The following is a 59766-nucleotide window of genomic DNA, read 5'->3' on the forward strand; positions in this document are numbered from 1 at the left end:
GAAATGAAAAGCTTCATGATGTAGCATCTGGACTTTCACTGTCCCCTTTGTTTAGATCTTCTGCTTTCTTCATGATAGCTCAGTGGGGCTTCCAGAAGTAAAGTAGGCTTAAAACCTTATGGCAGGTCAGGCATGGAGACCCACGCCTGTCATCACTCCCACTTCAAGAGGCCAAGGCTTCTGGATTACTTCAGGTCAGGAGTTCGAGAGAAGCCTGGTCAACATGGTGAAATCCCATCTGTATTAAAAATACAAACATTAGCCGGGTGTGGTAGCACACATTTGTAATACTAGCTACTAGAATGGCTAAGGAAGGTGAATCGCTTGAACCTAGAAGCAGATGGTTGCAGTGAGCCAAGACTGTGCCTCTGCACTCCAGCCCAGGGAACAGAGCAAGACTGTCTCAAAAAAAAAAAAAAAGAAAAACAAAACCTTATGGCAGACTTTAAAGATATCCAGTTCTGGTTGGGTATGGTGGCTCACACCTGTAATCTCAGCATTTAGGGAGGCCAAGACAAGGGAATCACCTGAGGTCGGGAGTTCGAGACCAGCCTGACTAACATGGAGAAACCTCCTCTCTACTAAAAATACAAAATTAGCCAGGGGTGGCGCATGCCTGTAATCCCAGTCACTCAGGAGGCTGAGGCAGGAGAATCTCTTGAACTGGGGAGGTGGAGGTTAGATCACGCCATCGCACTCTGGCCTGGGCAACAAAGTGAAACTCTGTCTCAAAGCAAACAAACAAACAAACAAAAAAACCCAGTTTCCTGTTTGCTTCTCCTGTGCTTTCGATTCAGTAGTTCTTGGAAGAGACCTTGATGTCCACATATTACATATTACAATGCTCTGTAAGCCTTAAGAAGTAGGCAGTGAGTGGAGGAATTTGTGAAATATTTTTCTAGATTTTTCTGTAATGTCTTCTTTCCTACTGAAACGTAGGGCTGGGACTCTAGAAAAGCTCCAGCATATTATGTTCCTTTCTTTTTATAAGTAGGAGTCTCTTTCTGCCCTGTTGTCACCATGTAGGGGCAAGGGAAAGAGCCCTGGACTGTGGAAAGTGAAGTGAAAATAGCAACAAAATCCAGCTGGGTGGGAATGTATTACAGGTGTAAAGGCAGGTAAGAGCTCAGATGGGCAGAGTGGAAGCTCCATCTTCCACTAGTGTGTGGGGAAACTCTGCAAGTGGGAGAATTCTGTGGGAAAAGGAAAGTTTAAATCCTGAGTTCTCAGAATGGACATCTTTCTTTGCTCCCACTTATTTTTCTGCTATTTATTTATTTATTTGACAGAGTCTCGCCATTTTGCCCAAGCTGGAGTACAGTGGCACAATAGTTCACTGCAACCTCTGCCACCTGAGTTCAAGTGGTTCTTCTGCCTCAGCCTCCCAAGTAGCTGGGACTACAGGCATGCATCACCACCACAGCTGGCTAATTTTTGTTTTTTTAGGGGTTTTGCCATTTTGGCAAGTTTGGTCTCAAACTCCTAACCTCAGGTAATTTGCCTGTCTGGGCCTCCCAAATGCTGAGATTACAGGTGTGAGCCACCACGCCCGGCCCCTCTGCTCTTTAGATGTGTAGTAGTTTGATCTTTCTGCCCTCTAGTGGTGTCACAACTCAGAGAAAAAGGCAGAGCCTTTACCTTATGTCACCTGGCTTCTGTGACCTCTTTGGTTTCTTGACTCTGTGGCACAGGGAGGGCTGTGTCAAAGGAGTCTCTTTCCCCTGTGGTCTCTCCTTCTGTACCTGATTCCATCTGATGCTCCACTTTCTGTCCCTATAGATCAGAACTGAGGCCTCCATACACCTACCCCTTGACCTATTCAGGTTCCATCCCATTTCCTGTACTTGGAACACCTAATCAGGAGATGAGAAAACATGGGCTGCTCCTCGTTTGCCTCTGGGGCCTGGGATACTGCACAGATCCCTCTGTGCTTCTTCAGATAGTCTGCTTGTCTGTTTGAAATATGAAAAAGGCCATGCGCTGTGGCTCATGCCTATAATTCAAACACTTTGAGAGGCTGAGGAGGGTGGATCACTTGAGGTCGGGAGTTTGAGACCAGCCTGGCTAACATGGTGAAGCCCCGTCTCTACTAAAAATACCAAAAGTAGCCGGGTGTGGTGGCAGGCGTGTGTATTCCCAGCTACTTGAAAGACTGAGGCAGGAGAATATCTTGAATGTAGGAGGCGGAGGTTGCAGTGAGCTGAGATTGCGCCCCTGCGCTCCAGCTTGGGTGACAGAGCGAGACTCCGTCCTCCCACCAAAAAAAAAAATATGAAAAAACAAATGTGCTTTTCCTACTCTCACATGCTGCTGAGCACAGATTGCCTCACTTCTGATCACCAGAATGTGTGAATTTCCCCTCAACGACATATAGATTTGGATGGACACAAACTGAATGTCCCGTAGTTGAATTCAGTTCTGACACTGTCTGCCTGGAGTTAGACTGAGAACTCACAGGTCAAGGGTTGAACTCCAGGCCGTCAAGGCTGCCCCCAACCTCAGACACCAGTTCCAAGTAGTAGATGGTCACATGTTCTGACCAACCAGCTGTAAGTTGAGTTTCATCAACCCCTTTTTTGGGTTTGATTACTTTGCTAGGGTGGCTCACAAAACTCAGTGAAACACTTTCTTGAGTTCATGATGAAGGATGTTTCACAGGACACAGATGGACAGCCAGATGAGATTCATGGGGTGGGGCAGTAAAATGTAAATCCATAGTCACTCTCTGATATAACAGTTCCACAGATGATTGATATAAAACAGAATACAAAGACTATCACACAAAATAGGAAAATGATTATTAAATAAATAAAATCCAACATCATGTATAATATGTAGAAATGAATAACAGTGTAAACACTAGAGGCATCTTTCCAGGGAGCTGTGCTCCGCACAAGGAGCGAGGGAAGATTCACTGGGTGTGCCGTGCCCCAGGCCCTGTGTGTGTTCAGCATTTGGAAGCTCTGATCTCCCATAGTTTAGGGATTTGCGTGGAGGCTTCATCACAAAGTCATGATTGATGGTAACTCAGTCTCCAGCCCCTCTCCCCTTCCTGGAGGATGGTGGATGGCAGTGACTGTCCATGCCCCTAGGCCTAGCCTGTTCTTGCTGGTGATCAGCTCCATCCAGGAGACCATAGAGGTTGCCTCATTAGGACAAATCATGCTCCACACCCAGGACATCCCAAGGTCTTTGGAGCTCTGTGTCAGGAACTGGGCAAAAGACCAATATATGCATTTCTTCTTATTCCACAAGGCCCCTCAGCCATTCTTCAGTTGTGCTTCATCCACACTTTACTGGTGTGTGTCACAGGGGAGTAGGTGACTGTTCTGAGATGGTTACTCAGCTGAGTGGGAAAGACAGTCGACAGAAAGACCCTGTATTGGGGCCCAAGGTCCTTGTGGGGAGCATAGGTCACTGGAATGATGCCTCTGGTACGAAGTTCACTGTTATTTGGTTAAGCCACTACTTTCATCTTGGACATTTCTATATATTACACATGATCTTGGATTTTATTCATTTAATCATCAGTTTCGTGTGTGTGTGTGTGTGTGTGTGTGTGCGCGCGCGCGTGCGTGTGTATGATGAAGTCTTGTTCTGTCTGTCACCCAGGCTGGAGTAGAGTGGCACAATCTTGGCTCACTGCAGCCTCTACTTGCTGGGTTCAAGTGATTCTCCTGCCTCAGCCTCCCATATAACTGGGACTACAGGCACCCACCACCACGCCCAACTAATTTTTGTATTTTTAGTAGCTATGAGGTTTCACTATGTTCGCCAGGCTGGTCTCAAACTCCTGACCCCAGGTGATCCTCATGCCTCAGCCTCCCAAAGTGATAGAATTCCAGGCATGAGTCATGCACCCGGCCTCCCTCTACTTTATTATTGTTCAGCGCTCTTGTAGTTTTACCCATTATTGAAAGTGGGATGTTGAAATCTCCTAGCATTACAATGGAGCCATTTTTTTTTTAGTTCTGTAAACATTGGCTTTATATATGGAGCTCTCATATTCATGCATATATATATCTAGTTATTGTATATTCTTGGTGAATTGACCCTATTATCATGATGTAATATCTTTCCTTGTCTCCAGTAAAATATTTTCAAGTTAAAATATGTTTTAGGTCTGGGTGCGGTGGCTCACGCCTGTAATCCCAGCACTTTGGGAGTCCAAGGTGGGAAAGTCATGAGGTCAGGAGTTCTAGACCAGCCTGACCAACATGGTAGAACCCTGTCTCTACTAAAAATACCAAAAATAGCCAAGCATGCTTGTGTGCACTAATTCCAGCTACTTGGGAGGCGGAGGGAGAAGAATTGCTTGAACCCAGCAGGCAGAGGTTGCAGTGAGCCGAGATCACACCACTACACTCCACCCTGGGTGACAGAGCAAGACCCCATCTCTAAAAAAAAAAAAAATTACTATAACCACCTCCGCTCTCTTGGGATGACATTTGCTTGGAATATTATTTTTATTTTTTGTGTTATTTTCTATTTAAAAATTTTTTTACATAGAGTGTCTCACTCTATCCCCCAGGGTGGAGTGCAATGGTGGGATTAGGGCTCACTGCAGCCTTGGATTCCTGGGCTTAGGCGATTGGCCCATCTCAGCCTCCCTCGGCAGCTGGTACAGGTGCATGCCACCATGCTGGGCTAATTTATCACTTTTATTTTTCTTAGACACAGTGTCTTACTGTGTTGTTGAAGTTGGTCTTGATCTCCTGGGCTCAAGAGACCCTCCTCAGCCTCCTGAGTAGCTGGGATTACAGGCACCAACCTCCATAACTAATTATTGGTTTTTATTTTTTAAATTTTAGTGTATGTGTGTCCTTAGGGCTAATATGAGTCTTCTATGAACAACATGTAGTTGGTTCCTGTTGATGGAGCCAATCTTTGCCTTCTGAGTGCAGAGTTAAATATTGCATTTGAAGTATTCCTGATGGAGAAGACCTTACCGTTGCCTTTCTGTTACATCTTATCTGCGTGTCTTGTAGGTTGCTTTGTTCTTCATTTCTCATTTACTACTTTTTGTATATAATTGCTTTTTTGTGTAGATGTGCTTTGACTCCCTTCTTATTTACCTTTTTCTTTTTTGTTTATGACGAAGTCTCACTCTGTTGTCCAAGCTACAGTGCAGCAGTGTGATCTTAGTTAACCACAGCCTTTGCCTGCTGGGCTCAATGGATTCTTATGCCCCAGCTTCCTGAGTAGCTGCAACTACAGGCACCCAGCACCATGTCCAGCTAATCTTTGTGTTTTTAGAAGAGATGGGGTTTCACCATGTTGGGCAGGCTGGTCTCGAACTCCTGATCTCAAGTAATCCATGTGTCTTGGCTTCCCAAAGCACTAAAATTACAGGCACGAGCTGCTGTGCCCAGCCATTGTTATTATTTTAAATAGTTTTGTCTTTTAGTTTTTAGTAAACATATAAGTGGTTGAAGCATGATTCCAGTGTGACTATAACAACCACGTTAGTGTCCATTCCTTTCAATATGAAGAACCGAAGTGTGTTGTATAGATGTTTGGGCGAAGTTATTGTTGAAGGTATGTTAAACATCTTAAAGTGGTAGCATAATAATGAAACTTGAAATTTCCATTACCTGGCTGGGTGAAATTCTGTCTCTACTGAAAATGCAAATGTTAGCCAGGTGTGGTAGTGGGCACCTGTAATCCCAGCTACTCAAGAGGCTGAGGCAGGAGAAACACTTGAATTTGAGAGGTGGAAGTTGCAGGAGCTGAGATGGTGCCATTACACTCCACCCTGGGCAACAGAGTGAGACTCCATCTCAAGAAAACAGAACGAAACAAAACAAAACAAAAATTCCATAACCTGCAAAAACTACTCTATCTCCACTAGAACTCTTTGTTATTTATGTCAGAATTACTTCTGTGTATGTTGTATTTTCATTAACATATACGTAGTGTTTTCTTCATGCTTTTTTCTTCTAAATGGAAAAGTTGAGTTATAAAGAAAAGGCACACTTATACCGGTTTCTGTATCTGTTTGTTTGTTCATTTATTTATTTATTTACAAGATGAAGTCTTGCTCCTGTTGCCCAGGCTGGAGTGCAATGGCATGATCTCAGCTCACTGCAACCTCTGCTTCCTGGGTTTAGGTAATTCTTCTGCCTCAGCCTCCCGAGTAGCTGGGATTACAGGCATATGCCACCACGCCTGGCTAATTTTGTATTTTTAGTAGAGACAAGATTTCTCCTTGTTGATCACACTGGTCTTAAACTCCCAAACTTAAGTGATCTGCCCACCTTGGCCTCTCCTCCTGAAGTGCTGGGATTACAGGCATGAATCACCTTTGGTGGGTGCACAGCAACATATTCAAGCTTATGTACAAGGCATTTGAGGTTGAGGCATAGAAAAATACTGAGGCACTGTGTGTATGTTGTTTGTGTAGGAGACTGTAACTCCTTGACCCTGAAATCAGGACAAGGAGTAGACTGTGTGATAAGGAACGCTGAAAACAGTCTCCTGTGAATGTGGTCTAAGTGCTTTTACAAGGCCATATGTGCCTCATGGCCTGACCGCACAGAGCCCCGAGGTGGATGTCTTTTGTTTGTCTGAAGTGTAGTTTATTTTATTTTTATTATTATTATTATTATTTTGAGATGGAGTTTCGCTCTTGTTGCCCAGGCTGGAATGCAATGGCATGATCTCGGCTCACCGCAACCTCTGCCTCCTGGATTTAAGCAATTCTCCTGCCTCAGCCTCCTGAGTAGCTGGGATTACGGACTTGCATCACCACCTGGGCTGATTTTGTATTTTTAGTAGAGACGAGGTTTCTCCATGTTGGTCAGGCTGGTCTTGAACTCCTAACCTCAAGTGATCCATCTGCCTCAGCCTCCCAAATTGCTGGGATTACAAGCGTGAGTCACCACGCCAGGCTGAAGTGTAGTTTAAACAAGCCCTTTAAAAAAAATACTTGGAGGATGGATTCTGGGGCGGCACTCTCTCAGAAGGGTTGCTCCCTGCCCCCACTCAGCTGGAATTGTCTGAGTACTTCATTCTTGGAGTTCACTGCAAGCTACAAGCTGCACCATGGCGCCTGGCCTGTCTGCTTTTTATTTGCCTTTACTGGAGAACTTTATATATATGTGTGTGGGTTGGAGTTACTCTTTAGCCTTCTTTAATTCCTTTTTTAAAATTTTTTTTTTAATTTTTAAATTTTGAAACGGAGACTCGGTCAGTCACCCAGGCTAAGTGCAGTGACGTGATCTCAGCTCACTGCAACCTCCACCTCCCAGATTCAAGTGCTTCTCCTAACTCTACCTTCCAAGTAGCTAGGACTATAGGTGCATGCCACAATGCCCAGCTAATTTTTTTTTTTTTTTTTTTTTTTTTTTAGCAGAGACATAGTTTCACCGTGTCAGGCAGGATGGTCTCGATCTCCTGCCTCAGCCTCCCAGAGTGATGGGATGACAGATGTGAGCCACCATGCGTTGCTTGCCTCAAGATTTTTAAAACATGTTAGTGCTATTAGATGGTTTGAAGTATTGCAAGGTTTGTAGTACAGACTGTAAACTTCCTTTGTTTAAACAGATTTGTCAGCCTTCAGTGCTGATGATGAGATGCTCCTTCTCCTGTCTCCGTCATCTCACTGTCCTGTCAGAAAGAGTTTACATTGGCTGGCCTAGGTGGGTCATGCCTCTAACCCCAGCATTTTGGGAGGCTGAGGTGGGCAGATCGCTTGAGGTCAGGAGTTTGAGACCATTCTGGCCAATGTGATGAAACCTTGAATCTACTAAACAACAACAAAAAAAATGGGCCAGGCACGGTGGCTCACACCTGTCATCCCAGCACTTTGGGAGGCCAAGACAGGCAAATCACCTGAGGTCAGGAGTTTGAGACCAGCCTGGCCAAAGTGGTAAAACCCCGTTTCTACTAAAAATACAACAATTAGCTGGGTGTGGTGGCTTGCACCTTTATCCCAGCTACTCGGGAGGCTAAGGTAGCAGAATCACTTGAACCAGGGAGGCAGAGGTGGCAGTGAACTGAGATCATGCCATGGCACTCCAGCCTGGGTAACAGAGTGAGACTCCGGGCTGAGGGGGGAGAATCTCTTGAGGCAGGAAAATCGTGCCACTACACTGCAGTCTGGGTGATAGAGCATCACTTGGTCTCAAAAACAAACAATAAAGGAAATAGCCTAAACTGGGAGGCTGAAGACACAGGCATTTATTTCACATGAATTTGGAAAGGAGGAAATCCAAGAGCAAGGTGCCAGCCAAATTGGTTACCTGTGAGAGCCTTCTTCATGGTTTAGTTCAGCCACCCTCCTGCCATATTCTCACATGCTGGAAAGAGGAACAGGCAACGAGCTCTTTAATGTCTCTTTTTATAAAAGCACAAGTCCTATTCATTAGTAGTCAACACCAATGACCAAATTCTCTCAAAGGCCCCATCTGCAGGAACATCCTATTGGAGAATAAGAACTCTGAACATGGCTTTTGGTCAATAAGAACATTCAGACCTGGGAGCCTGAATCATGTTTATGTTTTTATTGTGTGATTTGTTTTCTAAAATATTTCCTATAATCTCAGTTTATAAATTTACCCAGTACACATTCTATGTTTTGTATGTTATGCATAGTAAACTAGATAACTAAGGGCAATGCATATATATAGAATTGCTCTGAGGCTGGGCATGGTGGCTCATGCCTGTAATCCCAGCACTTTGGGAGTTCAAGGCGGGTGGATCACCTGAGGTCAGGAGTTGGAGACCAGACTGGCCAACATTGTGAAACCCCGTCTCTACTAAAAATACAAAAAATTAGCCAGGCATTGTGGGGCACACCTGTAATTCCAGCTACTCAGGCATCTGAGAAAGGAAAATCGCTTGAACCCGGAGGCTGCAGTGAGCTGAGATCACGCCATTGCACTCCAGCCTCCAGCCTGGGCAACAGGAGCAAAACTCTGTCTTAAAAAATAAAATGAAATTAAAATATAAATAACAAAAAAATTGTTATATTGCCTAGCTGTTACATAACTGCAGTTGTCACATCCTAATTGCAATCTTTGACACTGTTAGTCACAACTTTTTAAAAATTTTTTTTGAGATAGAGTCTCAGCCTGTTGTCTAGGCTGGATTGCAATGGTGTGATCTCGGCTCACTGCAACCTTATAATGCTGTGTATTTTCTTGACCTCATACATCAGAAGGTAGTGATCTCAACATGTATTTCAGTTCTTATATTACATGCTGGTGGTAAGTAGAAGTTGTGGCTTTTTTCTTAATGGAATTGTTTAGAATTCAGCAGGCTGTATAAATATACTTATTATTTGCTTGCTGGTTTTATGAATTACAATATTTTACTAATTAATTTTTATGATTTTACATCAGGCTTTTCGGTATGTGGTATGGAATATAACTGACACACTCCACTCATTAATGTCAAAAGTGCCACCAGGAGCCTTGGCTCATGCCTGTAATCCCAGGAGTTTAAGAGGCTGAGGCGGGTGGATCACTTGAGGTCAAAAGTTTGAGGCCAGCCTGGCCAACATGGTGAAACACCATCTCTACTAAAAATACAAAAATTAGCCAAGCATAGTGGTGTGTGCCTGTAATCCCAGCTACTTGGTAGGCTGAGGCAGGAGAATTACTTGAATCCAAAAGCAGAGGTTGCAGTGAGCCGACATCAGGCCATTGCACTCGAACCTGTTATGATAAAGCGAGACTTCATCTCAAAAATATAAAAATACAAAAAACTTTTTAAAAATGTCACAACATGCCTTTTCTGCATGGATATAAGTAATTTTACGACAATTATTCAGAAACATGCCCTGTTAATTTTTTTTTTTTTTTTTTTTGAGATGGAGTCTCACTTTGTCAACCAGGCTGAAGTGCAGTGATGTGATCTCGGCTCACTGCAACCTCTGCCTGTTGGGTTCAAACCATTCTTGTGCCACAGCCTCCCGAGTGACCAGGACTAGAGGCATGGGCCACCATGTCTGGCTAATTTTTGTAATCTTTTCTTATTTTCTCAGTGCTATGATTGTTTGACAATACAGAATTTCCATTGATTTTGGTTGTCCTTACATTAGCTTGTTGTGGATTATTTATCGATATAGTATATTCTGTGGTTCTTTAGCCTTTATTTGTACACAGTAAATATGCTGTAAATATGAAGAACATGTATTTTTTCTCTTCTTTGATGTGACGTTTTTTGCAAACAGTTATATGCCTTAAGTTCACATTGGAAAAATACTCCTTCCTTTAGGCTTACACATTTGCCCCCATCAGTGTTTTGTCATGATGTTGGAAATAGGCTTCCGTACAAATGATTTGAAGTACATGTAATCGTCCTTATTTATTAAAGAACCTTATTCCTTTTGGGTTCCTAAACTTGGAAGATCGTGTTTGGGAAGTTTAAAAATAAATATTTTGTGTGTGTGTCATATACACATTTTAGTATTATTTACCATCTGTACTTAATTGGAAACATATTGGTGTTTATATTTTGTAGATATCTCTTCCAAATGCAGGATGAAGAAGTTCTCTTCAACAGGGCAAGGCAATACAGAAGTGATCCACACAGGAACATTGCAAAGACATGCAAGTCATCACATTGGAGATGTTTTCTTCCAGGAAATTGAGAAAGATATTCATGACTTTGAGTTTCAGTGTCAAGAAGATAGAAGAAATGGCCATGAAGCACCCATGAAAAAATAAAAAAGATGACTGGGAGTACAGACTGATATGAGCAAAGGCATGCTGGAAACAAGCCTATTAAAGACCAGCTTGGATTAAGGTTTCATTCACATCTGCCTGAACTGCATATATTCCAGACTGAAGAGAAAATTGATAACCAAATTGAGAAGTCTATCAATGATGCCTCCTCAGTTTCAACATCCCAAATAATTTCTTGTAGGCCCAAAACACGTATTTCTAATAAGTATGGGAAGAATTTCCTTCATTCTTCATTACTCACACAAAAACAGGAAGTACACATGAGAGAAAAATCTTTCCAATGTAATGAGTGTGGCAAAACCTCCAATTGTAGCTCATTCTTAAGGAAACATCAAATAATGCCCTTAGAAGAGAAACAATATAAATGCGATGTATGTGGCAAGGTCTTTCATCAGAAGCGATATTTTGCATGCCATCATAAATGTCACACTGGTGAGAAACCTTACACGTGTAATGAGTGTGGCAAGACCTTCAGTCAAAATTCAGCCCCTGTAATTCATAAGGCAATTCATACTGGAGAGAAACCTTACAAGTGTAGTGAATGTGGCAAGGTTTTTAATCAACAGTCAAACCTTGTGCGTCATCATAGAGTTCATACTGGAGAGAAACCTTACAAATGTGAAGAGTGTGACAAGGTTTTCAGTCACAAATCACACCTTGAAAGACATAGGAGAATTCATTCTGGAGAGAAACCATACAAATGTAAGGCTTGTGACAAAGCTTTCAGGCATGATTCACAACTGGCATGACATACTAGAATTCACACTGTAGAAAAACCTTACAAGTGTAATGAGTGTGGCAGAGCCTTTAGTGGGAAGTCAACAGTTATTCAGCATCAAGCAATCCATGGGATAGGGACATGTTACAAATGTAATGATTGTCGCACAGTCTTCAGTAATGCTACAACCATTGCAAATCATTGGAAAATCCATAATGAAGAGAGATCTTACACGTGTAATAAATGTGGCAAACTTTTTAGACGTCATTCATACCTTGCAGTTCATTGGCGATCTCACACTGGAGAGAAAGCTTACAAGTGTAATGAGTGCGAAAAGACCTTCAGTCAGATGTCTTCCCTTGTATTCCATTGTAGATTTCATACTGGAGAGAAACCTTACAAGTGTAATGAGTGTGGCAAGACCTTTGGTCAAAATTCAGCTCTTGTAATTCATCAGGCAATTCGTACTGGAGAGAAACCTTTCAAGTATAATGAATGTGGAAAGGTTTTTAATAAAAAGGCAAACCTTGCACATCATCATAGACTTCATACTGGAGAGAAACCTTACAAGTGTAATGAATGTGGCAAAGTTTTTAATCAACAATCAAACCTTGCACGTCATCATAGACTTCATACTGGAGAGAAACCTTAGAAATGTGAAAAATGTGACAAATCATTGAGGTCCAAATAACACCTTGAAAGACATAGGACAATTCACACTGGAGAGAAACCATACAAATGTAAGGTTTGTGACAAGGCTTTTGGGAGTGTTTTACACCTGACACAACATACTAGAATTCACACTGGAGAGAAACCTTACAAGTGTAATGAGTGTGGCAAAACTTTTGGTGGGTAGTCAACACTTATTCACCATCAAGCAATCCATGGTATAGGGAAACTTTACTAATGTAATGATTGTTACAAAGTCTTCAGTAACGCTACAACCATTGCAAATCATTGGAGAATCCATAATGAAGAGATTTATTACAAGTGTAACAAATGTGGCAAATTTTTCAGACATCTTTCATACCTTGCAGTTCATTGGCAAACTCATACAGTAGAGAAACCTTACAAATGTCATGATTGTGGCAGGGTCTTCAGTCAAGCTTCATCTTATGCAAAACATAGGAGAATTCATACAGGAGAGAAACCTCACAAGTGTGATGATTGTGGCAAAGCCTTACTTCATGTTCACACCTCATTAGACATCAGAGAATGCATACTGGACAGAAATCTTACAAATGCCATCAGTGTGGCAAGGTCTTCAGTTTGAGATCTGAGGTTACTCCTTGCAGAACATCAGAAAATTCATTTTTGAGGTAATTGTTCCAAATGCAATGAGTATAACAAACCATCAACCATTAATTGGCAATAGAGTCATTTCAGCACTGACTTGAGTTTGAGTTGACTTAACATTGAGTTCAAGCATTAACTGACGTTAAAGTGTTTATATTAAGAGGATTGGGCCATGCAGGGTGGCTCACACCTGCAATGCCAACACTTTGGGGGGCCAAGATGGGTAAATCACTTGAGGTGAGGAGTTTGAGACCAGCCTGGCCAACAGATGTGAGTCACTTTTCCCGGTTTGCTTTTTGTTTCTTTAACAAAAACTGATAGGGATTTTCATGGGTATTGTGTTGAATCTAAGTCACATTGGGTTATATAATCATTTAACATATTAATTTTTTCCAGTCCGTCAATATGGGTTGTATCTCTATTTAATCATTTTGATGAATGTTTGTAGATTTCTCATCTTTTTACTTTTATTCCTAAGTATTTCTTACTTTAAGTAAACCACCTCCCGGGTTCAAGCAATTCTCCTACCTCAGCCTTTCAAATAGCTGGAACTACAGGAGCATGCTGCCATGTTCGGGTAAGTTTTTCATATTTTAGTAGAGACGGGGTTTCACCATGTTACCCAGACTGGTCTTGAACTCCGGAGCTTGGGCAATCCACCTGTCTCAGCCTCCCAAAGTGCTATGGTTAGGTTACAGGCATGAGCCACTGTGCCTGCCCCAGGGATGTATTTCTGAAGGACTTGGGATCTCTCTTTGAAAGGCAAACAATGAGGAAGATAATACTTGTATCTCAGAAACTAAATAATGCAAACCTTAAATACTTCCAATTTAAAGCTATGGACTTTTAAATAATTCTGAGCCTTGAGAGGAATGTGGTCATGCAACCTGAGTCCAGTGGTATGCAGGTGCAACTTCTAAGAGTTTTCCTGTAGGTAGTTAGGAAAACTAAGCAGTCCCAGAGAAAGACCTCCTCTGATCATTGTCCCTTCTTCTGGAGTGATAAAGTACCTTCCTTGAAGTGTATCAATCTGTAACCAATCAAGTTGCTGCAACCTATGCACTGGTCTTGAATGGAAAATGTGGTGATTCTGCTAAAGCTTTTCTGGCTTTCCCTATGTCTGTGAAACCTTAACGTCTCTACTTGGGAACGCTGATCCCATTCATTTGGAGTTGACGTTTCTAGGTGGCTCTCTTCAAACTATGTGTTCAAATGATCTATACTTAATCGTGTATTTTAAATTTTATTGTGCACTGCTGACATCAGTTTCTGTCGTATTGTAGGAGCCTCACAAGAGAGGTCACCTTTCACCATGTTGTAAAACTCACACTTGCCAAAAAGACATGGGTTAGGGTTTTTCTCCCTTCTTCTGGATGAAGTTAAGTAGCTGACACAGATGGTCAACTATGTTAACAAGTAGAGCCAGGATGAACTATGTGTGACCAAGAGTGTTATCAGTTCCTCTTCCCTGAGGACTGATTAGTGTTTATCTTGAAAACATGTACTTAATGGGTTGTAGAGAACAGGGAAGTTTCTTTCTCTCTTTTCAACCTCTTAGCTGTTTGCCTCTATCTCCCATTGTCAGGCCTCTGAGCCCATGCTAAGCCGTCATATCCCCTGTGACCTGCATGTATACATCCAGATGGCCTGAAGCAACTAAAGAACCACAAAAGGTGACCTTCCACCAGTATGATCTGTTCCTGCCCCACCCTGACTGATCAATTGACCTTATGACAATACACCCTCCCTGTCCTTGCGATAATGAACTTTGTGATATTCTCCCGCCCTTAAGAAGGGTACTTTGTAATATTCTCCCCGCCATTGAGAATGTACTTTGTGAGAGCCACCCCTTGCCCACAAAAAATTGCTCCTAACTCAATCACCTATCCCAAACCTTTAAGAACTAATGATAACCCGACCATCCTTTGCTGACTCCTTTCTCAGACTCAGCCCGCCTGCACCACCCAGGTGAAATAAACAGCCTTGTTTCTCACACAAAGCCTGTTTGGTAGACTCTCTTCACATGGATGTGCATGACATTTGGTGACAAAACCTGGGACAGGGGGACTCCTTTGGGAGACCAGCTCCCTATCCTCACCCTCACCCCATGAGGAGATCCACCTACAACCTCAGGTCCTCAGACCAACCAGCCCAAGTAACATCTCACCAATGTTAAATTGGGTAAGCGGCCTCTTTTTACTCTCTTCTCCAACCTCTCTCACTATCCTTCAACCTCTTTCTCCTTTCAATTTCTGTGCCACCCTTCAATCTCTCCCCTTAATTTCAATTCCTTTCCTTTTCTGGTAGAGACAGAGGAGATGCGTTTCATCTGTGAACCCAAAACTGCAGCGCCGGTCATGGACATGGGAAGACAGTCTTCCCTTGGTGTTTAATCACCTGCCTGATTGTTCACCCACGTTTCAGAGGTGTGTGATCACCGTGGGGAAGCCTACCTTGATCCTTCACCTTGGTGGCAAGTAACACCTCCCCTGGGGGGCAACTACCTTCCACCCCCATCTCTCCGTGTCTCTACCCTTTCTTTTTTCTGGGCTTGCCTCCTTCAGTATGGGCAACCTTCCACCCTCCATTCCTCCTTCCTCTCCCCTAGCCTGTGTTCTCCAGAGCTTAAAACCTTTTCAACTCACACCTGACCTAAAACCTAAAAGCCTTAACTTTCTTCTGCAACACCGCTTGACCCCAATACAAACTGGACAATTGTTCTAAATAGCCAGAAAATGGCACTTTTGCTTTCTCCATCCTATAAGATCTAGATAATTCTTGTCGTAAAATGGGCAGATGGTCTGGGGTGCCTGACGTCCAGGTATTCTTTTACACATCAGTCCCTTCCTAATCTCTGCTCCCAATGTGACTCATCCCAAATCTTTCTTCTTTCTCTCCTGTCTGTTCCTTCAGTCTCCACCCCAAACTCTGAGTCCTTTGAATCCTCCTTTTCTATGGACCCATCTGACCTCCCCCCTCCCCAGGCTGCTCCTCACCAGGCCGAGCCAGGTCCCAATTCTTCCTCAGCCTCCACTCCTCCACCCTATAATCCTTCTATCACCTCCCCTCCTCACATCTGGTCTGGCTTACAGTTTCATTCTGCAGCTAGCTCTCCTGAACCTGCCCAACAATTTCCTCAGAAAGGTGGTTGGAACTGAAGGCATAGTTAGGGTACCTATGCCTTTTTCTCTCTCAGACCTCTCTCGGATCAGTCAGCATTTAGGCTCTTTCTCATCAGACCCCACTAAATATATACAGGAATTCCAATATCTAACTCTGTCCTACAATTTAACCTGGAGTGACTTAAATGTCATCCTAACTTCTACCCTCTCCCCAGATGAACGGGAAAGAGTTTTTTCTCTAACTGTCTTAGAGATGTGGCTGGAGCTGAAGGCATAGTCAAGGTTAATGTTCCTTTTTCTTTAGCCGACCTCTCCCAAACCAGTTAGCATTTAGGCTCTTTTTCATTAAATATAAAAACTCAGCCCAGTTCATGGCCCGTTTGGCAACAACCCTTAGATGCTTTCCCACCCCAGACCCAGAGAGACCAGAAGGCTATCTTATTCTCAATATACATTTTATTACCCAATCCACTCCTGATATTAGAAAAAGCTCTGAAAATTAGATTCTGGCCTTCAAACCCCACAGCAGAACTTAATTAACCTCGCCTTCAAGGTGTACGATAATAGAGAAGAGTTGCAATTAGTTGCCTCCGCTGTGGGAAAAACCCCAGCCACATCTCCAGCATGCAACAACTTCAAAACACCTGAACTGCAGCAGCCACGTGTTCCTCCAGGACCTCCTCCCCCAGGATCTTGCTTCAAATGCCAAAAATCTGGCCACAGGGCCAAGGAACGCCCACATCCCAGGATTCCTCCTAAGCCATATCCCATCTGTGTGGGACCCCACTGGAAATTGAACTGTCCAACTTGCCTGGCAGCCACTCCCAGAGCCCCTAGAGCTCTGGCCTAAGGCTCTCTGACTCCTTCCCAGATCTGCTCAGCTTAGTGGCTGAAGACTAATGCTGCCTGATATCGCCTTGGAGGCCTCCTGGACCATCACGGATGCTGAACTTTGGGTAACTCTCCCAGTAGAGGGTAAGTCCATCCCATTCTTAATCAATATGGAGGCTACCCACTCCATGTTACCTTCTTTTCAAGTGCCTGTTTCCCTTGCCTCCATAACTGTTGTGGGTATTGATGGCCAGGCTTCTAAACCCGTTAAAACTCCCCAACTCTGGTGCTAACTTGGACAACATTCTTTTATGCACTCCTTTTTAGTTATGCCCACCTGCCCAGTTTCCTTATTAGGTCGAGACATTTTAACCAAAGTATCTGCTTCCCTGACTATTTCTCAGCTACAGCCTTACCTCATTGCCACCTTTCCCCACAGTTCAAAGCCTCCTTTGCGTCTTTCTCTCATATCCCCCCCCCCCCCCCCCCACCTTAACTCACAGGTATGGGACACCTCTACTCCCTCCCTGGGAGGGATAAACATTACAAATGTCATGATTGTGGCAAGGTTTTAAGTCAAACTTCATCTTATGCAAAACAGGAGAATTCATACAGGAGAGAAACCTCACAAGTGTGATGATCATGGCAAAGATTTTACTTCACGTTCACACCTCATTAGACATCAGAGAATTCATACTGGACAGAAATCTTATAAATGTCGTCAGTGTGGCAAGATCTTCAGTCTGAGGTTCCTCCTTGCAGAACATCAAAAAATTCATTTGGGAGATAATTGTTCCAATGCAATGAGTATAACAAACCATCACGCATTAATTGACATTAGAGTCAATTCAGCATTGACTTGAGTTTGAGTTGACTTAACATTGAATTCAAACATTAATTGACATTTAAGTGTTTATATTAAGAGGACTGGGCCAGGTGCGGTGGCTCATGCCTGTAATCCCAACACTTCGGGAGGCCAAGACAGGTAGATTACTTGAGGTCAGAAGTTTGAGATCAGCCTGGCTGGCAGACATGAGCCACTTTTCCCAACCTGTTTTTTGTTTCTTTGACAAAAATGGATAAAGACTATTATGGGTACTATGTTGAATCTAAATCACATTGAGTTAAATAATTATTTAACAATATTGACTTTTCCAATCCATCAATATGTGTTGTATCTCTATTTATATAAGGTTTTTAATTATTTTGATGAATGTTTATAGGTTTAAAGGTACAAAGTTCTCACCTTTTTACGTTTATTCCTAAGTATTTCTTACTTTAAGATCTCTAGCAAATGGAAGTGTTTTTAAATTTTATTTTATAATTATTTATTAATGTATCAAAATTCAACTAATTTTTGATGCTGATAATTTATTCTGTAAATACACTGAATGTGTTTATTAGTTCCAGTAGTATTTTGGTTGACTCTTTATGATTTTTTTGCACAGAAGATTACATCATCTACAAACAAATATCATTTTACTTCTTTCTGATTTGGATGAGTTTCATTTGTTTTGCTATTTAATTGCTCTGGCAAGGACAGCCAATATTTATTGAGTAGAAGGGGTGAGAGCATTTTTGCATCATGTGAAATTCTACAGGAAAAGCATTCCATTTTCCCTGCTTGGTTATTTCTGCATTGGTCATTTCACGGATGCTCTTTCTATTGTTGAGGTAAATTTCTTTCTCTATTTTGTTTTGGATTTCCATGATGACTGGATGTTGAATTTTGTGAAATGCTTTTTCTCCATCTATTGAGATGATGTGGTTTTCACCTTTCATTCTGTTCAAGTGGCATATCACATTGATTTGCTTGAGTATGTTGAACCATCCTTGCATCCCAGAAGTAAGTGACACTTGAATATCTACAATCCTTTTTAATACAGTTCCCTGTACAAGGGGTCTTTAAGAAGTTCATGGAAGAATACATATTATGAGAAAATTGTGCATAAATTTCACACCCTTTACACCCAAATGAACTGATACAAATCTGTTATAACATGTCTGAACGGGCTCTAGTTTGAGGCACTCAGAAGGATAAGACATGAGTTTGAAACGAGACTATATCAAAGCAATACAAATTCTGCTAAAATTAAAATAAGAAAAAACTTCAACTTTCTGATTAGAACAGATGAAGTGGGTCAGGCCTGTAATACCAGCACTTTCAGAGACCGAGACAGGTGTGGCATGTGAGCACAGGTATTCAAGACCAGAATGGGCAACATGGCGAAACCCCCTTCTCTACAAAAAAAATCCAAAAAATATCTGGGCATGATGGCATATGCCTGCAGTCTCAACTACTGTGCAGTCTGTGGTGAGGATGGCTTGGGCCTGGGAGGTCGAGGCTGCAGTGAGCTGTGACCATGCCACTGCACTCCAGTGTAAGTGACAGAACAAGACACTGTCTCAAAAGAAGAATACTTATGGTAAAGTTTGGGTAGAGAAATAATGAAATCATTAATCCTTTATGAAAATGTTGTGGTGATGATGCCCCCCAAAAATCACCAGTTTGTAAATGGATAACTCATTTTGAGTTGGGACAAGACAATGTTGAAAGTGATGCATGGAGTGGCAGGCAGACCATCCACATTTGTTTTACAGACAAAAATTAATCTTATTTGTGCCGTAATGAAGAGGACTGACAGCTAACAGCAGAAAAAAAAGGAGTTTGAGACCAGCCTGGTTAACACGGTGAAACCCCATCTCTACTACAAATACAAAAATTAGCTGGGTATGGTGGTAGGTGCCTGTAATCCTAGCTACTTGGGAGGCTGAGGCAGGAGAATCACTAGAACCCTGTAGGTGGAGATTGCAGTGAGCCAAGATGGTGCCATTGCACTCCAGCCTGGGGAATAAGAGCAATACTCGGTCTCAAAAAATAAATAAAAATAAATAAAGATGTCAAGCCCCTTCTTTTCTTTTCTTCACCATCGTGGTGTGCACTTGACTCTGTTTCTCACCGTGTCCTCTCATGAGAGTTTCAGGATTAAAAGATTCCTGGCCAAGAAACAAAAGTAAAATCATCCGATTCCCCTAGTGGATTCAGATGAAAACTGGTAATAAAATCAGGTACGACTCTAAAAGGAGACATTGGAGAAGAACTAAGATGGGTCTATAAAGAATTGCAGGTGAGATAGCACACATATTTATGCTGCCTAAGCGTCACAATCACGTTACCATATCAAACTGAAAATGTCACCACTATCTGGAGAGTTGGACATTTTTTATTGCTAATATATTTTTTCTCTCTGACTCTGTTATGAATGCATACATTGGCTGGGTTCAACAATAAATATGTGAGACTTTTCATTTCAAAAAAATAAAGTAAAATGATGTAATTCCATAGAGATCCATAATTTGTGAACTGCTTTTGGATTTTTTGAGATGGAGACTCCACTGGGTTCAGTGGATCACACCTGTGGTCCTCGCACTTTGGGAGACTAAGGTGGGATGGTTGCTTGAGGCCAGGGAATCTTCTCATCTCTCCTAACCCAGTTCATGATAGACCCTTGGACTTCACTGTTATGGAAAATATATAAAGCAATATCAGTGTGTCAAAGCATTATGTCAGTCACAAGCTTGTGAACGAAAAATAAAAATTGCTAAGCCAAAGAGAAAAGTCAAGCTGGGAACTGTGTCAGACAAACTTGCCTCCCATTTTATTCCTAAACAAGATAGCTACAAGTATTTAAAAAACAGTTACAGAGAGGCTGGGTGCGGTTGATCACTTGAGGTTGGGAGTTCGAGAGCAGCCTGACCAACACGGAGATACCCCTTCTTTACTAAAAATACTAAGTCAGGTGTGGTGGTGCCTGCCTGTAATCCCAGCTACTCAAGAGGCTGAGGCAAGAGAATCACTTGAACCCAAGAGGTGAAGGTTGCGGTGAGCAGAGATTGGGCCACTGCACTTCTGCTTGGGCAAGAGTGAAACTGTCTCAAAAAACAAGAAAGACAAAGGAAGGAAGGAAGGAAAGAAAAAAAGAGAAAAGCTATAATACTCCCCTCACAAACTGGGAGCCTCAAGATCTTCACCCTAAAATAGTTCTGTTGAATTCCTCCCTGGTAATGTAAACTGGTAGCTTATCTGCACAGGTGTGGGACAGAACCCATCGCTCTGCACACCTGAGACAAATGCCTATCTGATTTCTTCACCTGCCCTATTTATGTAAAAATTCAGAGCCACTGAGCCAGACTAAGGCATAGGTGACTATCCTCTACTCCCTCTCATATATAAATTGTGTATTCAGTGGAAGGCTGATCAGTCTCTCAAAGAATGTGATGATTTGTTATCTACCTGTGACCCGGAAGCCCCCCAGTTCCAGTTTTTCCACCTTTCCAGACCGAATTAATGTACATCTTCTATGTACTGATCGATGTCTCCTGTCTCTGTAAAATGAGTAAAACCAAACTGCAGCCTGAACACCTTGGGCACACGTCGTCAGGACCTCCTGAGGCTGTCAGGGGTGCATTTTTAACTTTGGCAAAATAGATTTCTAAATTGATTGAGACCTGTTAGATACTTTTGGTTCACAAGCTCATGAACACAGAAAAAAAAAAAAAGAATAAGAAAAAAACTAGCACAGAATCAGTTCCAGAATGACCGAGATGCCGCCATTGCACTCCAGTCTGGGCAACAAGACAGAAACTGCGTCTCAAAAAACAGTAAAAGAAAAGAACTAGGTGTCATGCAAAGCACTAAATCAGTTCCAAAATCTGAACGACTTCATATTTATTCAACATAGGGAAATGCTCTTCAACTTTGTGTGATTAGATTCCATTTGTGAATGATAGATTTCTAATGTTTGATTAAAATAAAAACTCATGCTATGTAATTTTAGCCAATTTAAAGCTGCAGATAATAATTATATAGGTACATGAAACTTACTAATATTTCACTCAGTATTGCTATTGTTATGTTCTTGAGGCAGACGCTCAGGCTGTCAGATAAATTACCAGAGATTGGTGTCGTCCATATTTGTGCTTAGGACTCTGTGGTACATGAGCGTATAAATTGTTAAGCAGGAACCTAGGAGAGCTAGAGCGTGGGGGCGATACCTGGAACAAGACTGGGGCGGGGCAAGAGGGAGGAGGCTGCCAGGGGTCAGGCCACACAGCGGGAAAGGGCAGAACCAGAGGGTTATCGTCATCTTGGGGGCGGGGTCTGGAGGGGGTGTTGTTCTGAAGGGCGTGGGTCTGCAAGGGTCGGGTTTGGGCTCTCTCAGTTGGGCCCCGGATGTCACCTACTGTCATCCTCTTGCCGGCCTGGACTAAATCCTCCGGGTTCTGATTGGTGGATTTGTTCTGAGGTGCCGTGATATTACCCCTAATATCACAGATTTTTCCTGCCCGTTTCAAGTTGGTGTTTCAATCGAAGCTAGAACAACATATTGTAGTAGGCCACCAGTACTGAACGCTGAATCATTTTTCCTCTTAAGTTGAAAATGGTTTTAATGTAAAGCGCCTTGTATGAGCAGGTAGTCCTGAAGGCGGGGCGGGCGAGCTCCCCTCAGACTGGGGCAGTGTAGTGGGGAGGGCCAGGGACCTCGGTAAAGGGGTGCAGTGGGGGGCTGGTCGAAGAGGGGACTGACAATTAGAATAAGGAGAACTGCTTGAACCCAGGAGGTGGAGGTTGCAGTGAGCTGAGATTGCACCCCTGGGCGACAGAGCAATACTCCCTCTCAAAGAAAAGAGAGTTTTCCTGTCAATAATTAGGAAGACTAAGCAGCCCCAGAGCTAAGACCTCATGAGATCATTGTTACTTCTTATGGAGTGATAAAGTAGACATCCTCAAATTGTATCAGTCCGTAACCAAACAAGCTGCTGCAGCCTATGCACTGGTCTTGAATGAAAACTGTCATGATTCTGCTAAAGATTCTCTGTCTTTCCCTGTATGTGAAACCTTAACGTCTCTACTTTGGAACGCTGATCCCATTCATCTGGAGTTGATGTTTCCAGGTGGCTATCCTCAAGCTTTGTGTTCACGTAAACTCAATACTTAATCATATAGTCTAAATTTTATTATTTACTGCTGACATCAGTTTCTGTCGGATTGCAGGCACCTGACCAGAGAGGGCACCTGTCGCTATGTTGTAAAACTCACACTTGTCAAAAAGGCACGGGTTGGGGTTTTCCCCCTCCCTCTGGATGAAGCTAATTAGTTGACACAGATGGTCACCTCCATTACCAGTGTGAGCCAGGATGAACTATGTGTGACCAAGGGTGTAGTTAAGTCCTCTTCCCTGAGGGCTGATTAGTGTTTATCTTGAAAACATGTATTTAATGGGTTGTATAGAACAGTGAGGTTGCTTTCTCTCTTTTCAACCTCTTAGCTGTTTGCCTCTATTTCCCATCACATTCTGGCTTAAGGCTTATTTATTAATAAAGTGGTTTTTATTTCTCTCACTATTATTGTCGTGAAGATGATTTCTCATTTGGGAGAAGATTTTTGTTTTGTTTTCCATTATATTTTCTCAAAATTTAAAGAGTAAAATAAGGAATATTTTTGGGGCCAGGCATGTGGCTCATGACTATAATCCCAGCACTTTGAGAGGCTAAGGCAGGCAGATCACTTGAAGTCAGAAGTTCGAGACCAACCTAGACAACATAGTGAAACCCCGTCTCTAAAAATTAGAGAGGAGGTTTTTAAAATACAAAATTAGCTGGGCGTGGTTGCGCGCGCCTGTAATGTCAACTACTCCAAAGAATGAGACAGGAGAATCGCTTCAACCCAGGAGACAGGGGCTGCAGTGAGCCCAGATCTCGCCACTGCATTCCAGCTTGGCCAACAGAGAAAACTCTGTCTCAAGAATAGAAAAAAGTAAATATAAAAAAGAAAATAAGCCAGGAGCGGTGGCTCACGCCTGTAATCCCAGCACTTTGAGAAGCCGAGGCGGGCAGATCACTTGAGGTCGGAAGTTTGAGACCAACCTGACCAACATGGAGAAATCCCGTCTCTACTAAAAATACAAAATTAGCAGGGCATGGTGGCACGTTCCTGTAATCCCAGCTACTTGGGAGATTGAGGCATGAGAATCGCTTGAACCCAGGAGACGGAGGTTGCGGTGAGCCGAGATCGCGCCATTGCTCTCCAGCCTGGGCAAGTAGAGCAAAACTCCATCTCAAAAAAAAAAAAAAAAAAAACCAGTAATAGATCTCTTACACAAATACGCTGGGACAACTAACTAGATATCCACGTGGAAAAGAATAATGTTGGATCCCTATGTAACAGCATCAAAAATGCTATTATAAAAAAAGCAAGAGAGAGAGAGACACGAGGAAGGGAGCCCTGGGGGAGGGGGTATTTGTCGAGGAGTCCAGGCCAGCCTTTGTAGCCCAGGCTGGCCTGGAGTCCCAGGCTCAGCGATCCTCCCTCCGCTGCTTCCTGAATAGCTGGGACCTCAGGCTCCCGCCCCCGCGCCAGCATCCCTGCTGTGTTTAAGCCGCAGGTGGTGACCTCACCTCTCCTTGGCCTGAGCACTCCATCCTGCATCTCAGGCAGTGGCCTGAGTCCCTGAAGCTAAGCACAGGGTGGATTCTCTCCCAAGTGAGAGAATAGAAAAGGAGACGACTTCTATTCGGTTCTGTGGGCTGTCAGCATGAAATCGTACTTTTCGCCCAGGCAGGGCTTTGCATTTCCCATTCTAGTTTGCATCTTCGTTCCAGACAATTCCAGGGCTCTTGAATCATGCCTCAGCCTTCCTGGTCGGTCTCGCCTCCAAAACCCGAAAAACAGACGCGCTGAGAGAGGCACAGGTCCTGCCCTGGCCCCGCCCTCTACCGGTTCTAAAGAGGAAAGTCTCTCCGCCTCCCGCCCCACCCCTACTCAAGGCCCCGCCCACCTCCTCGCGGGCCCTGCCCAGACCTGGCTTCCGTACTGCGCGTGCAGATTCGCGCAAACCCGGAAGCGGGTTTGGTGGAGTGAAGGTCACGCCGCGGCGGTGAGTTTCGCTCTTGTATTAAGTCTGGGCTTACCAGGTCCCCTGCGCTTCTATACCTGAAACATGGGGTCCCCACAGACCTGGAAATTTTCGCCCTTCTTCCTTCACCCAGGACAAATTGAGACGTCCCCATAAGAGTCCGGATATCGCTTCCTTTTGGGTTTAAAGTCGCCCTGAGGCTGGGCCGGCCCGGTCTTTCTGCTATAGGACAGTGTTACACTTCCTGTCGCGTAGTTTTTCTGCTCAAAACCATTTTCTGACTCCTCCCGCCCCGCGGTTTTTGAAGTCCTCACCCGAGAGCTGGATTCCCTCCCTGGGCGCCTCCCACCCTCGCCTTCGTAGGCCACTGGAGCGCAGCGCAGGGACCTCAGTCCCACGGAGGCCACGTCCTCTGCCTGGTCCTGGAATCCTGCAGATCCCCACCCTTGTCTTAAGACGCCCCCACCTCCCTCCTCGTGCCAGGCCCTGCAGTTCCCCAGGTCTCCCCTCTGCAGTCACCGCTTCCCCTGAGACCGCATTGGGGAGGTGCCCGGGGCCTGTCCTGTGATACGGGGTGTTCTTGCCTGCCCAGCTCCAGCCACTGGAAAATGCGCACCCCCGGGATGCAGGCTTCCTACTCCAAACCCTCCTGTGATTGTGTCGGCCAAAGGCTTCAGGAGACACAGCAGTAGAAAACCTGAGACAGAAAAAAGAAGAATGAGAAAGACCCATAACAGATGGCAAAGTAGAGGATAGGTGAAGGATTTGCCGAGAGACAGCAAAAGTGAAAAGAAAACGATAAGAAAGCAGGAGGAGAAAAGCAACTGGAGAAATGTAGAGAAAAGCTAGATGTACAGAGAGATGAAGGACAGCAATGTAGTAAGGGGCAGCAAAGAGGGAGGCTCATCAGAGGGAGGGAGAGGAGGAGGGATTTGGAGCCAGGACAGACAGAGCAGAGTGGTGCTGGTGGCAAGGAGAACAGAAGGAGAAGCACAGCAGGGAGGATACCTGAGGACTGGGGTTCCAGAGGGTGGGGACAGGGGTGTATAACAGGGAAGAGAGAATTTAACAGGGAGAGCAGAGGAGGCACAGAGATGGGAGAAGAGACGGAAATATATCAAGATTGAGGATGATCGAACGATTGGGGAGAAGGAGCAGCAAGAAGTTAGGTAAGTTGCGAGGATGGAGTAGAAGAGGTGGAAGAGAAGGAGTGGAGGGAAGAAGGGGATAAACAGCAGAAGAGGAGAGGGGTACAAAATGAGGAGCAGAATCCCAGCGAAATTAAAGAAAACAAGAGCTAGAGAGAGAAGGGGAGAATGAAAGATAGGTACAGAATTAGAAAGGGAAGCATAGTAATGAAGAAAGGGGCTGGGCGCAGTGGCTAACTCCTGTAATCCCAGCACTTTAGGAGACTGAGGCAAGAAGATTGCTTGAGTCCAGGAGTTCGAGTCCAGCTTGGTCCACATAGTGAGACCCCCATCTCTGCCAAAAAAAAAAATTAACTAGGCATGATGGTACGCACCTGTAGTCCCAGCTACTCTGAAGGCAGAGAAAGAAGGATCACTTGAGCCCAGGAGGTCCAGGCTGCAGTGAGGCGAGAGCATGTCACTGCACTCCAGCCTGGTCAACAGAGCAAGACCTGTCTCAAAAGAAAAAAAGGGGTGGGGGACTTTGGGTTTAGATGAGTGGGTGCGCTCATTGGATACGATTAGTCGTGACATGTTGACTTCTTTGTATATAATCTAGTAACTTAAAACTTGCTTAAATTATACAGATGAGATTGAGAGTTTTAAGAATCCTATCTATAAGATATGTACATTCTATAAATCTTGGCCTCAGAGGTTAGCTTCCACTTGGAATCCCTATTCAGCCAGAGTGGAGTGACTTATTCACTTGTGAGTCACTCTGTTCCCTATTCCCAGAGTGGGATAGGGAGTGGGGCAGTGAAGTGGGAAAAGAATTCCTTTCTGTTATCACATAATTTTTAACTTAATTAATTAACTAATATTAAGAGACAGGGTCTGGCCAGTTGCCTAGGCTGGAGTGCAGTGGCGTGATCTCTAACTGCAGCCTGGTCCTCCTGGGCTCAAGTAATCCTCCTACCTCAGCTTCCTGAGTAGCTGGGACCACAGTCATGAGCCACCAAGAAGCCCATCGTTGTTTTTTTTTTGTTTTGTTTTTGTTTTTTTGTAGAAACGAGGTTTCACTGTGTTCCCAGGCTGGTCTCAAAATCCTGGGCTCAAAGTATCCTCCTGCCTTGGCTGCCCAGAGTACTGAGATTACAGGAAAGAGCCACCGAACCTGGTCCACATAGTTTTTTGATTTTTTGTTTGTTTTAGATGGAATTTCCCAGCCTGGGAAAGGCTGGAGTGCAGTGGTGTGATTTTGGCTCACCACAATCTCAGATTCCCAGATTCTCGGGATTCTCTTGCCTCAGCCTCCCAAGTAGCTGGGATTACAGACGCCCACCAAGCCCAGCTACTTTTTGTATTTTTAGTTGAGACGGGGTTTCACCGTGTTGGCCAGGCTGCTCTCGAACTCCTGACGTCAAGCAATCCGCCCACCTTGGCCTTTCAGAGTGCTAGTATTACAGGCATGAGCCACCGCGACCGGCCCAATTTTTGTATTTTTAGTAGACAGAGTGTTTCAACATGTTGGCATGCTGGTCTCCATCTCCTGAGCTTAAGCAATTCTCCCACCTTGGCTTCCACAGTAGCTGGGACCATAGACACACAGACGTGCACCATCATGCCTGACTACGTTTTTGTATTTTTGGTAAAGATGGGGTTTCGCCATGTTGCCCAGGCTGATCTCAAACCCCTGAGATTAAGCGATCCACCCGCCTCGGCATCCCAGAGTGCTGGAATGACAGGCACGAGCCACTGCACCCAGCCTCTGGATGGCGTTTGGTCAGGGCTGGGTCTGTGCTGGGAAGAGGCGCTCATTTCAGCCCAGCTCCCCACTGCTGCAGCGTGTGTGGACTTCTCCAGGAGGGTGCGGGAGTTTTCCTGTAGGAGTTTATTGTCTCTGGTGCAGTGGGCAGCAGAGGGGACCATATTTCCCAGGGTGGGGTCTCCTTCGTATGTATGGTTGTGTTACAGGGACGGGTTGTGTTGATTCTGAGCAATAAACAACATATTTTTAACATTCAGGACTGACTTCTAAGGACTCTTGGTACGTGAAGAAGAAATCCAGAAAAGGAAGAGGAAAGCAGAGGAGTCAGGGATGGCTCTTCCTCAGGTGAGATGATATTTCGGTGGATTGTTCTGTCTCTTTCCTTTCAGAAACCCTAGGACTTGGAGTTGGGAATCTTCTCTGAGTCTGAAGCGTCCTGCCTGATAGGTTTGCTCACACTCACCCATGCCTTCCCTCAGTCCCTCTCATCTCACTTAGATTTTATCTCTTGTGACCCAGTGACATGAAGTTGGGAAGAGGCGGCACTGGGCATGGTCCTGGGAAGGGCTCACACCAGACATGGATGGAGACGGGGTGAGGGTCCCGTGGTGTCAGTGCTGTTGGGCAGCAGGGATTGTTCAGGGGCCACATCTGGATGCACTGTCAGCTCTCTGTGGACCAGGAGTAGAGCAGCTGCCAATGGAAGTCATCTATTAATGGGCACAAAGTATGTGGTAAATTCTAGAAAAGGAGACCAATAAAGGGAAATCTTTTCTCCCTGATTTTTTGCTATATTTTTAGGTAATTGAGTGAGTTACTGTGTTCCTGACTCCAAAAATCTTACTAATTAGAATGGAAAGTTCATACACAGACATGAATAATACAAGGTGTTTTATTCCGTCATTATTTTAAGAATATGAAATCAACCTAAATAATAACTAGAGATTCTTTTTTTTTTTTTTATTTTCTGAGACAGAGTCTTACTCTGTTGCCCAGGCTGGAGTAAAGTGGTGCGATCTCGGCTCACTGCAACTTCCGCCTCCTGGGTTCATGCCATTCTCCTGCCTCAGCCTCCTGAGTAGCTGGGACTACAGGCACCCGCCACCATGCCCGGCTAATTTTTTTTTTTTTGTATTTAGTAGAGACGGGGTTTCACTCTATTAGCCAGGAAGGTCTCGATCTCCTGACCTCGTGATCCTCCCGCCTCGGCCACCGAAGGAGCTGGGATTACAGGCGTGAGCCACTACACCTGGCCCGCTAGAGATTCTTTAAACCATTGTTAGCCCATTAAGCTCTTGGAGATTGTGGTGTTACTGTGGAGAGGCTTGTGAAACAGGTGTTTTCAGTAAAAATAGTTACAATTGGGGCCGCCATGTTGCAGCAGGATAGTAATGATGACACTGAAGATGTTTCACTGTTTGATGCAGAAAAGGAGATGACTAATAGACCAAGAAAATCCAAAATCAGACATCGAGTAGCAGCATTTTTCCACTTATTCTTTCGAGTCAGTGCAGTCGTCGTCTGTCTGCTCTGTGAGTTCCTCAGCAGCAGCTTTATTACCTGTATGGTGACAATTGTTGTGGTGGTGTGACTTTTGGGCAGTGAAGAATGTCACAGGTAGACTCATGGTTTGCCTACATTGGTGGAATCACATTGCTGAAGATGGAAAGAGCCACTGGGTATTTGAATCTAGAAAGGAGTCCTCTCGAGAGAATAAAACTGTGTCAGAGGCTGAATAAAGAATCTTTTGGTTGGGGCTTATTGCCTGTCCAGTGCTGTGGGTGATATTGCCTTTAGTGCACTCTTCTCCTTCAGAGTAGAGTGGTTGTTGGTGGTTATCATGGGTGTGGTGCTACAAGGTGCCAACCTGTATGGTTACATCGGGTGTAAGGTGGGCAGCAGAAAGAATTTAACCAGCATGGCTACTTCACATTTTGGAAAGCAGTTCTTATGACAAAACACTGGAGATGATCAGACTTCCTGAATAGAGAAAACTTATGTGCTTTGTTACATTGGGGAACAACTGAAGAGATTCTTGACTCTGAACCTTTTAGAGCTTAGTCCATGTTGCAACGAGGAGTGTTGGCTCTGTTTTTCCATTTAAAAACTTTATTTATAAAAAGGAAAAGTAGTTTTCATATTAAGTTTTTATTTGCTTTCCAGCATTTGGGGCTAGAAAGTATATGTTGGCACTAGAAACATTGTCAGGATTTATTCTGTGGTGTAGGTGTGCACGTGTTCCATAGGTATGCACACAGCCGTGTAATATCAGTATATCCCAAGTTAATGAAAGTGGTCATTTACATAGGTAATGGAGACCTTTGCATTTTGATCCATAAAACATAGGAGGATGTTCTTAGTCTGTCTCAAAGTTCTATGTGTTTACATATTATTTCTGTAGACTATTTTCAGGAGCAAATGTTGCTTCCATGGTAAGAGTGAACACTTTGGCTTATGTATAAGTTAGAAATTATTGTTAGTTTTCAATTTGTACTTCATGGGGAAATTTCTTAGACATATGCAAGCAAGTGAAAACAATTAGGGCCAGTGGTATTAATTATTTTCTAAAATTTTATTTTTATTTGGAAGAAGTCATTTACTTAAGGCCCAGTTAATATAAATGGAATCATCATAGTTTGTTTAAGGAATACCCAGAGATTGCTGCTGTTCTATTTATTTTACAGAAAGAACAGCTAGATTGAAAGCTTTTCAGTGGACCTTGAGCTAATAGATCTTTTACCACTAGAAGAGCATTATTCTCATGTCATAATGAGAATAATCATTTACATACTTGGCATATTAAATGCCTAAAAGATATTTTATTTTCTGAATCTATTTTTTTCTTGCTATAAGGGGATATTGTAAATTATGCATTTGTATTAATGGTATTTCTTAAAGCATTCTGTGTAACTGTAAACCAATCCAGAGACTATTGTAGGCATTTGTAAATTCTGTTATAGGTATTATAAACTTTGTTGAAGTCTTAATCAGCAGGTTATGTTGTGAATATATTCGTACATTGTTAAAATAGTTTTTAAGATTATTTGTTTAATTGAATAAGTGTCTTATTGGAGTGATAACTTTGAAGGTGCAAAACTTTATATTTGTATAAAATTCTGTTTACAAGGAAAAAAAAAGTTACAATTTTTCTCAACAATGGGAGAAGTACTTTCATATCCTAGACGATTGAGCCATATTCTCATTCCACCTATCATTATTATTATTATTATTATTATTATTGTTTTGAGATGGAGTCTTGCTCTGTCACCCAGGCTGGGGTACAGTGGCATGATCTCGGCTTACTGCAACCTCTACCTTCCAAGTTCAAGTGATTCTCCTGCCTCAGCCTCCCGAGTACCTGAGATTACAGGCATGTGCCACCACACCTGTCTAATCTTTTTGTACTTTTAGTAGACACGGGGTTTCATCATGTTGGCCAGGCTGGTCTTGAATTCCTGATCTCAGGTGATCCTTCCGCCTCAGCCTCCTATTGTGCTGGGATTACAGGTGTGAGCCACGGTGCCCAGCCCCACCAATTATTAGTAAATATATACGTTTACACTTAAACATCACATGATGTATGTATTTGTTATTTATTTTGAGAGCGTTTTACTCTTGTTGCCCAGTCTGGAGTGCAATGGTGTGATCTTTGCTCACTGCAACCTCCACCTTTTGGATTGAAGTGATTCTCCTTCCTCAGCCTCCTGAGTAGCTGGTACTACAGACATGCGTCACCATGCCCAGCTAATTTTTTATTTTTAGAAGAGATGAGGTTTCTCCATGTTGGCCAGGCTGGTCTCGAACTCCCGACCTCAGGTGATCCACCTGCCTTAGTCCTCCCAAAGTGCTGGGATTACAGGCATAAGCCACCACACCTGGCCAATGAATATATTTGTTTTGTGGTAAAACTAAGCAAAGCTGCATCTAAGTCCCTTGGCCACAAAGCATCTCCTTTCTCTGTCACGTCCTCCACCCTCTTTCCAACCTCACTGGGGAGCCGCTACCGTCAATTCCGTGCCATGTGTCAGAGCAAGTCTTGTATATGTGTACTTCTGCATTGTTATAAGACTTCAGAAAAAAATCAGTAAATTTCTTAATATTCATTTTTTAACTTTAGGTTTGGCGCTACATGTGAAGGTTTGTTACACAGGTAAACTCGTGTCATTGGGGTTTTGTTGTACAGAATATTTCATCACTTTGGCATTAAGCCCAGTACTCAATAGTTATTTTTTTATGTAGTTTTTTGAGACTCAGTTTTGCTCTTCTTGCTCAGGCCAGAGTATACTGGCATGATCTCAGCTCATTGCAACTTCCACCTCCTAAGTTCAAGGGATTCTCCTGCTTCAGCCTCCTAAGTAGCTGGGATTACAGGCGTGAGCCACCATGCCCAGCCCCAAACAGTTTTTTTTTTTTTTTGCGCCTCTCCTTCCTCCCACCCTCCACCCTTAAGCAGACTGCAGTGTCACACTTGTCCGTGTGAAGTGACCACCAAACAGGTTTTGTGTGAGCAACAAGACTGTTTATTTCACCTGGGTGCAGGCGCACTGAGTGCGAAAAAGAAGTCAACAAAGGGAGATACAGGGGTAGGGCAGTTTTATAGGACTGGGGTAAGCAGTGGAAAATTACAGTTAAAGGTGGTTACCTATTATCAGCAGAGAAGGGGGTCACAGGGTGCATGGTGGGAGATCATAAGACTTATTGTCCAGAAGAAGAATGTCTCAAGGTCGATCGATTGATCAGTTGGGGCAAGGCAGGGACAAGTCGTCATGGAATGTCGTAAGGTTGGTCAATCAGTTAAGACAGGAGCTGGCTGTTTCACGTTTGTACTTTTTGGTTGCCTCAGACCATCTGGATGTATACATGCAGTCTTGGGCTCAGAGGCCTTACATTCCTCTTATATTAATAAGAAAAATAAAACAGTGGTGAGGTGTTGGGGTGGCAAAAATTTTGAGGGGTGGTATGGAGAGATAATGGGTGATGTTTCTCAGGGTTGCTTCAAGTGGGATTAGGGGCTGCATGGGCACCTTAAGGAAAATTTTATAATCAGTTACAAGGAATAGAGATTTAGGCTGTGGGGAGATCTTGGTGCAGAGGATGGTACTGTGGGGTTGTTCAAAGTAGCATTTGTTGTATAAAATGATTGGTGATGGTCTGAATGTGGTTTTGAATGAATTGAGAAATGAAATGGAAGACACAAGGCCTGAATAAGACAAGGAGAAAAACAGGTACCAGGGGACTAAGAATAGGGAGCAGCCAAGACACTCAGTTAGAAAGTGTCCAGGTGGGTCCAGAGTAATTATTTGCGTGGTTGGCAAGTTTTTGGACTCTATCCTTGAGTTTTTTTATGTTGTCATATACCAGGCCAGACTGATTTAGGTGAAAACAATACTCTTCATTTAAAAATATACGGAGTCCTCCTTTTTCAGCAGTAAGTCGAGGCCTCAGCGATTTTGGAGGACAACTGCGGCTAAGAGTCGACTTGGCCTGAAGGACTGATAAGTTTGTGATATATCTGTAATGCTAGTAGAAATGTCATTTGAAAGGCTATGGAAGGTTGTAACAGAAGTTGAAACGCCTGCCATTCCAGCTCCAAGGGCAATAGTGGATGCAGAAAGTCCTAACCCTACAAGTAGAGGGATTAGAGGAATAACTCTTTTTTTGTCTGGTTGGTGTCATGAGCAGGACAGGAAGTTGTTCAGTCCCAGTTGCAAACTGAATTTTGGGAATAAGAAAAACGAGTGTACCTGTACCTGTCCAATTAGCAGGTAGACACATGTAAGTGGAGGAGCCACAGGAGAAGGGGTCTTGTGCAATGCAAAATTGGAAATACAAAAAGATGAGGAGTACTAAAAGAGGTGTCTTGTACCCAGACTCCTAGGGATCCAGCTAGGGCGGCAGCCATCAGAGGTTGTAATGGGGACTGATGGGGTAATTGTATAGAGGGGGAGGTTCGATTTTCTTGGTGTTTGAGAAAGTGTCAAGTGTCTACGAGCAACATTTCACTGTTATTTATGGGGCTGGGTATAAGTAAACAAGAAGAGGCCCTGGGAGGAGAGTCTGAAGAGGAAGGGGAAGGTAGCCAAGGATGGAGTGAAATACAGGGTAAATGTTCTCCTAAGCAATAGTAACTGCTAATGTTTTTAAGTTTGCCAGTATTGATAGAGGGCTTATCTGTAATACAGAGCTGGAAGGCCCCAATTGTTTCAGTGATATGTGTAGTTGGGCTGTGTTTCAGTGATATGTGTAGTTGGGCTTTGGAGATGAAGAGTGAAGGAGCATTGAGAAGGTGAAAGGTTACCCAAGGGAATTCCAGTGGGTCTTTACCGAGAGATGCATAATGGAGCAGCCACAAGAATAGTAACTTGTGTTGTGGGGAGTCCAAATATGAGGGGAGTATCTTTGCAGCAAGATACCGTCCTGCTCCTTCAACATTTTCCAAAGGATATCAGGTATCCCCCTCCAAAGCTCAAATTTCTTCCCCATCCATTACCCACCTTGGCATAATTCTTCATGAAAACACTCATGCTCTCCCTGCCAACTGTGTCCGGATGATCTCTCAAATCCCAACCCAAGCTTTGTGAAGACTCAAAGGAGGGATTACGGAGTAGGTCATTAATGTTTGGAATAAGGTAGGAAGCAGAGGAGTGGAAAGAAAGTAAATGATGAAAAAGAGCTTGGCTGAAGTAATGAGGGCTATCCCGGAAACTTTGTGGCAGTACAGCCCAGGTAAGCTGCTGGAACTGATGGGTCTCAGGTTCAGTCCAGGAAAAAGCAAAGAGGGGCTGAGACAAGGTGTGCAGGGGAATAGTTGTGAGACTGAGGCAGGAGAATGGTGGGAACCTGGGAGGCAGAGCTTGCAGTGAGCCAAGATCACACCACTGCACTCCAGCCTGGGTGACAGAGCCAGACCCTGTCTCAAAAAAAAAAAAAAAAAAAAGATCAAGAATGGAATAGTGAGTTGTGGAGGGAGATATTGAGGACAAAAGAGTGTACCGGTTGGGCACCACAGGGTGGATAGGCAAAACAATTCGGTTTAAAAGGCACATATCCTGAACCAATCTGTAAGACTTGTCCATTTTTTGGACAGGTAAAATGGAATTGTAAGGAGAGTTTGTAGACTTTAGAAGCTCATGCTGTAGAAGGCGAGTGATAACAGGCTTTAATCCCCTTAAAGCCTGTTGTGGGATGGGATACTGGTGTTGAGCAGGGTAAGGGTGATTAGGTATGGGTGTGTGATTGGTTGCCAGGGAGGGAGTAGAGGTGTCCCATACCTGTGGGTTAATGTCAGGGGAGACAAGAGGAAGACGTGAAGGTAGCTTTGGGTTGGAAAGAAGGGCAGCAATGAGATGTGGCTGTAGTCCAGGAACAGTCAGGGAAGCAGGTAATTTGGTTAAAATGTCTCAGCCTAATAAGGGAACTGGGCAGGTGGGGATAACAAAGGAGTGCATAAAAGAATATTGTTCAAGTTGGCACCAAATTGGTAAGTTTTAAAGGGTCTAGCAGCCTGGCCTTCAATACCCACAACAGTTATGGAGGCAAGGGAAACAGGCCCTTGAAAAGAAGGTAATGTGTAGTGAGTAGCCCCTATATCAATTAAACAGGGGATGGACTTATGCTCCACTGTGACAGTTACCCAAAGCTTGGCATCCCTGATGGTCCAGGGGTCTTCCGAGGTGATGGGGCAGTGTCAGTCTTCAGCTGCTAAGCTGAGCAGATCTGGGAAGTAGTCAGTCAAAGAGCACGGGGCCAGAGCTTTAGGGGCTCTAGGAGTGGCTGCTGGGTGAGCTGGGCGTCTGATTTCCAGTGGGTCCCTGAACAGATGGGACATGGCTTGCGAGGAATCCCTGGCTGCAGGCATTCCTTGGCCCAGTGGCCAGATTTCTGGCACCTGAAACAGGATCCTGAGGGAGGAGGTCCTGTAGGAATGCCTGACCACTGCACCTTAGGCATTTTGAAGTTCTTGTGTGCTGGAGGTGCAGCTTAGTTTTGTCTCACAGCAGAGGCAAGCAATTGTAACTCAGAAATGCATTGCCACTTGGCTGCCTCCTATTATTTCACACCTTAAAGACGAGATTGATTAATTCCTGTTGTGGGGTTTGAGGAATGGATTCCAATTTTTGAAGCTTTTTTCTAATGTCAGGAGCTGACTGGTTGATAAAATGCATATTGAGAATGAGATGGCCTTCTGACCCTTCAGGGTCTAGGGCTGTGAAGTGTCTCAGTGTTGCTGCCAGATGAACCATGAACTAGGCTGGGTTTTCATCTTTACCTTGGGTAGTTTAAGTTTGTCATAATTAACAGCTTTGAAATCTGCCTTTTTAAGCACTTCAACTAGGCAGGAAATCATATAATCTCACCTACCTACACCTGGCGAGCCTGTCTGGTATTCCCACTTGGGATCTTCTTGGGCAACTATACTGATGCCTTCTTGAAGGTCTTGCTCATGATGACAGTGGCTGTCAGTGTGGGACTGGGCTAGGGTATAAACTCTATCTCGCTCATCTGGGGAAAGGGTAGAAGTTAGGATGACATTTAAGTCACTCTAGGTTAAGTTGTAGTACTCAGTTAAATACTGGATTTCCTGTATATCTTTAATGAGGTCTCATGAGAAGGGGCCCTAAGCACTGATTAATTTGGGAAAGGTCTGATAGAGAAAATGGTACATGCACTCTGACGATGCCCTCAGCTCCAGCCACCTCTTGAAGAGGAAATTGTTGGGCAGGTGGGGGAATATTCGCTGCAGAACGAAATTGTAAGCCAAACTGGGTGTGGGGAGGGGAGGTGACAGCAGGGCTATAAGGTGGGAGAGCAGAGGCTGAAGAAGAATCAGATCTTGATTCAGCCTGCTGAGGAGTGGCCTGGGAAGGGGGAGAGAGGAAAGAGGGGTCTGCAGAAAAGGAGGATTCAGAAGACTCAGCAGCACTTGGGTTTGGGACTGAAGGGACAGGCGGGAGGGAAAGAAGGATTTGGGACTGGGAGCAAAGTGTAAAAAATGCCTGGACATAAGGCACCTCAGACCATTTGCCCATCTGATGACAAAAATTACTTAGGTCTTGTAGGATGGAGAAATAAAAAGTGCCATTCTCTGGCCATTTAGAGCCATTATCAAGTTTGTATTGGGGCCAAGCAGTGTTGCAGGAGAAAATAAGATGCTTAGGTTTTAGATCAGGTGGGAGTTGAAGAGGTTTCAAGTTTTTAAGAACACAGGCTTAAGGGGGAAGGAGGAGGAATGGAGGGCGGATGGTTGCCCATAGTAAAAAGATAAGTTTAGAGAAAAGCGGGGTAGAGACACAAGTGGGGGGTGGTACTTGCTGCCCAGAGGCAGTGGTACTTGCCACCAAGGTGGAGGATCAAGGCAGGTGTCCCTGCGGTGATCAAACAAATCTGAAATGTGGGTGAATAATCAGGCAGGCATCCCTACAGTGATTAAACACTAAGGGAAGACTGTCTTCCCAAGTCCGTGACCAGCGCCGGAGTTTTGGGTTCATGGATAAAACAAGTATCCTCTGTCTCTACCAGAAAAGGAAAGGAACTGAAATTAAGGGAAGGGAGAGACTGAAAGGCAGTGCTGAAATTGAAAGAAGAAAAAGGTTTAAGGATAGTGAGAAAAGTTGGAGAAGAGAGTAAAAAGACCACTTACCCAATTTGAATCCTTGGGCTGGTTTGTCTGAGGACCCGAGGTCGTAACGTAGGTGGATCTCCTCATGGAGTGGGGGCCAGGACAGGAGGTCAGTCTCCCGAAGGAGTCCTCCTGTCCTGGGTCTCACCAAATGTCATGCATGTCCGTGTGAAGAGACCACCAAACAGGTTTTGTGTGAGCATCAAGGCTGCTTATTTTACCTGGGTGCAGGCAAGCTGAGTCCGAAAAAGGAGTCAGCAAAGGGAGATAAATGAGAGGCAGTTTTATAGGACTGGGGTAAGCAGTGGAAAGTTACAGTTAAAGGTGGGTTATCTATTGTCAGCAGAGGAGGGAGTCACAAGGTACATGGTGGGGAGATCATAAGACTCATTGTCCAGAAAAAGAATGTCATGAGGTTGATCCATCAATCAGTTGGGACAGGACAGAAACAAGTCATAATGGAATGTCATAAGGTTGGTCAATCAGTTAAGACAGGAGCTGACTGTTTCACTTCCTTTGTACTTTTCGGTTGCCTCAGGCCATCTGGATGTATACATGCAGGCTTGAGCTCAGAGGCCTGACGCCCAGTGTCTGTTGTTGTTCTTTGTGTTTTAGTAAATATTTTTACTCTGATATTTGATCCTGCTGGTTGTGAAAATTTACACGTTCTCATGTTAGTAAACATGGCTACCTTCCTCTTTGACACCTGCATGGAAATTGGCTGAATGACATGTGGGTCCTTTGTGACTTTTCTCTGTATAAAGAGTGTCATAGTCACTGCCTCTGTGCTCGCCTGCATTACTACCAATATCTGAGGATTCCTCCAGGGAAGGCTGTTAAAAGAGTGATTGCTTCTAGGATGGGTAATCTGCTGTTTTCTTAGATCTGAACAGATTCCCCCTGCCCCCAACTGCCAAAATATCCTTTTCCACCAAGATGAGATTCCTCTTCAGTTAAACAAAACTTGCTACTTTTTATATTTTTAAAACCTTTATATATATATACACACACACGTACATATTTTGAAAATCTGGGGAAAATGACAACCCTTTGCATTCAACTCTAGTTTTTTGTGAGTCTGTGTATATTTTATTATTTTGTGGATATATATATACAAAATGTTTGTTTGTACTTTGAGTAATTTTGTTTTCATGTATTTTATTTTGAGATGGGGCCTCACTTTGTTGCCCAGGCTGAAGCTCAGTGGTGCTATCATAGCTCACTGCAACCTCTACCCTCAGGGTAAAGACATCCTCCCACCTCAGCCTTCCAAGCAGCTGGAACCATAGATGCCTGCCACCATGCCCAGCTAAATTTTTTAATTTTTTATTTATTATTTTTTGAGATGGAATTTCTGTTGAACAGGCTGGAGTGCAGTGGTGTGATCTTGGATTACTGCAACCTCTGCCTCCCAGGATCAAGGAAGTCTCCTGCCTCAGCCTCCTGTGTAGCTGGGATTACAGGCATGAGCCATTGAGCCCGGCTGACATTTCACTGTGAATATTGTCATCTTTGAAGGCATTACTCATGCTCTATCTCATCTAGATATACTGAGTGTGACTTGGTGTGTCAATAAAAATTTCTAACATTTCTTTTTTTCTTTTTGAGACAGAGTCTGTGTTGCCCAGGTTGGAGTGCAACTGTGCGATCTCGGCTCACGCAACCTCCACCTCCCGGGTTCAAGCAATTCTCCTGCCTTAGCCCCCTGAGTAGCTGGGACTACAGGCATCTACCACTATGTCCAACTAATGCTTGTATTTTTAGTAGAGACAGAGTTTCACCAGATTGTCCAGGCTAGTCTCAAACTTCTGACCTTGTGATCCACCTGCCTCAGCCTCCCAAAGTGTTGGGATTACAAGTGTGAGCCACTGCACCTGGCCAAAAGTTTTTAACTTTTCTATAATGGGAACCAGGCATTTATTATTTATTTGAGCGTCTCTTGTATTCTTCACAAACATAAGAAATTTATACGGAGAGGGTATTATGACCTCTTCAAAAAGTATAATAAAACACCACTGGGAAGACATCATGTTGTGAAAAATCCCATACTCAGATTTGTCAGAACATTCACTACAATTAAATCCTTGTCGTCACCACTCTCCTCTTCTCACTTCTGTAAAGACAAGAACTCCTCCCATAAGCATTTGGTTAAAATGTGTTTTCATTTCAGGGTCTACTGACATTCAGGGATGTGGCCATAGAATTCTCTCAGGAGGAGTGGAAATGCCTGGACCCTGCTCAGAGAACTTTATACAGAAACGTGATGTTGGAGAATTATAGGAACCTCGTCTCCCTGGGTGAGGATAACTTCCCTCCAGAGGTGGGGGTGTGCCCTTGCATATCTTTGTATTTTCTCCTGTTGCCTCCTGGGAGCCCCATCCTTGCTTGACTAAAATGGAAGCTGTATTGATTTCAAAATGAAAAGCATCATGATGTAGCATCTGGACTTTCAGTGTGCCCTTTGTTTAGATGTTCTGCATTCTTCATGATAGTTCAGTGGGGTTTCCAGAAGTAAAGTAGGCTTAAAACCTTATGGCTGGCAAGGCATGGTGACTCATGCCTGTAATCCGAGCACTTTGGGAGGCCAATGCTTGTGGATCACTTCAGGTTAAGAGTTCGATACCAGCCTCACCAACATGGTGAAATGTCGTGTGGTGGCACACGCCTGTAATCCCAGCTACTAGAAAGGCTGAGGTAAGATTATCACTTGAACCTGGGAGGCAATGGTTGCAGTGAGCTGAGAACACGCCACTGCACTCCAACCCTGGCAACAGAGCGAGACTCTGTCTCAAAAAACAAAAACAAAACCTTATGGCAGACTTTAAAGATATCCAGATTTCTGTTTGCTACTCCTGTGCTTTCGATTCAGTAGTTCTTGGAAGAGAGCTTGATGTCCACACATTACAATGCTCTTTAAGGATTCAGAATAAGGCAGGCAATGGAGGAATTTGAAATATTTTCCTAGGTCCATCTGTAATGTCTTCTTTCCTACAGAAACGTAGGGCTGGGGCTCTAGAAAAGCTCCAACATGTCATGTTTCCTACTTTTTACAAGCAGGAGTCTCTTTCTGACCTGTTGGAGCAAGGCAAAGAGCCCTGGACTATGTAACATAAAGTGAAAATAGCAAAAAAAATTCAGATGGGTGGGGATTATTTATTATTATTATTTTTTTGAGCCAGAGTCTCACTCTGTCACCCAGGCTGGAGTGCAGTGACACGATCTCAGTTCACCGCAACCTCCACCTCTTGGGTTCAAGCAGTTCTCCTGTCGCAGCCTCCTGAGTAGTTGGGACTGCAGGCACATGCCACCACGCCCAGCTAATTCTTGTATTTTTAGTAGAGACGGGATTTCACCAGTTTGGCCAAGATGGTCTCCTTGTGATCCACCTGCCTCGGCCTCCCAAAGTACTGGGGTTACTTACAGGCATGAGCGGCTGGGAATGTTTTACAGATGTAAACACAGGTAAGAGGTCAGATGGGCAGAGTGGAAGCTCCATCTTCAAATAGTGTGTGGGGAAACTCTTTGCAAGTGAGAGAATTCTATGGGAAAAGCATCATTTAAATCCTGAGATCTCTGAATGGACATATTTCTTTGCCCCACTTATCCCTCTGCTCGCTCTTTTTCTCTTTTCTTTTTACAGGTATGCACCACCACCACACCTATTTTTAATAGCGCTATTTTTAATAGCGACGAGGTTTTGCCATGTTGGCCAGATTGGTCTCGAACTACCAACCTCAGGTGATTTGCCTGCCTCAGCCTCCCAAAGTGCTGGGATTACAGGGGTGAGCCACCACGCCTGTGCCCTGTGCTCTTGAGACGTGTGTTAGTTTGACCTTTTGCCCTCTAGTGGTGCTGCTGCAGCTCAGAGACAAAGGCAGGGTGTTTATCCTGATGAGCAGCACCCTGTCATCTGGCTTCTGTCACCTCTTTGTTTTCTTGACTCTGCGGCACAGGGCGGGCTGTGTCAAAGGGGTCTCTTTCCCCTGTGGTCTCTCCTTCTGTACTTGATTCCATCTGATGCTCCATTCTCTGTCCCTATAGATCAGAACTGCCCCGTCCCTCTAGATACACCTGCCCCTTGACCTATTCAGGTTCCATCCCATTTCCTGTACTTGGAACACCTAATTAGGAGATAGAAAAATCTGGGCTGCTCTTCCTTTGCATCTGGGGCGCAGGATACTGCACAGAGCCCTCTGTACTTGTTCAAATAGTCTGGTTGTCTATTTGAAATAGGAAAAATGGCCACATGCAGTGGCTGCCTGTAATCCCATCACTTTGAGAGGCTGAGGCAAGCGGAACACTTGAGGTCGGGGGTTTGAGACCAGCCTGGCCAACATAAAACCCTGTTTTTACTAAAAATACAAAAAGTAGTCGGGCGTGGTGGCGGGTGCCTGTAGTCAGGAGACTGAGGCAAGAGAATCTCTTCAACATGGGAGAAAGAGGTGAGCTGAAATCATGCTGAATCTATACGTTGGATTTGTTGAATATGTGCCTATAAATAGAATTCATAGGTCATTCAGTTTGACAAATTTCATAAGATACATTATAAGAGATGTAAACCTGCTTCCTTCCCACCTTATCATACTGACTTTTAAAAATCTCTTCCATTTTTGCTGCACAATTGCAATTTTTCCCAGAGTTGAAGATAGGGTACTGTTTTTTTTTTTTTTTTTTTTTTTTGAGACCGAGTCTTGCTCTGTCATCAGACTGGAGAGCAATGGCACGATCTTGGCTCACTACAACCTCTGCCTCCCAGGTTCAATTGATTCTCCTACCTCAGTCTCCTGAGTAGTTGTGACTACAAGCATGCACCACCATGCCCGGCTAATTTTTTCATTTTTAGTGGAGACAGGGTTTCATCATGTTGGCCAGAATATTCTCGATCTCTTGACTTCGCGATCTGCCTGCCTCTGCCTCCCAAAGTGCTGGGATTACAGGTGTGAGCCACCATGCCCAGGCAAGGATGCAATATTATTAATGCTCTTTATTAAATCAGTTCTTTTCCACTAAAGTCAAAATTTTAACTGATGAACTATAATTATATATTTTTTCACATGGAGTCTTGCTCTGTTGCTCAGGCTGGAGTACAGTGGCATGATCTCTGCTCACTGCTATCTCCTCCTCCTAGGTTCAAGTCATTCGACTGCCTCAGCCTTTCCAATAGCTGGGATTACAGGTGCCAAACTCCACGTCCAGCTAATTTTTGTCTTTTTAGTAGACAGGGTTTCATCATGTTGACCAAGCTGGGTTTGTACTCCTGACTTCAGGTGATCCACCTGCCTGAGCCTCCCAAAGTGTTGGGATTACAGGTGTGAGCCACTGCTCCCGGCCTACTGTCACTTATTAACATATTATATTTCTGACCACCTCAATATCCACAGTACTCTCTCAGACCCCACACTACTCTCATTATGTAAGGAAAGACACATGCTTATCCATTGGACAGTCTTCTCAGGACACAGCCTAAACCAATGTCTGCTCTGTATGATGGCTGACATGCCACTGTCTAAATTTTACTTTAAGTTCTGGGGTACATGTGCAGAATGTGCAGGTTTGTTACGTAGGTATACATGTGCCATGGTGATTTGCTGCACCCATCAACCCGTCATCTAGGTTTTAAGCCCTGCATGCATTAGGTGTTTTTCCCAATGTTCTCCCTCCTCTTGCCCCCCACCCCGATAGGCCCTGCTGTATGTTGTTTCTGTCCCTGTGTCCACGTGTTCTAATTGTTCAACTCACTTATGAGTCAGAACATGCAGTGTTTGGTTTTCTGTTCCTGTGTTAGTTTGCTGAGCATGATGGCTTTCAGCTTCATCCATGTCCCTACAAAGGACATGATCTCATTCTTTTTTTTTTCTTTTCCGAAATGGAGTTTCGCTCTTGCTGCCCAGGCTGGAGTGCAATGGCATGATCTCGGCTCACCACAACCTCCGCCTCCCGGGTTCAAGCGATTCTCCCGCCTCAGCCTCCAAAGTAGCTGGAATTACAGGTATGCACCACCTTGTCTGGCTAATTTTGTATTTTTAGTAGAGACGGGGTTTCACCATGTTGGTCAGGCTGATCTCCAACTCCTGACCTCAGGTGATCTGCCCACCTTAGCCTTCCAAAGTGCTGGGATTACAGGTGTGAGCCACTGTGTCCTGCCAGTCTCATTCTTTTTTATGACTGCATAGCATTCCATGGAATACATGTGCCACATTTTCTTTAACCAGTCTATCCTTGACGGGCATTTGGGTTGGTTCTAAGTCTGTTATTGTAACTATTGGTGCAAGAAATATACATGTGCGTGTGTCTTTATAGTAAAATGATTTATAATCCTTTGGATATATACCCAGTAATAGGATTGCCAGGTCAATACTACATCCACTTTTAAGAACATGTCTGGTTCTGCAGCCCAAGATCAAATACCATTGACCTCACTTACTTTCAGTGTAAATTGGTGGACCTACTATATTTATTTGAAAAGCAATAATTTACTCCAAATTTCTTTTGGCAAGTTAGTGTTTGTTGGTAGATGGCTGGGAATACTGCAGAGTTTTTGTGAAGATGGAAAAGTTACTTTAGTTAAGAAAAAAGATTTATCAGTCTCTGTCAGGTTTATTAGATAGAGCTTTTCATGTCTTAACCACCTCAACCTACCGTAAGAAATACTGTAGATTGAGATGCTTAACACCTTAAACTGCAGGAAATAATTTCTCATAAATCTGTAAGCAGTGAAGTCCAAGATGCATAAAAACACTTCCTGGGTGGTGCCTTCTTTCTATTTTACCCTAGTCTGCTTTTTTTTTTTTAATGGAGTTTTGCTAATTTTTGTATTTTTAGTAGAGATGGGGTTTAATAATGTTGGACAGGCTGGTCTCAAACTCCTGACCTCAGATGATTCACCCACCCTGGGCTCACAAATTGCTGAGATTACAGGCCTGAGCCACCGCACCTTGCCCCAGCCAGCTTCTTGCTGTGTCTCATATGTCAGAGTGAAAGGAAGCAAGCACTCTAGTGGTTTTCCTTATACAGGCACTAATCCTGTTCATTAGAGCTTCCTCCTCATGGCCTAATTGTTGCCCAATGTCCCCACTTCCAATAACATAATATTGGGGAATAGGATCTTAGTAGACTAATTTTGGTCAGTGCAAACATGTAGACCATGGGTGCCTTCATTGTGTTGTATACCTTTTATTTTTCAGTTTGCTCCAAAGAATGTTTTCTCTGACCTTAGTCAATAAATTTCCCAATTCCAAAATTCTTTTCAATTACTAGACAGCCATGTTTCCCTTCTATTGCAGTATGCCCAGGCTTCATGTTGGAAAAATTCTCCTTTTTGGGGAGCTAACCTAATTTTTGCAATGTAAGTGGTTGGTCGTAGCTTTCTTTATACTACTGTTCTGCAGTTAGTTTGAATTATGTGCAGTCACCCTTTCTCTATTAGAAAATATCTGTTCCTGGCCGGGTGCGGTGGCTCACATCTGTAATCCCAGCACTTTGGGAAGCTGAGGTGGGCGGATCATGAGGTCAGGAGATCGAGACCATCCTGGCTAACATGGTGAAACCCCGTCTCTACTAGAAATATAAAAAATTAGCCGGGCATAGTGGCGGGCGCCTGTAGTCCCAGCTACTTGGGAGGCTGAGGCAGGAGAATGGCGTGAACCCGGGAGGCGGACCTTGCAGTGAGCCGAGATTGCGCCACTGCACTCCAGCCTAGGCGACAGAGCAAGACTCCATCTTAAAAAGAAAAGAAAATATCTGTTCCTTTTGTTCTCCAAAAAATTAAAAATCATGATTGGGAGTTTTATAATTTCCTTTAACATAAGTATTACTCTTAGTGTAATATTACATATTTCAATAGGAGATATTTATTGACTATCTGTAATTAATTGGAAACTGTGGGTTCCTTATGTCTTATAGGTATTTTTTCTAAATATGAGATCAAGGAATTACCAACAAAAAAGGAGAGTAATACAGGAGAAATATTCCAGACAGTAATGTTGGAAAGACCTGAAAGCCACGACATAGAAGATTTTTGCTTCAGTGAAACCCAGAAAAATGTACATGACTCTCAGTGTCAGTGGAGACATGATGAAAGACATTACAAACGAGTGTGTGTGACCTATAAGGAAAGTCTCATTGGTAGAAGAGACATGCGTGGTAGAAAGGATGGTGTACAAAACAAGCCTATTAAAAATCAACTTGGATTAAACTTACAGTCACACCTACCAGAACTGCAGCTATTTCAAGCTGAAAGGAAAATATACAAATATGATCACACGGAAAAATCTGTCGATAGTAGTTCCTTAGTTTCCCCACCCCAAGGTATTTCTTCTACTGTCAAAACCCATGTTTCTCATACACATGAATATAATTTTGTGGATTCGTTATTCACACAAAAAGAGAAAGCAAACATTGGGACAGAACACTACAAATGTAATGAATGTGGCAAGTCCTTTCACCAAGGCTTACATTTTACTATACATCAAATAATCCATACTGAGGAGAAGCAGCTTAAATGTGATATATGTGGCAAGAGCTTCAATAAAAAATCAAACCTTGCAAGTCATCGAAGAATTCATACTGGAGAGAAGCCATATAAATGTAATGAATGTGGCAAGGTCTTCAATAATATTTCACACCTTGCACAGCATCGCAGGATTCATACTGGAGAGAAACCATATAAATGTAATGAATGTGGCAAGGTCTTTAATCAAATTTCACACCTTGCACAACATCAAAGAATTCATACTGGAGAGAAACCTTATAAATGTAATGAATGTGGAAAGGTATTCCATCAAATTTCACACCTTGCACAACATCGGACAATTCATACTGGAGAAAAACCTTACAAATGTAACAAATGTGGCAAGGTGTTCAGTCGCAATTCCTACCTTATACAACATCTGATCATTCATACTGGAGAGAAACCCTACAAATGTAATGAATGTGGAAAGGTCTTCAATCATATTTCACACCTTGCACAACATCGGAGAATTCACACTGGAGAGAAACCCTACAAATGTAACGAATGTGGCAAGGTCTTCAGTCACAAGTCATCCCTAGCAAATCACTGGAGAATCCATACTGGAGAGAAACCTTACAAATGTAATGAATGTGGCAAGGTCTTCAGTCGCAATTCATACCTTGCCCAACATCTGCTAATTCATACTGGTGAGAAACCTTATAAGTGTGATGAGTGTGACAAAGCATTCAGTCAAAATTCACACCTTGTACAACATCGCAGAATTCATACTGGAGAGAAACCTTACAAATGTAATGAATGTGGCAAAGTGTTCAGCCAAAATTCATACCTTGCATATCATCGGAGAATTCATACTGGAGAAAAACCTTATAAATGTAATGAATGTGGGAAGGTCTTCAGTCTAAACTCATCCCTAGCACATCATCGGAAAATTCACACTGGAGAGAAACCTTACAAATGTAAGGAATGTGGCAAAGCTTTCAGTGTGCGTTCAAGCCTTACTAATCATCATGTGACCCATACTGGAGAGAAACCTTTCAAATGTAATGAATGTGGCAAACTCTTCCGTGACAGTTCGTATCTTGTTGGTCATCAGAGATTTCATGCTGGAGAGAATCTAACAAATGTAATTAATGTGGCAGAGCGTTCAGTCAGCATTAAAGCCTTGCAACACATACAATAATTTATACTGGAGAAAAACTTTGCAAGTATAATGAATGTAGCAGAGCCTTTAGTTTTGTTCAAGGCTTAATAACCATTAGCTTAGTCCATAGGGGAGAGAAACTTTACTAATGTATTGAATGTGGCAAGGCCTTAAGGTAAAAGTCTAAGATCAGGATTTTTCAAAGAATTCTTGCTGGTGAGAAACCTAACAAATGTAATGAAAGTGGCAAGGTCTTCTGGCACAACTCTCACATTGTACAATATTGCAAAATTTCATACTTGAGAAACAAAAACACTGAGTGGGAAACCATTATGACTTCAAACATTCATCAACATCAGAGAATCCATACTAAAGAGCCTTTATATAATTATATGTGATAGAGATTTCCTGCAGGCCATAGTCTTACTAGGCATCAAAAACTTTTTTGATGAAACCATACAAAGGGAATGTGCATGCTTAGGCTTTTACCCAAGCATTAAAACTGGAACATCACAGGGTTTATACTGGAGAGTAACTACACAAAGATAATGAATGTAATAAGCCTTTCAGTGTAATATTCATTATTTTGTCATGAGAGATCTACTCAATAAAAACCAAGTAAATGTAGTAAATCTGGAAAGGTCACTAGTCTAAGATGCATTCTCATGGTTCATTAAAAATTCATAGTGGAGGCCGGGCGCGGTGGCTCACGCTTGTAATCCCAGCACTTTGGGAGGCCGAGGCAGGCGGATCACAAGGTCAAGAGTTCGAGACCATCCTGGCTAACACGGTGAAACCCCGTCTCTACTAAAAGTACAAAAAATTAGCCGGGTGTGGTGGTGGGTGCCTGTAGTCCCAGCTACTCAGAAGGCTGAGACAGGAGAATGGCATGAACCCGGGAGGCGGAGCTTGCAGTGAGCCGAGATTGCGCCACTGCACTCCAGCCTGGGCGACAGAGCAAGACTCCGTCTTTTAAAAAAATATATATATATATTCATATTGGAGGGCTGGATGCAGTGGCTCATTCCTATAATCTCAGCACTTTGGGAGGCCGAGGCGGGTGGATCATGAGATCAAGAGATTGAGACCATCCTGCCAACCAACATGGTGAAACCCTGTCTCTACTAAAAATACAAAAAATAGCTGGGGGTAGCATGCACGCCTGTAGTCCCAGCTGCTCGGGAGGCTGAGACAGGAGAGTTGCTTGAACCTGGCAGGCAGAGGTTGCAGTGAGCCAAGATCGTGCCACTGCACTCCAGCCTGGTCGAGAGAGTGAGACTCTGTCTCAAAAAATAATTCATAGTGGATCCCAGGTGTGGTGGCTCACGCCTGTAATCCCAGCACACTGGGAGGCCGAGTTGGGTGGATCATGAGGTCAGGAGTTTGAGACTGGCTTGACCAACATAGTGAAACCCCATCTCTACTAAAAATACAAAAATTAGCCAGGTGTGGTAGTGGGTGCCTGTAATCCCAGCTATTTGAGAGGCTGAGGCAGGAGAATCACTTGAACCTGGGAGGCGGAGCTTGCAGTGAGCTGAGATCTCACCACTGCACTTCAGCCTGGGCAACAGAGTGAGACTCCATCTCAAAAAAAAAAAAAAAAAAAAAAAAAAAAAAAAAAAATATATATATATATAGTGGAACAAACAAATGTAGTGATATAGTAAATTAACCAATTCACAGACTATAATCCATCTGAGAGCTCATAGGAAGTCTAATTCTCTGCCATTAATCTTTTATATTACATTCTGCAGAATAATTACAATTCAAAATATGTTAAAAGTCATGACATACATCAAAGACTCAAAGACATTTGGAAATGGCCAGTTACCTTCAGGTCATAAAATAATTGATTACATTATTGAAGGAGAAAGACTTCTTTACCAATGTTAACTTTTAAGCTGACATTAGAAATGTTTTTATGATGTCTTTCTTAGTCATTTCATGATCTATAGGCAAGAATAGGAAAAAATGGCCTACTTCATTAGGTGAGATCATTTCTCTCCATATTCCTGTGAAACAGGGACACTATCTTTTGAAATTAAATATTGGCTGAATATTGGCTAATCCCAGCACTTTGGGAGGCGGACATGGGTGGATCACTTGAGGTCAGGAGTTTGAGAACAGCCTGGCCAGCATGGTGAAACCCCATCTTTACTAAAAATAACAAAAATTAGCCAGACATTGTGGCTGGCACCTGTAATCCCAGCCACTCGGGAGACTGAGGCAGGAGAATTGCTTGAACCTAGGAGGCGGAGCTTGCAGTGGGCTGAGATTGCGCCACTGCACTTCAGCCTGGGTGACAGGTGAGACTCCATCTCAAAAAAACAAAAACAAAACAAAACAAAAAAACACACACACAAAGAAAAGGAAACAACCAGACGGAGATTGTTGCCTACGTATGTGCTTCTGTGATGCTCCTCAAAAACAATGGGCCAGGCATTGTGGCTCACTCCTGTAATTCCAACACTTTGGGAGGCCGAGGCAGGTATATCACCTGAGATCAGGAGTTCGAGACCAGCTTGGGCAAGAAAGTGAAACCGCATCTCTACTAAAAATACAAAAACAGGCCAGGCATAGTGACGCACGCTTGTAATCCCAGCTATGAGAGGCTGAGGCAGGAGAATCACTTAAACCCGTGAGGCGGAGGTTGCAGTGAGCCTAGATTGTGCCACTTCACTCCAGCCTGGATGACAGAGTATTTCAAAGAGAAAAAAAAAGGAAAAAAATGGCTGAATTAAGATTTGTAAGGGGCTGAGAATAATGTAAAGCTGTGATATCAGTCATATTATTGCATACAGGGCATTCTTCACAGAGAGGGCCAGTGTGGATTATAGGAAAGAAATGCTCTACTAACCAGTCATGAAACGGAGCAATCCAAGACCTCAAGAGACTGCAGTTTTTACTGGAGGAGATTAATACGTTAATAGGAAGTGATTACATGTAAGGTAGAGGTAATGCAGGGGAAATGTTAGCCACATCTCCATTGAATGGCAGTAGCTGTCATGTAGCAAGATTGAGGAAAAACTGGTCTTAATCTTGAAATTGAAAAGAATAGTTATCACAGAGAAGAGGATTTTTTAGCATTTTTTTCTTTTTTTCTATTTGTAGAGACGAGGTTTCGCTACGTGTCCCAGACTGAGCTCAAGTGATCCTTCTGCTTGGCCTCCTAAAAGTGTTGGGATTACAGGTGTGAGCCACTGTATCTGGTCCAAAGAGGAAAGTTTAATTATTTAAAAAAAAAAAAAAAACAATAGCATGTTCTTGATTAGGAATCCCATTAAACTGCCAGCATTACATTTTCTATTGTTTGTTTTTTGAGACAATGTCTCACTCTGTCACCCACGCTGGATTGCAATGGAGCGATCATGGCTCACTGCAACCTCCGCCTCCCAGGTTCAAGCAATTCTCCTGCCTCAGCCTCCCTAGTAGATGGGACTACATGCGCACCACCACCATGCCCGGTTAATTTTTGTATTTTTTGGTACAGATGTGGTTTCACTGTGTTGGCCAGGCTACATTTTCTATTGTTTTATTTAGAATGTATCATAAATTTCATGTGTCAATAAAATTTATTTTTTTATAACTATGAGTTAATTATGTCCCATCTACCTGCATAGCTTTATCTCACCTCTATAGGATCCTTCATGTCTAAACACAAACAATGCACCATCAGGTTGCTAAGGCTGAAGGATCTACAGTTTTATTTTATGATGGAATTAAACATCATACAATTTGAGAACATACAATCACGCCTTCCACTTCAGTTATCCTCTCTGCAGTCGGCCTTAGGTTACTTATGTGAACATGATGAGAATCCCATAGCAGTGCAGTTTCACACTCTGACAAACCTGCATCCCTATTGATAAGTGTAACTTTTATTCTTCTAAATGTCTTTCTCTTATGTCCCAAATGAACACATGGCATGCATTTTAATTTACATAAAATAAAAATACACATATAGTAACGATATAGAAAGTACTGTGAAATAAATGTGGGGAATATGAACAAAAGTAACACCAAAATTGAGCTGGGCGTGGTGGTGTACGATTGTAATCTCAGCTACTCGGGAGACTGAGTAAGGAGAATCGCTTGAACCCAGGAGGTGGAGGTTGCAGTGAGCAGAGATCACACTGCTGCACTCTAGCCTGGGTGACAGAGAGAGACTCTGTCTCAGCAAAAGAAAAAAAAAGATCTCCAGTTGCCTCTATGTTTTTGCAAATGACAGGATACCATACTTTTTGATGGCTGAACATTGGTCCGTTGTGTGTAAGCACCACTTTTTTTGTGTCCATTTTTTTTTTTTTTTTTTTTTTTTTTTTTTTTTTTTGAGACAGAGTCTCGCTCTGTCGCCCAGGCTGGAGTGCAGTGGCCGGATCTCAGCTCACTGCAAGCTCCGCCTCCCGGGTTCACGCCATTCTCCCGCCTCAGCCTCCCGAGTAGCTGGGACTACAGGCGTCCGCCACATCGCCCGGCTAGTTTTTTTTTTTTTTTGTATTTTTTAGTAGAGACGGGGTTTCATCGTGTTAGCCAGGATGGTCTCGATCTCCTGACCTCGTGATCCACCCGTCTCGGCCTCCCAAAGTGCTGGGATTACAGGCTTGAGCCACCGCGCCCGGCCTTGTGTCCATTTATCTGTTGCTGGACACTTAGGTTGCTTCCAAATCTTGGCTATTGTGAACAGGAGTGCACACACATGGTAGTGCAGTGATCTTTTTCATATACTGATTTCTTTTATTTTGCATGTATACCCAGCACTAGGCTTGCTGGATGATATGGTAACTCAATGTTTAAGTTTTAAAATAGCTTATTTGCCTTATCTCTTTGCTTTCCCCCTGTTCCCACTAGCCAGACTCCTTTTCCCTAATTAGGACTCCACAATAAATCCAAATATATTCTGAAGACTCTCTCTGTTATAGGTTTTCTAACCATACCTGACAGAAAGAGAAAACAAAGAAAAGGTATAAAATAACTTATAGGGCCGGGCACGGTGGCTCATGCCTGTAATCCCAGCACTTTGGGGGGCTGAGGCAGGCGGATCAACAGGTCAGGAGTTAAAGACTAGACTGGCCAATATGGTGAAACCCCATCTCTACTAAAAATACAAAAAAAAGTTAGCTGGGAGTAATGGTGCATGCCTGTAATCCCAGCTACTTGGGAGGCTGAGGCGGGAGAACTGCTTGAACCCAGGAGACGGAGGTTGCAGTGAGGCAAGATAGTGCCACTGCACTCCAGCCTGAGTGACAGACTGAAGACTCCGTCTCAAAAAAATAATAAATAATTTTAAAATACCTTATAATTGGCTGGGCATGGTGGCTCACGCCTGTAATCCCAGCACTTTGGGAGGCCGAGGCAGGCAGATCACTTGAGGACCGGAGTTCGAGACCAGCCTGGCCAACATAGCGAAATGGCATTTCTACTAAAAATACAAAAATTAGCCAGGCGTGGTGGCACACACCTGTAATCCTAGCTACTCAGGAGGTTGGGGTAGGAAAATTGCTTGAACCTGGGAGGCGGAGGTTGCAGTGAGTCAGGATCATACCACTGCACTCCAGCCTGGGTGACACAGTGAGACTGTCTCAAAACAAACAAACAAAACCCTTACAATTTGCCAATAAAAAGTATCTTTTCTAGTTACTTTCAGAATGCACGTAAAGTGAATTGAAAATTCTGCCGTGGTGAAAGTTCATCCTATCAGTTGGGTCATCCTTGCCATATCCAACTGATACAGGAGGTAGAAAGAAATTATTTAGGCAGATAGTGAGGGCAAAAACTCCTCTGCAGAGCTTCCCTTCTAACAAAAAGCTGCCCAAAATATCATTTTGTTCTAACGAAGAGCAGCCTGAAAAATTGATCTGCAAACAGGTAAGCAAGCTGGAAGCTTGCATGGAGGAAAGTCAGCAGCTGCGCCAATAGGAAAGGGGCAACCTTGGGGCTTGGCATGCCCACAATGGAAGCTCGTCTTTCCTTTTTTGTTAGCACATGTACAGTAAGAAAGAAATGGGCAAGATGGCGCACATCTCAGGCACAGAACCCACCTGCATAATAAAAGATTGGGGAGGGGGCTACCAGAAATTCATGCCGTATGCAAATGACACATCTGGTCCTAATGAGTTTTTCACGCCCTATGTAGATAAGACACTGCCTCCCCACCAGCTCATCAATAAAACCCCTACATTTTACCACGAATCCTCAAGCCATTTTTCCAGGACCCCTCTCTGTAGCATAGAGCTATTGACTTTCTTTCGCCTATTGAACTTCCACTCTAACGTCACTCTTGGGTGTCCACGTACTTGATTTCCGTGGCCATGAGACAATGAACCTCAGATATTACCCCAGAAAATGAGGCTGCTTCACAACTAAACCAAAGTCAAGAGGACATATAAAAAATAAACTCAGGACACAAACATTGCTTCAAGAACGTGATTCTCTGAAGTATGGCTGCTGAAACTTCCTGATGTAACCAGAAACCCCTGAAACCAGCTTTTTCTTTTTTTTCTTTTTTTTTTTTGGACAGAGTCTTGCTCTGTCACCAGGCTAGAGAGAAGTGGCACAGTCTCGGCTCACTGCAAGCCACGACTCCCTGGATCAAGCGATTCTCCAGCCTCAGCCTCCGGAGTAGCTGGGATTAGAGGCACGTGCCCAAGACAGCCGCTAATTTTTGTATTTTTACTAGAGACAGGGTTTCACCATCTTGGCCAGGATGGTCTCGAACCCCTGACCTTGTGATCTGCCTGCCTTGGCCTCCCAAGGTGCTGGGATTACAGGCATGAGCCACCGTACCAGCCCAGATTTTTCTTATAGCTGCTAAAGTAAATCACCTGGGACTTTAAAAATAGTTTGTGAGCCAAGTATCTGAGATGTCTCAATCAGTTTAGAAAGTTTATCTTGCCAAGGTTAAGAGTATGCGCATGACGCAGGCTCAGGAGGTCCTAATGGCATGTGCCCAATATGGTCTAGGTAGACCTTACATTTTAGGGAGACATGTCATATCAATCAGTAAGTGTCAGATGTACATTGGTTCAGTCGGGAAAGGTAGAACAACTCAAAGCTGGGGAGGGGGGTTCCAGGACATAGGTAGATAAGAGACAAATGGTTGCTTTCTTTTCAGTCTCTGATTAGCCTTTCGTACTTTGAGTAACTTTGTTCTCATATATTTTATTTTATTTTGAGATGAGGTCTTGCTCTTTGCCAGCTACTCGGGAGGCTGAGGCAGGAGAATCGTTTCAACCTGGAAACGGAGGTTGTGGTGAGCCGAGATCACGCCATTGCACTCCAAGATGTGGTTGGGGAGAAATCCACAAATTTTGGTGATCAGAACGGAGGTATTCTGTGCTCAGTGGCATGAGAGAGTAGGAAAAACACTTTTTTTTAAATTTCTTTTTTTTTTTTTTTGGGGGGGTGGGACAGAGTCTCACTTTGTCGCCAAGGCAAAGTGTAGTGTCAAAATCTCGGCTCACTGCAAAGTCCACCTCCTGGTTTCAAGAGATTCTTCTGCCTCAGTCTCCCAAGTAACTGGGATTATAGACACCCACCACCACGCCCGGTTACTTTTGGTATTTTTAGTAGAAACGGGGTTTCACCATGTTGGCCAGGCTGGTCTCAAACTCCCGACTTCAAGTGATCTGCCCTCCTCAGCCTCTCAAAATGATGGGATTACAGGCATAAGCCACCGCGCACAGCCTTTTTTCCTATTTCAAATAGGCAATCCAACTATTTGAACAACCAGAGAGGGCTCTGTGCAGTATCCTGGGCCCCAGATGCAGAGAAGCAGCCCGGGTTTTCTCATCTCCTGATTAGGTGTTCCAAGTACAGGAAATGGGATGGAACCTGAATAGGTCAAGGGGTAGGTGTATGGAGGCCTCAGCTTTGATCTACAGGAACAGAGAACGGAGCATCAGATGGAATCAAGTACAGAAGGAGAGACCACAGGGGAAAGAGATCCCTTTGACACAGCCCTCCCTGTGCCACAGAGTCAAGAAACCAGAGAGGTCACAGAAGCCAGATGACAGGGTGTTGCCCATCAGGATAAAGACTCTGCCTTTGTCTCTGAGCTGCAGCATCACTAGAGGACAAAAAAATCCAACTACTACACATCTAAAGAGCAGAGGGGCCTGGAGCGGTGGCTCACACTTGTAATTTCAGCACCGGGCAAATCACCTGAGATCAGGAGTTCCAGACCAGCCTGGCCAACAGGGTGCCACACTATCTCTACTAAAAATCAAGAAATCAGCCTGGTGTGGTGGTGATGCATGACTGTGTTTCCAGCTACTTGAGAGGCTGAGACAGGAGAGTCACTTGAACCCAGGCGGCGGAGGTCGTAGTGAGCTATTGTGCCACTGCACTTCAGTCTGGGCAACAGAGGGAGACACTGTCTCAAAAAATTAATTAAATAAATAAATAGCAGAGAGATAAGAGGGGGCAAATAAAGATGTCCATTCTGAGATCTCAGGATTTAAACTTTTCTTTTCCCACAGAATTCTCCCACTTGCAGTTTCCCCACACACTATTGGAAGGTGGAGCTTCCACTCTGCCCATCTGAGCTCTTACCTGCCTTTACACCTGTAATACATTCCCACCCAGCTGGATTTTGTTGCTATTTTCACTTCACTCTCCACGGTCCAGGGCTCTTTCCCTTGCTCCAAAATGGAGACAGCAGGTCAGAAAGAGACTCCTGCTTATAAAAAAAGGAAGATAACATGCTGGAGCTTTTCTAGAGTCCCAGCCCTATGTTTCAGTAGGAAAGAAGACACTGCAGATGATCTAGGAAAACATTTCACTAATTGTTCCGCTGACTGCCTCCCTCTGAATGCTTGGGGAGCATTGTAATATGTAATATGTGGACATCGAGCTCTCTTCCAAGAACTATTGAATCAAAAGTACAGAAGCAAACAGGCAAACGGATATCTGATTGTTTTTAGGCAGAGTTTCGCTCTTGTTGCCCAAGGTGGAGCGCAATGGTGTGATCTCAACTCACTGCAACCTCTACCTTCCGGGTTCAAGCGACTTCTCTCGTCTCAGCCTTCCGAGTAGCTGGGATTAGCTGGGGTTACAATCACGCGCCACCACCCCTGCCTAATTTTGTATTTTTAGTAGAAACAAGGTTTCTCCATGTTGGTCAGACTGTTCTCAAACTCCCTACCTCTGGTGATCCGCCCGCATCAGCCTCCAAAAGTGCTGGGATTACAGGCGTGAGTCATCGCGCGCACGGCCAGAACTGGATATTTTTAACGTCAGCCAGAAGGTTTCGTTTTGCTTTTTGAAACAGAGTCTCGCTCTGTCACCTAGGCTAGAGTGCAGTGGCAGGATCTTGGCTCACTGTAACCTTTCCCTCCCAGGCTCAAGCGATTCTCTGATTCTCTTTCCTCAGCCTTTCTAGTATCTGGGATTTCAGGCGAGTACCATCATGCCCTGCTAATTTTTGTATTTTTAGTAGAGACAGAGTTTCATCATGTTGGCCAGACTGGTGTCGAATCCCTGACCTGAAGTGATCCACTAGCCCTAGCCTCCCAAAGTGCTGAGATTAGCCTTAGCCTCCCAAAGTGCTGGATTAATTAATATTTGGGACAGGCTCTCGCTTTATCACCCAGGCTCACGCCTGTCCCAAATATTAATCAATTAAATTAAAAGTATGATGTAATAACACCAATTTTTCTTTCCCCACTTCACTGTTCCACTTTATACCCAACTCTGAGAAAAGGCAAGAGAGTGACTCACAACTGAGTAAGTCACTGCCCTCGGGCTGAATAGGGATTCCAAGTGGAAGCTGACCTCTGATGCCAAGATTTACAGAATGTAAACGTCTCATAGATAGGAGTTTAAAAATTCTCAACCTCATCTGTATAATTTAAACAAATTTTTTAAAGTTATTAGATTATATACAAAGAAGTCAACATGTCACGACTAGTAATATGAACTCACCTACTCATCTGAACCCAAAGTCCCCCACTCCTTTTTTTCTTTTGAGACAGGGTCTCACTCTGTTGACCAGGCTGGGGTGCAGTGGCATGATCTCGGCTCACTGCAGCCTGGACCTCCTGGGCTCAAGTGATCCTCCTACATCGGCCTCCAGAGTAGCTAGGATTACAGGTGTCCACCATCACGCCCCGTTAATTTTTTTTTTTTTTTCTTTTTTCAGTCAGAGATGTGGGTCTCATTATGCTGCCCAGGCTGGTGTCGAGCTCTGGACTCAAGCAATCCCCTTGTCTTAGTGTCCTACAGTGCCGGGATTACAGGCATGAGCCACTGCGCCCAGCCTCTCTGTTTTCATTACTGTGCTTCCCTCCCTAGTTCTGTACATATCTCTCATTCTCCTCTTCTCTCTCCAGCTCTTGTTTTCTTGTCTTTTTCCCTGGGATTCTGCTTCTCATTTTTGCCCCACTCCTCTCCTGCTGTTTATCCCCTTCTTCCCTTTATTCCTTCTCTTCCACCTCTTCTGCTCCAACCTCACAACTTATTTAACCTCTTATTGCTCCTTCTTCATAGATCTTTCAATCTTTCGATTGTCCTCAGTCTCCATAGATCTCTCCCTCTTCTCCCATCTCTGCGCCTCCTCTGCACTCCCTGTCAAATTCTCTCTTCCCTGTTATATCCCCCGTCCCCACTCTATGGCACTCTAGACCCACAGTAATCCTCCCTGCTGTGGTTCTCCCTCTGTTCTCCTTGCCATGTCTCTGTACATCTAGCTTTTCTCTACATTTCTGCAGTTACTTTTCTCCTCCTGTTGTCTTTTCTTATCTCAGGTTTTCTACTGCTCTCTGTCTCCTGATCCCTTTGGCCCACACGATTACAGGGGGGCTTGGAGTAAGACGCCTGCATCCCTGGGGAGCACATTTTCCAGGGGTTGGAGCTGGGCAGGCAAGAACAGCCCGTGTCACAGGACAGGCCCCGGGCACCTCCCCAACGCGCGCTCAGGAGAAGCGGTGACTGCGGAGGGGAGACCTGGGGAGCAGCAGGACCCGGCACGAGGAGGGAGGTGGGGGGCGACTGCGCCTTAAGACAATGGTGGGGTCTGCAGGATCTCAGGACCAGGCAGAGGACGCGGCTTCCGCGGGACTGGGGCCAGGGCGCTACACTCCACAAGCCAACGAAGCCGAGGGTGGGAGGCGCCCAGGGCGGGAATCCACCTCACCTGTGAGGACTTTAAAAAGCGCGGGGCGGGAGGAGTTAGAAAAAGGTTTTAAGCAGGAAAACTACGCAATAGGAAGTGTATACATTGCCCTACAGCAGAAAAACCAGACCGCACCAGCCTCAAGGCGACTTTAAACCCAAAAGGAAGCGAACCCCAGACTCTCAATTTGCTCTGCATGAAGGAAGACGGGCGAGAATTTCCAGGTCTGTAGGAAAGGAAGTGAACCCCAGACTCTCAAAGGGACGTCTCAATTTGCTCTGCATGAAGGAAGAAGGGCGAGAATTTCCGGGTCTGTAGTGACCCCACGTCCCAGGTACAGAAGCGCCGGGGACCTGGGAAACACAGACTTAATACAAGAGAGAGAGAAACTCACGGGCTGCGGTGAGACCTTCACTCCACGCTATCCGCTTCCAGGTTTGCGTGAATCTGCGTGCGCAGGACAGAAATAAGGCCTGGGCGGGGTCCACGAGGAGGTGGGCGGGGCCTGGGCAGGGCCAAGCGCGGCGCCACGGGGAGAGACTTTGCCCTTTAGAACCGGCAGAGGGTGGGGCCGGAGCGGCACCTGTGAGGCCCAGCGCCTCCGTTTTTCCGATTTTGGAGGCAAGACCGGCCAGGAAGGCTGAGGCTTGATTCAAAAGCCCTGGAATTGTCTGGAATGGGGTTGCAAACTAGAATGTGAAATGCAAAGGCTTGCCTGGGCGGAATGTACGATTTCATGCTGCCGGCCCACAGAACAGAATAGAAATCTTCTCCCTTTCTATTCGCCATTCACTCTGGGGGGGTGGGAGTGGGGGTGGGGGAAGGGTTTACCCTGTGCTTAGCTTCAGAGACTTCCCTAGGGCCACACCTGGGATGCGGGACGGAGTGCTCAGGCCAGGGAAGAGTGAGGTCACCACCTGCTGCTTAAACACAGCAGGGCTGTGGGGAGGGAGCCTGAGGTCGCAGCTACTCAGGAAGCAGCAGCGGGAGGTTCGCTGAGCCTGGGGTTCCAGACCAGCGTGGGCGACAAAGTAATAGTCCCTCCCACAGTGCTCCCTTCCTCATTCTCTAACATTTTAAAATAAAATTTTGATTCTGTAGGGATCCAACATTATTCTTTTCCATGTGAATATCCAGTTAGTCGTCCCAGCAGATTTGTGGAGGAGATCTAATACTTTCTTTTTTTTTAATTTCCTTTTTTTTTTTTTTTAAGACAGTATTTCTCTGTCTCCCAGGCTGGAGTGCAGTGGCAAGGTCTCAGCTCAGTGCAGCCTGTACACCCTGTGTTGAAGTGATTCTCCTGCCTCAGTCTTCGGAGTAGCTGGCATTACAAGCGCGCCACCATGTCCAACTAATTTTTGTATATTTGGTAGAGACGGGGTTTCACCATGTTGGCCAGGCCGGTCTCAAACTCCTCACTTGAAGCGATCCACCTGCCTCGGCCTCCCAGAGTGTTGTGATTACAATCGTGAGCCACCAAGCCTGGCCCAGGAAATACTCTTTACTTCACCATTTAAATGTTGAGACAATATAATTGAAAACAAAATGATCTTCCCCCGAATGAGAAATCATCTACACGACGATAACAGAATAAGAAATAAAAATGATTTCATTAATAAATAAGCCTTAGACCAGAATGTGATGGCAAATAGAGGAAAAGAGCTAAGAGGTTGAAAACAGAAAGACACTTCACTGTTCTATACAACCCATTAAGTACATGTTTTCAAGATAAACACTAATCAGTCCTCAGGGACTGATTAAGTACATGTTTTCAAGATAAACACTAATTAGTCCTCAGGGAAGAGGACTTGACAACACCCTTGATCGCACATGGCTCTACTTGGTAACGGAGGTGACCATCTGTGTCAGCTAACTAGCGTCATCCTGAGGGAGGGGGAGAAACCCTAACCCATGACTTTTGGCAAGTGTGAGTTTTACAACAGGGCAGCAGGTGCCC

The 59766-nt window shown here is 44.1% G+C and overlaps 1 protein-coding gene and 2 pseudogenes across 12 annotated transcripts; all 3 read left to right on the plus strand.

The window, feature by feature from the left end:
- The first annotated feature begins 8728 nt into the window (after positions 1–8728).
- Positions 8729–21778, plus strand: LOC140711815 (putative protein ZNF321; annotated as a pseudogene).
- A 2734-nt stretch (positions 21779–24512) lies between these two features.
- On the plus strand, positions 24513–54908 carry ZNF83 (zinc finger protein 83). Of its 12 annotated transcripts, none has more exons than XM_073016036.1 (5): positions 24513–24595; positions 27727–27814; positions 39259–39385; positions 42961–43077; positions 44991–54908. In XM_073016036.1, exons 2-5 carry the CDS (start codon positions 27800–27802, stop codon positions 46736–46738), a joined length of 2007 nt encoding a protein of 668 aa, XP_072872137.1. In that variant the 5' UTR covers positions 24513–24595; positions 27727–27799; the 3' UTR covers positions 46739–54908. The 12 variants fall into 12 exon arrangements, with proteins under 12 accessions (XP_072872137.1, XP_007996118.3, XP_072872138.1 ...); XM_073016037.1 differs by lacking the exon at positions 24513–24595 and adding an exon at positions 24918–25743; XM_007997927.3 differs by lacking the exon at positions 42961–43077.
- LOC140711814 (Golgi apparatus membrane protein TVP23 homolog B pseudogene) lies at positions 27827–38526 on the plus strand (annotated as a pseudogene).
- Positions 54909–59766: the final 4858 nt, after the last annotated feature.

Source organism: Chlorocebus sabaeus, chromosome 6, assembly GCF_047675955.1.
Source record: "Chlorocebus sabaeus isolate Y175 chromosome 6, mChlSab1.0.hap1, whole genome shotgun sequence".
NCBI classification, from domain to species: domain Eukaryota; kingdom Metazoa; phylum Chordata; class Mammalia; order Primates; family Cercopithecidae; genus Chlorocebus; species Chlorocebus sabaeus.

Coding starts and splice junctions, on each gene's coding strand:
- ZNF83 (XM_073016036.1), top strand. Junction 39,386..42,960: donor TAGGAACCTCGTCTCCCTGG/GTGAGGATAACT, acceptor TCCGAAATGGAG/TTTCGCTCTTGCTGCCCAGG. Junction 43,078..44,990: donor CAAAGTAGCTGGAATTACAG/GTATGCACCACC, acceptor TATGTCTTATAG/GTATTTTTTCTAAATATGAG.